Source organism: Hoplias malabaricus, chromosome 17 (assembly GCF_029633855.1).
Source record: "Hoplias malabaricus isolate fHopMal1 chromosome 17, fHopMal1.hap1, whole genome shotgun sequence".
NCBI classification, from domain to species: domain Eukaryota; kingdom Metazoa; phylum Chordata; class Actinopteri; order Characiformes; family Erythrinidae; genus Hoplias; species Hoplias malabaricus.
In genome coordinates this window covers 1,398,297-1,470,385 of record NC_089816.1, presented here as the reverse complement: position 1 = coordinate 1,470,385, position 72,089 = coordinate 1,398,297, and the positions used below count along the sequence as shown (strand labels likewise).

Sequence of the window (72,089 nt, the reverse complement as noted above, 5' to 3'; positions counted from 1 at the left end):
CCTAGAGAGGCCACCTTTTCATCACTGCAAATCCTTACCACCCTCTCTTCAAGAAAGTGTGCTGCAATAAATTAGGGCCTGTTCTTTTTTTTTTTTTTTGCTCCTTGTCAGTCTGTTCTTTAAGGATTTTTGGAGTCTGCCAGCTCAGAAAATATTCCAGTTTATTTTTACTATATTCTCTTCAGCGTTGCACCTTATCAGCGCATGTACGTGTGCGTGCACACACACACAAACACATTACCAGCAATTCATACAAAAAAGAAAAAAAATCAGCCTCACTGGCAACAAGTTTGCTTGACAACAGATAGGATGTTGTTGCTTAGCAACAGCCATGTGGTACCTGCTCCTTAAGGCAGCTTCCATCTTGAGCTCCTCTCTAGTCTAATTGGTCAGGAGGGTAAAGCCTCTGAATCACAGCCTCATCAATCAGAAATTAACATGACACTGTACTGTTGGTGTCCATTTGTAAGGCTACGTGGCACCTACATGCTTTTTTATGACAAGGAACATAATAATATACATACATGTTATTGGAACTAGAATTCTGAAGTCATACATGCAAGTAAGTGTAATTACTTGAGAGCAATTATTCCAGATGTTATAATGTATTGTGTGTTCCATATAATGCTTTATGAATGCATGTATAAAGTGTATATAGTAGTACATTTTAATTATTCATAAGACGTGCTCAAACTTTCTTCCATTAAACTTGTTTATTTTGACATAAAGTGAAGACAATGTGATCGGAGGTTGCTCCTACGTTTACACACTTGAATGCACAGGTATCCAGTGTTCCAGATCAAATTTAAAATGAACTAGTTAAAAGTTCACGTAATACTAATTTAATTGAACTAGCTCACATTCATAGTTCAACATTTTTAAAAAGGACCTAAGTTCAAAGTTCCAAAAACGACTTGTCCATGTTCATTGTTTTTTCCCCTCAAAAAATAAGCTATTGTTTTTCAATAGAACCCCTTTCCACCCATCCATCACCAACCCACAAACATTGCTGCTCCCAAATTAAATATATTATCACACACCACGCACATACTAATGTTGAGATTGAGAATATGTTTTTACACTTGTAACAATGTATCATATTATGTATATGAAAATTTTATTTAGACAACATTAACTTATGCAGCAGTTCAATACTACAACATGGTTTTATTATACTTCCGTTACTATGACTACACCAAAACTGTAATATAAACATGAACAGCACTGCACTTATCATTAGTTGTCCACTTCCATATAAACTGATCAACCATAACTTTATGGCCAAATCCTTGTTTTCTCAATCACTGTCCATTCTCTCAGCTGACCACTAATGTGTTTGATCTAATCATACTAGCACAACATGCACTAACACACCACCACGTCATTGCAGTGCTGAGAATGATCCACCACCCAAATCATACCTGTTCTGTGGGGGTCCTGACCATTGAAGAACAGGGAGAAAGTTATCAAAGAAAGTATGCAGAACAAGAGATGGACTACAGTGCTACAAAGTGCTTCTGTCTGGTCAGTGGAACTGAGAGAATGGACTGTGAGTGCAAAAACAAGGATATTGTTATAATATTATGATTGATCTGAGTAATATTCCACATAAAAAAATAAATGACCAAAGATTTGTGGATAGCTTCATAACTAAACAATTTTTTCCAAATCATTTACTGTTTGATTACACTTTTGTTGCTTTAACAGCTAATTCTGTTCTGTTTACACTTGATACTGAATCATTTTTTTAGGTGGATTAGTTCAATCAAAAGATGCTAAAAATATGTCATACTCAATCTATGAATTAATTGCTTCTGGCCATGAGTCCTGATCAGACAGAAATAGAGATTTTACTGTGGGTGTTATTTCATAGCACCTATTTTAGCCAGTCATAGCTGAAGAAACTGCTACAAATAAACTGTAAATGCTTACTTTGAAGCCCAGGGGTCAGCACACTTTCTAAGGCAGACTTGGCACACTTTCTACAACTGAAGCACTATATATGACAACCAATGTTTCATAGACGTTTACATATGTTTATGTCACTTGTTATGAATGCATCCTCATGTAGGTGACATGTAGCCTTTTGAATGGACACATACAGTAGCCAAATAAATTATGTAATATGGCCTGAAAGAGTCTGCAGACCTTGTCCAATAAAAATAATAATAACAATAATAATAATAATAATAATAATAATAATAAAAAGAAAGTAAATTATTGAGTGGGATGAAGGTGTGAGGCTCACAGTGGGAGAGAGCGAGAGAGAGAGAGAGAGAGAGAGAGAGAGAGAGAGAGAGAGAGAGAGAGCGGGAGAGCTTGACTAAGTTGGAGTCGTGTCCTACTTTCGGAAGATTTACTGCAGGAGTGTGGTAATTTGACAGGGACACGGAGATGCCAGGTTTTATAGAGATGGATTAGAGACATTTGTTACAATGTTTGCTTTTAATAATTCAATTTTGCAAAACATAGCTAAGCCTCACACATTTTTATTAGAAAGCACACAATGTAGTGTTTTATATAGTCCTTCGCTTTCTCCTTGAATAGCCCTGTATTACAAAGCAAGGTTCATTTTAATATCATTTCAGGTTTTTGGGGGGCAACAACACCCCTTTAATTTATCCTCTGTAATAATGCCCTAAGGCTTTCATCTTGTTGTTGCAGATGAACCACAAACACAACACATATTTCACAATTTACAAATAATATACGGAAAAAAAACTGTTATAATTTTATTCATATTTTTCTCCTCTGGGCATTTCATGTCACTTTTCTTTTGGCTTGTAAACTTGTTTTATACAGACATTTTATGTGTTTATTTCTCTAAACATTTTGTTAATACACTGTAAGTAAAAGTATATAAACACCCAATATCAACACTTCCTTCTTTAAACTAGATGTCAGGACATTGGCATGAATACAGAGGTCAGGTACTGAGGCTTGGTGATGCATTCCGAATGACAAACCCCACTCATCTCAGAGATACTGGATCTAAAACAGTCACTTCAGAGAATACACTGGCCAGTTCTGGGGAGCTTTTTAACCCCCTGGTGTACTCTTGGTATTGAGCATAATGAGTTTTAAGTTCTATTACTTGGAATAATGTATTTATTGAATTGTTCATTTTTAGCATTTGACTTCCACCAAAAGAAGGGTTTCCTTGTCCTGTAAAATGTGTTTAATTTAAAAAGTGTTCTCTGTCAGTATTCTAGTGTTGAGTTGAGTGTCTAGTGCTGTAGCAGTCCTGTGTTCTCTTCCTGGTTCGTCTCTGTTTTGGTTCTAGTCTAGTTCCTGGTTATTTTTTCCTGTCCTTGCTTTAGTTTTTCCCAGTCTTACTCTGTTGTCCAAGTCTTGTTTTGTTGTTGTTTTTCCCCTGTAAGCTATGAGTTTTACTTCAGTCAATGCTTAGGTCTGTTCTAGGTCAGTTTGTATTTTTATTCAATGGTAATACTTATATAAATATTAGAAGTTTGTTGATTGTTATATTATTTATTTTGGTGAGTTGCTTCTAGTTCTTTTGTCCTATTAAGTGAGCACCATTACATGTGTTTCCTTGTTTGACACTCAGCAAATGCAACAACTTTGGTTAAATTCCATGTTTTGTTCAGTTTCTAAGTGTCACTGAACAATGTTTTCTTTCTGAAATTAAGTACATTGTTTATGAGCTTGTTCCTCTTTACTGCAGTAACTGTCTCTACTCTTCGGGGAAAGCTTTACACTAGATTATTGAACATTGCTGTAAGGATCAATCTGGTGGCATTTAACCACAAACATTATTGAGTTCAGATACTTATGTTGGATGATTCATTCTGGATCACAAACACCATTCCAACTCATGACAAATGTATAGGATGGTACGCTATCACTCCAAGTACAGCCCACCCGATTCTGGCGGAAGAGGCTTTATACATCTTTGGCAGACATTTGGCATTAAGCATTATTTATATAAGTGAGGTAAGAAGTACATTATAAAATGATGAAAAATAAAAAAAGGAAAAATGTGAAGTAGGGCAAATGGCCTACCAATCGAATAAGATATTTTCAGTAGATACAATTGCTAAAAAGAATTGTTCTAAACAAAGAATAGAATTGCTCTAAACAAAGTAGAATAATCTTACAATAAAATTTACTATGACAAAAGAAAATACAGTCATGGCCGAAAGTGTTGGTACCCCTGAAATATTTCCAGAAAATGAAGAGTTTCTCCCAGAAATTTGTTTGCAATTACACATTTTGTTATATTTCCTTTTGTGTGTATTGGAACAACACAAAAAACTGAGAAAAGTCATGGGTCTTCCAGCAGGAAAATGACCCCAAAAATACTTTGAATCTAAATCCTAAACACCTGTGGAGGGATTTTAAAATGGCTGTTGAGAGAAGGCACCCTTCACATATGAGAGACCTGAAGCAGTTTGCAAAGTAAGAGTGGTCCAAAGTTTTAGCTGAGAGGTGTAAGAAGCTTGTTGATTGTTGTAGAAAGAAATTGATTTCAGTTATTTTTTTCCAAAGGCAACCAAATATTAAGTCAATAATTTTGTCTGGCCCATTTTTGAGTGGAACACACACAAAGGAAATAATCATGTGTATAACAAAACAATAACATTTAATTGCAATAATTTTCTGGGAGAAATACTTAATTTTGCAGAAAACTTTTAGGGGTTCGAACACTTTTGGCCATGACTGCATTTGGTATACACAATATTGCCAGAAGTGTTAATTCAACCACTCATTGAATTCAGCAAATCACAGTGGTAGGCCACATAAAATAATACAATAATATATTACAATTATTTGTATAGTACTTTTTACAACTGATGTTTTAAAGATAAAGTTTTAACATGAAATGTAAAAATGTAAAGAATGTATAAAATGTGTTGGGTAGGCTAATGCTGAAGTGCATAGCATGCAGAGGTCAGAAACATTTTGCAGAGTCAGTCGCTACAGACCCCCAAACTTTATGCATCCTTCATATCCGCTCAAGAACAGGGAAGAAATAGTCATGGTGGAGGAGGGATTATGATGTGTTTTTTTTTTCAGGAGTTCGGCTTGGCCCCTTAGATCCAGTGAAAGGAGACCATCATGCCAAGAGATTTTGGACAATTTCCTGCTCCCAACTTTGTGGGAACCGTTTGGGAATGGCTCCTTCTGGTTTCTGCATGACTTTGCACCAGTGCACAAAGCAAGGTTCATAAGGACAAGGATGAGCGAGTTTGGTGTGTAAGAACCTGACTGGCCTGCACAGAGTCCTGACCTCAAACTGATAGAACACCTTTGGGATGAAATATAATATACCAAAGACTACGAGAAAGGCCTCGTCCAACAGCAGTGTGAGACCACACTAATGGTCAAAAATGTCCCATAAACACACTCCTAAACCTTGTGGAACGCCTTCACATAAGAGTCAGTTGTTATAGCTGCACAGGGTGGGCCTACATCACATTAAACCCTATGGATTAACAATGGGATGTCACTCAATTTCATATGCGTGCAAATGCAGACGACTAATACTTTTGGCAATACAGTGTCAAATAGATGATTTTACTGAACAACAGATCTTTTTTTCTGGCAAGAATCAAGCAGAATCAGAAACAACAACAACAATAGCAGAAAAAGTGCAGAATAATAAGTGCAGAAAAGCATTTGCACATAAAGGCTTACATCCTGCTTTCTCTCTCTCTATATATTTTTTTATTATTATTTTTTTTTTAATTTCCTCCCCAGTCATTACTTGCCACCATTTCCACTTTTATAGCAAGTGCTTACCCACACTGCCACCAACCTGAAAATGATTAAGGCAAGCACATTCTTCCTTTAAGGTATGGAGCCAACCAGTGCCAGTGTTTTAACTGCCACTAATTCAATATCTCTTGATAGCCCAACAGACTGGAGGAGAAATTCAGCTGCCCAGATCTGCTAAATTCATATAGCCAATACCAAGCTGCACTCTCATCCCAGGTCTTCTTTCTCTCTATCCTACCTATACCCTTTTACAGTCTCCCCTTTCGTGCTTTTTCTCCCTTTCAATCTCCATCATACTCATTTTTTTATTGTATAGTCCCACATTCTCTCTTTCCCCTCTTTCTTTCTGTTCAGGTCTCTGTCCAACCTACGCATTCTTCATTTATTGTACTCTCTCTCTTTCTCTCTCTCCTAAATATAGTGGTGTTTCGTGAAGAACACAAAGAGCTAATCTCTAAAAAAATTGCTCTGAGAGTGAGGACGATCCCAGGGGCCAGAGAAAGTAGAGCTTTGGGGATTTTTTCCCTACCCCACACTAATAGTTATTTATTTATTATTTTATTTCCCCCCTGACACATCATACAAAGAGATTACGATCCTATTCAATTAACTTTTATCTGGCTGGAAAGTGTGAAAGTGCAATGGAAAATTTAACGTTTAACAAAAAAAAAAAAAAAAAAAAAACAATAATCCCCATCCAGGAAATAATTGGAGAGTAAAGAACAGTACTTTTACATTTGTAGACACTTGACACTTGTTTTTATCTAAAGCATCATCATAAATAAAAAACTTGGGAACTACATAAAATCTAAATAAATATATTTGTTGAAACTAAAAAAAAGTTTTGTTTTTACACTGAACGATCACTGGATTAGGGACACCTACCTAGTATTATCCTCACAAATCCACCTTAGAGCAGGTATGATTTGGGTGGTGGACCATACTCAGTGCTACAGTGACATTGATATGGTAGTGGTGTGTTAGTGTTTGGTACAAGTGGATAAAACACAGTGGTGCTTCTCTAGTTTTTAAAGCCCTTAGTGTCACTGCAGGACTGAGAATAGTCCACCAACCAAAACTATCCAGCCAACAGTGCCCTGTGTCCACTGATGAAGGACTAGAGGATGATCAACAGACACTGTGCAGCAAGAGATGGGCTACCCTCTCTCACTTTACAAGGACTATATAGTTGGACCAATGAGGTAGGTGGGTCTAACACTGCAATCTGTAGTAATCTGAGATGTCAGCACTCTTGTATTCACTCAAAATTCTTGACAAAGGGGTGCTGATATCTCTTGGAGTTCTTGTGAATGTCCTGCTTTTCTGGCTTTCTTTTTTCAGGTATGTGGTTGTAATGAGGTCTGCTGGTGCTATAACTCTCTAATTATTCTTTCAGTGTTCAGTCACCTGGGATCAAATATCAGACCTAAGTGTCTGTATGACTCTCTGCTGAGCTTAACAACTGCCCATTCGGTCTGATCTGATGCTGGGGAAAGATTGTCAGAATGGGGTGTCCCTAGCCTACCTGTCCGCTGGCAAAGTTTGACCATGAGACAGCAATAACATGTCCCCCAGAACATTTTTCAAGAATTGTTGATCCTTGCTCATTCCTCATGGAATCAGGATGGGTTTTACAAGTAAAATAAATAAACTTACAGTTCAGACTGGGCTTTAACTAAAAATGTTCATTCTTCACCTGCTTCAATACTCTCAGAACATGGCATAATAAATGGCATATATAATTAAAATAGTAATACTAGTATCAGTATTTAAACTTTCTTGATAAATTGCTCTTTCATTGTTTTTCTCTGGTGTTGAGCAGAAGAGGATGAACTCCCCTTTTGTTGTCTTGTTTGACACATCTGTAAACTATTGTCCATTAACACAGTCTGCAGTTTGTTGCATAATCGACAAATACAAAAGAATAAATAAGTTAAAACTCTACCATGTAAAGAAGAAACAAGATCAAGAAACAATGTCACCTTTTTGGCCTAAGCTTAGTTTCATGGGGTCTGAAAAATCAAAATTTAAATTGATGAATTATTCAATATTTTACCTCCGATGGGCTAAACAGGAAAGCGACAATGTGGTTATTGTCAATGTTTAGTTTAAAAGCCAGTATGCTAGACAGAATAAGGGTATTTTAGTGAAAATGGCATAAGTGACCTCTGAAGGCACCATTTCCAGGTGATGTGTTTTTCAGGGAAAGCTTTGCTTATTTCAGCAAGAAAATGCCAATCCACATTCTGCATTAGTACAACTGCATGACTCCACAGTAAAATATTTTGGGTATTAAACTGTTCTGTTTGCAGGCCAGATCTGTCACTCATTTAAAGTATTTGGCACATTGTAAAATGAAAAATATTTTGAGCTTCTGAAATTCCATATCAAGCAATAGGGAAAAAAAAAAACTTTCAAAACTACAACAGTTGGTCTTTAATCTGAAGCAACTATTTGAATCATTATGTCTTGAAATGAGTCAAATCATCTGACTTTATAGTGACATCATTTCATCTATTTTATTTTCTTAAAAAAAGTAAATTAGTAATATTTAAATATTCATACAGTAACGTTATTAGCTAAAGGTTTAAGATGCCAACTTTTTTTACAGTTTCCTGTAAAAAAAAAAAAAAAAATCCTGAATATAATCAACATCTAATATTCGTAATTATGATTATTCATTCCATTTCTCGACTATTTGTGATTTTATTCAGGGAAAGAAATGTATAATTCTGTAACTTATAATGTATAATGTAACTTAACATATTTTCTCTGCTAATAAAACAAAGACTTAAAACAAGCAAGCAAAAGAAAAAGAAGCAAAAAAAAAGCTAGAAGTAGGTTGAATAATTTTACAACATTCTTTGGGTGATTAATATTAGATATATTGACTAGATTTAAAATGACTTTATTTCCAGAGCAGTTTTCTCAGCTCAGAGTTGTGCTGCTGTGTTGGAACAAAGTGAATTTACAATGCAAATCAAACCCAAATGGAGTCGATTTTCCATTTTAATGCGATCCCTAAGGAGAACTGAGTCTCGGTGATGAGTCGAGGATGATCAGTTTTGCTGCTGCTATGCTTAAACCTAAAAACTACAACCTGCAACTTGTCATCATGTCTCTTTAAATGAAATCAGACAAAATAACATTATGCTGTGTTTGTTTATGTTTTGTTTTTAGGGTTTGCCTTCCCTCTACACTCTCCACAATTTAACAGCACCTGTGTCTTCCACATGTTCCTCAGACACTGTCTGAGTTTTGAATTTAGAATTTATTTTATTATTATTATTATTATTATTATTATTATTATTATTATTGTTATTTAATATGAATTTATTCATAGTGTTTCAATACTACATTTGTAAAGTATATGACATTATATGACATACACATCCTGCAAAATATTATAAGGCTAATAATACATTTCTGGTCTACACTGTTCTTGTGAACACACATTGTAATGCATTATGAAACCTGACCTTGTAAAGTCCTACACTCTTGATTAGTGTTATGCATGTAAAAATGCCAAATATAAAGTGTCAATCATTTCATATAACACATTATAAATGCATTTATAATGCCTTATTCATAGGATCCATAGGAATATTTACCAACATTTGCAGACTAGTGTTGCCATGTTTTAAAATAGTGAGCTCATAAATTAATAAACAAAACAGATAAAATCATCAGTAAACAACCTGTGTCTTTCTAATGAAAAATTGACTCACTGTCCATCTGCGAGTTGTGAGGCTAATTATTTCATCCAGACACATTTTGTTTCCATTTCCATTTATTTCAGAAGATGAAAACTGCTGTTGTGAGTTGAGAGTGCCAATATATTTGGCCAAGACTAAAGGTATTACTGGAAAACAGGGACATTTTGCATCAGAAATACCCGACCCAACAGTATGAAAACTGCATAAAAACTGGATAGCATTATTTTTCATTTGTATTCAATTCATTTCCTGAGACATACAATTCAGGGAACACAGTGAAGAATTCTCTCCAATTTCGAAATTAGTTGTTTATTTTTTCCACTTAAAACACATCTGGGCGGCACGGTGTTGCAGCAGGTAGGTGTCGCAGTCACACAGCTCCGGGGCCTGGAGGTTGTGGGTTTGATTCCCGCTCCGGGTGACTGTCTGTGGGGAGTGTGGTGTGTTCTCCCTGTGTCTGCGTGGGTTTCCTCCGGGTGACTGTCTGTGAGGAGTTGGTGTGTTCTCCCTGTGTCTGCATGGGTTTCCTCCGGGTGACTGTCTGTGAGGAGTTGGTGTGTTCTCCCTGTGTCTGCATGGGTTTCCTCCGGGTGACTGTCTGTGAGGAGTTGGTGTGTTCTCCCTGTGTCTGCATGGGTTTCCTCCGGGTGACTGTCTGTGAGGAGTGTGGTGTGTTCTCCCTGTGTCTGCGTGGGTTTCCTCCGGGTGACTGTCTGTGAGGAGTTGGTGTGTTCTCCCTGTGTCTGCGTGGGTTTCCTCCGGGTGACTGTCTGTGAGGAGTTGGTGTGTTCTCCCTGTGTCTGCGTGGGTTTCCTCCGGGTGACTGTCTGTGAGGAGTTGGTGTGTTCTCCCTGTGTCCGCGTGGGTTTCCTCCGGGTGCTCCAATTTCCTCCCACAGTCCAAAAACACACGTTGGTAGGTGGATTGGCGACTCAAAAGTGTCCGTAGGTGTGAGTGTGTGAGTGAATGTGTGTGTGTTGCCCTGTGAAGGACTGGCGCCCTCTCCAGGGTGTATTCCTGCCTTGCGCCCAATGATTCCAGGTAGGCTCTGGACCCACCGTGACCCTGAATTGGATAAGGGTTACAGATAATGAATGAATGAATGAATGATGAATAAAACACATCTTGTTTAAAGAGGCTCATTTGTCTGAAGTCCTGTTTTATTAACAGAATATAACCCTCAGTAGTCCATGGGGATTAGTCATTGTATTAGTACTTGGTTAATTCTGTTTAATTTGTAACATGTACTGGTTTGCACTTTTGAAGTGTTTTCAATTCTACTGAGTAATAAAACATTTATGAAGAAGTTTAAGGGACAAAGATCAGAAATGAGCACTGGAACAGTTTAGAAAAGTGCATGGTTATTCATAAGATTGGCCCAAAAAATTCAAATACTAGAGTGTTCATTTATTAAATTGGTACTCATTTAATTATAAAAATATTCAGAGTGAGAGACCTATTTATCATTGTTTTAAAAAAATGTGATCTATTGTTAAATCATTAAATTCGCACCCAGAAATCATGGTGCAAGTTTGCATAATGAGGTCTTTATGACCTTTAAGGCAATTAGCATGCATTAGCACAACTGATAATACAATTATTTGTGATGTACTGATGCAGGTCTTACTAATTAAAAGTTAATATTAATGAAAAAAATATCTTGAGTGGCTGATTATATTCCTTAATGAACATACACAATCCAGTCATAATATTATGACCTTCTTTATGACCACCTCCATTATGACCACACTAACTAACTGATAAACATGTGTCTTTACTTTTTTCTAAATAGAACTACGCATTGTTCACCTGCCACATACTATACTTTCTTTAAACAGTTTATAAACTCATAACATGATGTTATACATTACTAATCTTCATCACTGATTTCAGTGGCTGGCTGCCTGCCATTTTTTGCCATTTCTTGCAGATGTTATACTGTTGACAGAGGTATCCTATTTCTTAATCGATGGTTAGCGGCCTGCTATCTGTGCTGTTAGTTGTTGCTGATGTTGACAGAAGAAGCAGTTGCTCACTGCGACTGCTCGGCAGGTAGCTGGCGGTCTGCTAACACTACTGCTACCTTCTGCTGGTGTCAAGCAAGAGAACATGTCCTTGTGGCCGCTGAGCGGTGGTTAGCAGTCTGCTAATGTCATCCGAAGGAGCTCATCTGTAGTTAGTGGCCTGCTAAAACTGCTAGTATTTGCAATGACTGTTAGTTTAGTGTGCTTGTTTTAACACTGTTTTTCAGTGCTGCTCACTGTGTAATTATAATCTCTCAGCACTGCCATCTGTGCTGTTTTCTACTTTATGTATTGTTGTGTTTTTATTTGTCTTTTGGTGTTTTTTGTTTTTGTGATATATTTATTAGCACACATATAGCATACACACTGCTTTACACTTACTGTTTTGTTCAGTTGTCAGCCAGAAGGAGTCTGGGTTCCTCATAGTTCTTTCCTCATGTTCTGAGGGAGTTATTCTTTGTCATTGTTGTATTGCAATGTCTATCTAATACTAGTTTGGCTAGCCAAACACTTGGACAGGTTATCTTAATAAATGTCCATGTTAGTGAGGGTGAATCCCATGTAAATCTTGCCCCTACCACTTAGCCCTACCCCTCCATTTTACCTAGGGGTAGAGTGTCTATGTTCTTGTGGGGAAAGACACACAATTCAAACAAATGTTATGGATGCCTTGTGAATCAAGAGAAAGATGGCTGCACAAGTGACCAAAAAAAAAACACAAAAATGTAAGTAATTATCACTAGACTGGCAGAGCTGCCTACAGAGCCCAGTGCGATGGGAATGAAGCACTGTGTTTTTATTATTAATTGTGCTCTGATGATGTATAGGTGTCACGCAGGTGTGGGAAAAGAGACAACCGGTTGCAGGACTGGAGGAAAAACTTTAATCACACAATAATCCGAAATCACAGTGAGCAGTCCAAAAGGTCATACCCAGAAAAAAGAAGTCCAAGCAAAGGTACACAAGGGGTAATATCAAAGAGTAATCAGAAAGGCAAAAGTTAGGTCAAAAACGAATGACACTATAAATGCTTGGTATAGAATGAGACAAGGCACAAAACAATACTTCACAAAGGAGTCACCAAGAGCATGCCAAATAAGTAGACCCTGACAGGTACAAGCAATTCAGTATTCAGGTGATGGAGAACGATTGCTCAGTCTCTGATTGGAGACTGAACTGCTCCTACCCACATGAGCTGCCAGGCGCTCCTGGGATGTGTAGTTTTGAGGCTTGGATGTGGCTTGTTATATATATATATATATATTTTTTTTTTTTTTAATAAAAAGTGGGATTCATTCTAAATATGTAATTTACCACTGTGCCACAATTGCAACATGTGAGAGATCTTCAGCATGTTTAAAAAGAAGAGTGGTAGACCTCAATACAAACACCTCCCTTGGAGATTTAAACAATTACTTTCTTTATTATATTTGAAGCAGTTTTGTACACTTCTCTTTTTAGCTCACTTAACTTTATTTGTATCCATCTTACTTGTTTTACTCTTTTTGTTTCTCCTTTTTTTTTTTTATTTGGAGTATCCAAGTATCCAAGATGGCAACAGTGTGTAAAATCAGTAGTATCATACAGTATTTATGTGTCATTAAATCAGTTGATCACACGGGAACATCAAGTAATGTGCTGTTATCCAATGGTACTGCTATTAGTGCTAACTTGGAACAAGCTAACTGGGCCATAGGCTTTTCTGAGTTCTTACTAGCTTTAGTTGTCCTAGAGCACTGCTCACACTCCCTGCAGTTTGCTGGCACTGTGGGCTGATTCCTCAAAATGTCCTCCTGACTGGCTTTTGTGTTGTATTTTTTTTTTCAGTTGGTATTTTATTGCAGTATGCCTATCGTCTATTTTTCTGGCTGGTCCCTGATGAAGGACCCTGTAGCAAAGGCATTGTTTTCACCATTTAAAGGACAACTCTGACATTTTGACAAATCACCTTATACTTCAACTGTTTGACAGGCAATAAATATGTTAAGACACTTCCCTGGGTTTCAAACAGAAAGAAAAATTAGTTTTTCCAATTTTGTGAGTACCATTTCTTTTATATTTTAGCTCCACTGGTTCACTTTTAAAGGATGTAGAAGTGGGTTAGCAGAAAAGATATGTGGTCAGCACCAGATACTAACTTGTGAGCAGCAGTTAACTGAGTAACAGATACATATTCTTGAGATCTTGAGTGCCAGATACTATGTGGTAAGCAGCAGATAGTTTCAAATGAGCACAAGATATTATGAGTGGGCACTACATATAGACTGGTGAGTATCAAATACAGTTAAAGGAGTGCCAGAAACAACATTGTGAACCACGGATATATTACACTAAGTGCCAGACAATATGCTGTGGGCACTAGATGCTCTCTGGATAATACCAAATACTGTGAAATGAACACCACATAATGAGCTATCTGGGGAGCACCAGAAATTGTTGAGTTTCAGATACTATTAAATGAGCAACAGATATTATGGGGTGATTATCAGCTACTATCATCAGAGCAATAGATACTGTTTAGTGAAAGGAAGCTAGCAACAGAGTAATAGATAAATGGGGAGGGCCCCAGATACTATTAGATGACCTCCAGTTACTTGGTGGAGAGTATTGAGTACTATAAATGGACAATATTAGTCTGTGTTGCACACAATATTTTTTGCTAGTTAGAAGAATACTACATCGCATCAGTGGCTCTCTACTGTAGAATGTCTCATAAATTTTACACAATTTTTTAACTGCATTTATATAAAGATTTCTTTGTGTGGGGACTTTATGAGTTTATCAAAATGTAAAGACATCTTTTATTACCAAAACAAATATCACATTTAATCCTTTGACTTTTATATATGCGTCTTTTTTTCTTCATAATTCCCCATCAAATGTTCATCTCATTGTCAATGGAAGTATAAAATATTGAGTCCCAGCCAGAAAAATATGAAAACCTGCATGTCTATATGGAAATCTCAAGCTGCCACTGCAGAAAAGAATGTGACACAGTGTGACACAATTTTAATGTATTTTTCTGATGCGGTGGTTTATGTCATATATATAAAAAACCTCTAAACTACAGTTATGGACTTTATCGTACACAGCAATTTTCTCATTACATTAGAATTAAGCTATTTTCCCTTTTTTTCCAAAGATGAGTGAACACAAATGCAGTAATACTTTACTGGACATTGTGTGCATAACATCTATAAAGACTAATTCCAGGCAGTATCAATTTCCATAAATGTGTGAATTTCATATTACCCTGTGTTATGACAACTGACATTTGTTGAAATAAACATTTCTAGATGTTCACAACTTTATGAATGGAAACCAACAGTAAAGTGTTCCTTTAATTTAGTGATTGTTGAGAGTTAATTCAGTTTTTTAACAAAATAAACAAAGCATACATTCATTCTTTAAATATAACTGCTTCATTCCTACCTGGAGTCACTGGGAGCAAGGCAGAACACATCCTGGAATAGCCTGAATAGTCAGTCTACTTACCAACTTGTGCTTCTGGAATGTGGGAGGAAACCGGAACACCTAGAGGAAACCTATACAGACACAGAGAGAACACACTTAGGTCCTCACAAAGGTGGGTGACAGATACACTACCTGCTAAGCCACTGTGCCACCCCATAAACTAAACAGTTAAGAACAATGCTGCACTGCATTGTTCTATTGTGATGATTATACACCATTTAGCCTTATGAATATACACCAAAATGTCAACATGTCATAATAGCTGACTACGTAATTGTTATCACAAGTGACACTTGCTGGAATTATCATTCATATATGTTTATGTAAGGTTATGTCATTTGTCAGGGAAAGCTTATGTAGTCCTTTGAACGATGGCCAGATGTTTGCATTACTCACTGAGATGGAAAAAAATAAACATGAATTCATTGAATGTAGAGAAATGGGTAGACTGCTCCAACATCGCCAACAGAAATATATCACTTTATTTCCTCTCAAAAAAAAAAACATGTGAATTACTCCAGTCTAAAGGGTTCTATGGCAAATGGTGAGGAAACATACACAAAATTTTATATGAAGTTTTTTTTTTATTACAGTCAAAAATATTGCCATAAGGAACACCTTGTAAATCACCAGCAAGATGGCTGCACCACTGTATTATGATGCCTTACTTCATAATAAACACACCATCATTTGAAGTAGACTATAATGTCACTTGTGTATTCACTTTTGTACCTTTGCATGCATATGAATTTGAGTGATATCCCATTCTTATTCAGTAGGGATTAATATGATGCCAGCTGTGAACTTCAGCTCTACTGGGAAGGCTTTCAAAAAGGTCTTAGGGTGTGTTTATGAGAATTTTTAACGTTCTTTCAGAAAGGAAACTTTCCAAAGGTGTTCTATGTGGTTGAGGTCAGGACTCTGTGCAGGAAAGTCCAGGTCTTCCACACCAAATTCTCCATGTCTTTATGGACCTGGCTTTGTGCACTGGTCAGGTTGGAACAGGAAGGGGCCATCCCCAAACAGTTCCCACAAAGTGGGAAACATGAAATATTTCAAAATCTCTTGGTATGCTGGAGCATTAAGAGTTCCTAAAGAGCCGATTCCAACTCCTGAAAAACAACCCTACACCATTATCCCTGCTTCACCTAACTTCAGGCAAGTCCCATTCTCCTGGCCACCACCAAACTCAGACTCGTTCAACGGATTGTCAGACATATAAGCGGAATTTGTCACTCCAGAGAACACATCTCCACTGCTGAGTCTGCTGGTGGCGTGTTTTACATCACAGAATCCCACGCTTGTTGATGTAAGTCTTGGGTGCAGCTGCTCTATACACTTCTCTATACACTGTTCTTGATCTAATCTAAAGGCCACATCAAATTTGGAGGTCTGTGGCGATTGACTCGGTTTGTAGCGATTGAAGTTGGCAACCCCTGTGCACTATGCACCTCAGCATCCACTGACCCCACTCTGTCATTTTACAATCTCATGTCTGAGTTGACTGTGGAATATAAAGTAACAAGGAAATTTGGACTTTTCTCACTGTTGCACAGGTGACATCCTATCATGGTACTACACTGGAATTCATTGAGCTTCTGAGAGCGACCCATTCTTTCATAAATGTTTGTAGAAGCAGTCAGCATGCCTAGGTGCTTGGTTTCATACATCTGTGGCCATGGAAGTGATTGGAACAGCTGAATTCAATGATTTGGAAGTGTGAGTGATTACATTTCTCATCCAACACCAGTGTCTGAACTCACAAATGCGCTTCTGAAAGTATGGTCAATAATTCCCATAAAGACACTTCTAAACCTTGTGGGAAACCTTCCTGTTGAAGCTGTTATAGTTGCAAGAGGTGGGCTGACCTCATACTGACCTATGGATTAAGAATTGTATGTCACTAAAGATCATATGCTTGCACACGAGAGTGGCTGCCATGACATTGCATTAATGCATGTCATTAATATGTTTCCAAGAAGCTTTATAAAATAGGCAAAAGTAAAATTTCAATCATAGATTATCATTTCCGTTTGGTTTTTAAAAGCTTAGACACTGCATTTTTGGGGTAACTTCCCCTAAAGTGCCTTTATCAAAGCCTGTGCAATATTAAGATGCCAGTATTTCTGACAAAAGGTGAATCCACCAGGTACCTTTTGTTGAAGTGCTGGCATAAAATGGATTGAAGTATTTTTAATTAGCACAGATGCACAGTGAGAGGTGAATTTTTTAATTTACCATCTGTCCGCAGACATCCATTTAGACGTTGCTGGCTCTCGCTGAGGGGATATTTCTCTCCTCCTGCTCCACTTATGAATGTCTCATCACTATTTCAGAGCTGCATAAGAGAGAGAGAGAGAGAGAGAGAGAGAGAGATGTAAGCTTTTATTGCATACACTTGCTACTCTCCTTACATTTTTACAGGTCATAGGCATTTCAGCAGAAAACACAATTTCCATATGCACCAAGAGGACAGGCTTATTACCCAAAAGTTGCTTGTCGATAGCACAGGAAACTAAATTGTTATCATACTAAAATTCCGCTGGAGAAAATAAAAAATCCTCAGAAAAATAGCAATGTCAAACAATGTTAGTCGGGAGAAAAACAAACTTTCACAGTATAAAAACTGAGAACAGATTACTTCTGATCTCACCAAAACAAAAGGAATGTGAGATTTAACTGATTTCTATTAAAACTCCAAAGGAGACCCTTGAGGAATGAAGTCATTGCTGTCTAGAAAAAAACTAAAGAAAAATTAAAAAAGAAACATAGATATGAATGAGTTTAGCTTTTATCTTTTGTTTGTCTTTACAATGCAACCTTACACAGGTGTCTGTTCAAGTTCATGTGTGTGTGTGTGTGTTTGTGTGTGTACACCCAGGTGTTGGCAGATCATAAAACAGAGCATTGTATCTGTCTATCTAAAGTATTGAGAGAGCAACAAGACGTCAGTTAAGTTCAGCGTTAAATTACAACTGGCAGTGAACCTGCCACATTTCATTCCACATTCTGTCACAATGTAAGGGTTTTTCTCCGCTGTTTAAAATTGCAATTCTTTCTTGAGAGGAAACGTGTTAATAGAGTCTGTGTTTCTTCTTTTGAATTGCGAGATAGGACGTGTTTATTACAGAGAGCGAGCAAGAGAGAGAACACAAAATAGTGAGAAATCAAGGAAAAAAATGGAAGAGAAGAGCTGATATAATATATATACACACACACACACACACACACACAAAGAGAGAGGGGGAGAGAGACAGTAATATTTTCACTCATGGTCCAAAAGCCTCAGCTGGCCCTATTCTGGAGATTCTCTCTAACAGCATTAATGAATGACAGATGTGTCCATCTGATCAAAGATGTCCTACTTTATCTGATTCAAACCTCAGAGGAATCACAGCACACCGATGGAGATATAAAAAAAGGACAACTGTCAAAATATATATGACAATATTATCACTATCCTATTAAAAACAAACGAATTAAACAAATGAATTAAATAAATATATAAATAAATAACACATGACATTAAAGGGACCATGCTACACGTTTACCTCATTGATTTTCAACTGAAACAAGTGACTTTTTGTCAACAAGTGATTAGGATGTGGACTTAATACACAATTTGTCGACCATGCTCTTTTTATAGTGCTTTAATATATTTACAATGTTCTTATCAACAGATAATATAACTTTATAAAATAATATTATAATATAATAAATAATATTTTTTAATATAACTTCATGAAATAATTTGTGTCAATTGGATCAAGTCATACTTAAATATACAGGTTTATGTCAGGCATTATGGCACCTTATGACCCATATATAACACCTAATGTATGCATTTATTAATGCATAGGAAGACTTCATCATACTGAGCTGTATTTTTTTGTATGAACATTGGGGCAGCATGCTGTCGCACAGGTCCATGGTTGCTCCGAGTGCTCCAGTTTCCACACACAGTCCAAAAACACACATTGGTACATGGACTGGCAACTCGAGAGTGTCCCTCTGGGGAGTGTCCCTTGTGCCCATTGATTCCAGGAGGGCTCTGGACCCACCACGACCTTGAGCTGGATAAGCACTTGAATGAATGAATGAACGAACATTTAAAATATGTGACATATATAAAACTAGTTGAGATATGTTATATGATATACATGGTACATATTCATGCAAACAAAATTTACAAAAAGCAGAAAATGAGATTTCTGTAGCAATTGATGCTATGTTGCTGACAATATGGCAATTATAAATTTGTTTTCATTTATAAATGAAATGTCAATATATAAGTTGTTTGTTTTTGTTTTAAATTTGGAAATTCCATCTGTAATTTTCAGTTACTACCCTCCCACCAACTTGGTTCCTAACATTAATTCATTCATTAATTGTCTGAAAGAGTTTATCCAGTTCAGGATTGCAGTGGGTCCGGAGCCTACCCGGAATCACTGGGCGCAAGGCGGGAGCACACCCTGAAGTGGCGCCAGTCCTTCACAAGGTGACACACACTCACACACCCACACACTTTTGAGTAGTCAATCCATCTACCAGCGTGTGTTTTTTGGACTATGGGAGGAAACCTATGCAGACACAAGGAGAACACAGTTTCTAACATGTTATGTCTATAAACTGTCAGTAAACATACTGATTCACATCTTTCAATGTTTCTTAATGATTGCATCTTATAGCAGGTAATAATATCACTTTGCCAGAATCCTGTGAAATATGAGTGTAGCTGATTGTGTAAATTGTGTAAAGAAGCTACTAATGAGTATAGTTCAGGTCCCCACTCAGGTGAAGCACAGATTAAAAAGTACTTATGTTAGCAGCAGTGAGAGGCAGTACTGTACCTTTTAAAAACACATGTTAGAAACAAATGAGAAGAAAGTGATTACTATTCTTAATATTACAAAAAAGTTGCATCAGGTTTAGTTACAAATAAATATATCTTCTCATTATCATGTGAAAAGCAATATGATTTTTCTTTATAAAGGCTAGACAATAAGTGCTTAAAAGACATCTATATGCCTATTAATGGAGTTTCCTCACTGCATGACCAAGCTGTGGGTAATGGCCTAATGTGGCGCCAAACTGATCAATGTGCCAAGACGAGGGAATTGGGGACTGTGGTGACTGAAAATGTAAGCAGCTCTGACCCACTTACTGAGGAAAACATGCACATGTGCACGCACACACACACACACACACACACACAAACACAAAGGGTAAGACATCACCATCAATGACAGGTGCTCTTTCACTAGCCCCTGAAATCATGGCCTACAGTAATTTCTGATTGTCCCTTAATGAGCAAATGTCACAAGAATGAGCTTCAGTGTATCTTATGAACTGAAGAGAATTAACTGAGAGTTTATTTCTCATGTCCTGCACTAATATTCTCAACTTCTCAGGAAAGGCTTTACATTGGGTATTCAAACATTTCTGTGCACAAATCAAGTTAATGGTATGGTAGTAAATGGTTATTTTTTTTCACATTTGAGGATATCATGATAAATTAAGGGTATCATGAGTGGGTACCTCTTTGTGAGAGTATTTTCAAATAAAATAAAATTAAAAAATGAATAAAATAAATAAATAAACAATAATACTAAATAAACAAACAAACTAGTTGAATTCATCAATGCAAATTTTTAATATATTTTACCATCGAATAATATTGTTAAAAGAATGAGGACATACAGGGATATCTCTGTCTGTTTAGGTCCATACTGTTAAAGTGCATGACTTTCGAGCCCTCAAATGGCATGGCATGAGAAACTGTTATGCTACTGTGAAAACTATAGGAAAATAAAATTGGAAGCACTTTGAAATACCCTTGTCACATAACACAGTCCACCTCTAACATCAAGATGCAACCTGAAACTCATACTAATGAGTTTACTGGGCCCGAGTCCATATCAGATGGTCCAAAAAGATAGTACAAACATGTGCTATGGTCAGAGAAGTGCATGTTTCAGTGGATGGTGTGTCGTAAATGCTAATGATGAAATGGACCACCCAGAGGTTTATCAGAAATAGGTGCAAAAGCCAACATCTCTCATGGTAGAGACGGGTGCATCACTAAACACTTGCATATGTGAAAAGTTTCCACTGATATGGAGGTAAACATTGTTTTAGAGAAACATATGCTGCCATCAATACTATGTCTAATCCTGGGAAGTCTATTTATTTCATCAAGACAATGTCAGTACTAGTTCAGTATGTGCTACAATAAAAATAAAATAAAAGTCTTTGTAGACACAACGACGGAGCCTAGCATTGAACTAACGTGGTACAATGCATCGTTAAACTAACCAACATTTGAAGACTGACTGTTTCCCAAAATGGCCGTACTTTGTTAGTACCACAGTAGTTTGAAACCACCATAGTCCAAACTACGATGGTTCCAGACGTGTTTGGTCTGGGCTTTCACGGTGGGAAACTTTCAAAATTCATGCATTTGGTAGAATTATGTAAAAATATGAGAGCTGTGACCTCAATTACTCATATTATAATCATATAGAATCAGCAGCAAAAATAATTTCTTAAATTAAAAATAAATGCATATTTTAAAATAAAACAAAAAAAAAACAGCAGTGATAATAGACAAAGGTTGTTTTGTAAAAAATATATAATAAAAACAGTGCATTTATTATTATAAAAAATACATATAGTATATTAAAAATCTTTATGAATATAAAGGCAAGGAGTCTCAGCAATGATCATCTGTGGCGCAGTGAGCTACACATGAAAACCCTGCCTTTCTTTATCACACAGAGGGGTGTTTGAGACCCGAGTGTGTTCCCTGTGTTGTTTTTATAACAGCAACTGAAGCTCTCAGTGATGAAACATTGATTCACTAAAGTACTGTAAAGTATTCTATGTTGCCTCTTCTGATTTATATATATATATAACATGATAACATCTTTTTACACACACACACACACACACACACACACACACGGTACAGTTAAAGTGCCAGTTGTACTCTGTCTTTTTTCATCCTTTGTTTGAACCTTTTTTTTTTTTACCTCTGAGTGAGTCCTGAAGTAATTAAATAGTTTAGAGCAGGTGGGGAATCTGTGAGAAAACAACAGTGGTTTAAACCAACATTGTTCAAATTATTATGGTACTAACAAAGTGCGATGGTTTTGGGAAATGGTCAGACTTCAGATGTTGGTTAGTTTAAGGACGCATAATACCATGTTAGTTCAATGCTAGGCTCCATCGTTGTACAGGAAACACACCCCAGTTTAATTATTATACATCTAAAAATGTTTGTATTGCTTTGAGCTTCAGTTTATGAACCACAGTTTAATGCTGGGAGGGCTTTTTACCTCTCTAGCCAATTATTGGCATTGGGCATGATTATATTGAGTGTGCTATTTTATTGGTCAGTTCTATGTACATAAGAATTAGATGTAAAAACAGGACTAATGTTAATAGCAGGAGTTCTTTGAGATATGAGATATTCTCTCTCTCTCTCTCTCTCTCACACACACACACACACACACACACACACACACACAAACACACACACTTATGGTTAGAGATCACCATCAGTGACAGGTGCTCCTTCACTAGCCCCTGAAATCATGGCCTACAGTAATTTCTGATTGTCCCTTAATGAGCAAATGTCACCAGAATGAGCTTCATAACCTCCGGCTACAACACCATGACTCGAATCATGAATCTAAAACTAATGAAATTGCAAATGGCTTCTTGAAAACATCACAGCTATTGATCTCTCTCACCTCCTGTGCTTTATTTTATGTTGGCAATCAACCATAACAATATACAATATTCTATAATGTACTATAGTCCCCTTCTGCCTTGTGTCGTATTTGTAGGTTCAACATAAGGAGGCTGAGTCACTGCTCACAAACTCGTCTTCCCTATTCACTGTTTTCTTCTCAAAAAAACAAACAAACAAACAAACAAAAACAGCAATTTCTCCTGCTTTATAATTCATGCAGCATCAAATCCAAATAATACAGTAGAAAGTTTAATACATATAATGGCTTGACATTTTACCTGTTATTAATATTAAACATTTATTATTTATTAATATTAAACATTTATTCATTAAATTACATACATTTACTAAAATTTGTTCATTATTTTCAGTTTAACTCTTACAGATTAAAGGTGACGTTAACGATTGTAATAAAAAAAAAAACACCATGTTTAAAATTCAGAAGATGTTTTCTTCCAATTGGCTAGATCTCCAACCAGTTTGCAGGCTTTACCCTGGGGTGCGTTTCCCATACAACAGCAGAGCCTAGCACTGAACTAACATGGTACGATGCATCATTAAACTAACCAACATCTGAAATTTGTTTCCCAAAACCGTTGTACTTTGTTAGTCTGAACTACAATGGTTCCAGAGGTGTTTGGTCTGATTTTCATAGCGGGCAACTGTGCAAAAACTTTTTGTAAACTCACGTTTTGTAAAATTATACAAAAATTTGAGATTTATGACAGAAATTATTAATATTGTAATTATATATAAACAGCATCTAAAAGAATAACCTTATTCATTCATTCATTGGTGGGTCCAGAGCATACCAGGAATCAGAATAACTTTACTTGAATAAAAAATAAATGTATATTTAAAAATAAAATAAATAAGTAGCAATAATAGGGAAAAATTGCTTTGTAACAAAAAGAAATATTTCGATGTGTTAATTAAAATAATAATAATAATATATATATATATATATATATATATATATATATATATATATTAAGTATATTTGAAAAGTTGACATATATGACGTCTGATGGGTTTCAGCAGTGTTCCTTACTGTTTTACACGTGAAAACCCGCCAGAGAGGTGGGTTCGGGACCCGAGTGCGTTCACTGTATTTTTTTATAATAGCAACCTAAGCTCTCAGTGATGAAAAATTGATTCACTAAAGTACTGTAAAGTACAGTAAAGCCTTGACTTACAAGTGAATCAACTTATGAATTTTCCAAGATACGAGCTGTCGCCCAGTCAATCTTTTTGCTTTATGATGCAAGCTGAGATCTGAGTTATGAGTGCCACATGCCCAGTGAGCGTTCAGTTCACTTGGTTATCTTACCATGCAAGCATCTGTGTCGTATCACCGTTTTTTGTAGCATTGTAGCATTAAGAAATGAGACTTTCTGGAGCAGTTGTACACGAGCCAAATTTTACAATGCTTAATGCTAATAGTATTTCAGAAGGGTTAATTTTCTGCATTTCAGATGAAACACTGTATGGCCACTTGTCCTGAATCTTTTGGTCATATAATGTATGTTAAGAGACAGTTCTAATAATCTTCCTCCATCCACTGTGTTATTAATCCTTTATGAAAAGTTGGCTTCTCTTGAGACTTCAATGGATATGAGGAGCTATGGTGAGGGTATAATTGAATTATCCCCCTTGTGTCCTGTTGTAATAGAATGACATCAGGCCTCCTTGTATTACATGAATAATCCCCTAGAATTCTACACTGTATTCCCAAAAGTTTGTATATAACTCTTCAAATGAATGATATATATACATGACCTAAAACTCATGTACAGCTGCTCCAATATTGCCCCTTATACATTGCCAAGTTCCCTCCTCTTTTACTGAGTTTCTGCAAGAAAGAAGCTGAAAGAGATCCACCACCCATGTAATACCTGCTCTGCAATGATCCTTACCATTGAAGAACAGAGTGAAAGGGGGCTTACAAATTATACAAATACCAATTATGCAGAGTAACTGTTGGACTAATTGTAATAGTATAACTAAGTATACAATGTAAATGTCTGTATTTTACTGGTTAATATGTGGTTATTTTTACATAATATTTGCCATTTTTATTAAAAGGTTGTAAATATGTAAAATATGGAAATTGACATTGAAAATAATGTTTTTTTTTATTTTACAGGAAAATACTCTATAATGAACTGGTGGATTCTGCGTGTGTGTGTCAGAATTATATCACATTGTGAGGATTTTCATCCTCGTCTTCAATGTAAATCATTGCATTTTATGGTGAAGACATGTTTTAAGATTGGATTAAGTCTATGGTCAGGTGTAAGATTATGGCTAAGTTAGTAGTTTTATGAAAATTGAATGGTATGTATCCACAAAACGCACTTTTATGTCCCCATAGTTCACAGATACAAACTTGCGCATGTGTGTGTGTGTTTTCATGTTTGTGTGCATGTGTACAGCCAGATACTTTATAAATATAAATAAATATATAGGCTTCACAGACTTTGCTGGATGGTAAATATGAAAAGTTTAACTACAACAAACTTCATGACCAGGTAATTATTATTCTGTTGTTTTTGAGAAATGTAAAAATCTGAATGTTTTCACCAAGTTTAATATTAGCAAATTAATAATTATTATACAAATGTAATTTATATTAAACAATGAGATATAATTAAGTGTATTTAAAATATTCAATATTTAGATTTAAATATTTGTGTGTGAAAATGATTTAGCTCCATATTATGGCATGTTCACTGTGCAACAAAATATCTATATAAACAGAAAGCATGACAGTTTACAAGGAAACAAAAACTTACTATGTAAAATGTTTTTTTTTTTGTTTGTTTGTTTCTCAATTTCTGATACAGAAAACTTGATAATTAAGGTCTTAGGAATTGCTTAATATATATATCATTCATTTCAGTTCAATCACAGAAAGGTGTTAAACAAGTAGTAAAGTTGAAAGTAGTAAAGATGAAACTGATGTCATTTAACACTAGAAGCTGTGTGAGTGGGTCAGTGTAAATTTTGGAGACAGTTTTGGTATCAGTTTCTTATTGTCTCTGATCAAGGGTCAGACCCTGATGTTGCATGAGCAGTCTCTGCTCTAATTGAAGCTCTTCCACACCAAAATCATCCATGTCTTTATGGGCTTTGCTTTGTGCACTGGTGTGCAGTCACGTTGGCACAGGAAGGGGCCATTCCCAAATTGTTCAAACAAAGTTGGAAGCATGAAATTCTACAAAATCTCTTGGTATGTTGGAGCATTAAGGGTTCCTTTCACTGGTACTAAGGGGCAGAGCCCAGCTCCTGAAAATCCTGAATTATTGACCATTCTTCCAGAAAAGCATTTGTGAAGTCAGACACTGATGGACGAGGCCTGGCTCACAGTCTTCACTGTAGTTCATCCCAAAGGTGTTCTATTTGTTGAGGTCAGATTTGGAGTTTACCAGATTTGGAAGGGGCCAAACCCAACACCTGTAAAAACAACCCCACACCCTAATCCCCCTCTGCCAAACTTTATACTTCGCCCAATGCCGTCAGACAAGTAACTTTCTCCTGGTAACCGCTAAAACCAGACCCATCTAATTGTCCGGCGGAGAAACGTGATTCATCAATCCAAAGAACACTTCTCCACTGCTTGAGAGTCCAGTGGTGGTATGTTATACACCACTGCATTCAACGCTTTGCATTGTGCTAGTTGATGTAAGGCTTGGATGCAGCTGCTCAGCCATGGAAAGCAATTCCATGAAGCTCTCTACGCACCGTTCTTGAGAAAATCTGAAGGCTGCATGGAATAGTGATTGACTCTGCAGAAAGTTGACGACCTCTGCGCACTATGTGCCTCAACATCTGCTGACCACGCTCTGTCATTTCAAGTGGCCTACCACTTTGTTGCTGAGTTGCTGTCATTACCAATCACTTCCATTTTGTTAAAATACCACTGGCAGTTGACTGTGGAATATATAGTAACAAGGAAATTGCTTGACTGGACTTGTTGCACAGGTGTCATCTTATCATGGTACCATGCTGGAATCGACTGAGCTCCAGAGAGCAACCCATTCTTTCACAAATGTTTGTAAAAGAAGTCTGCATGCCTATGTGCTTATATACACATATTGCCATGGAAGTGATTGGAATAAATTCAATGGTTTGAATGGGTGAGTAAATACTTTTGGTGGTATAGTGTATGTTCATAAAACTTTCCTGAACTGAATCATGTAACATTCATTCATTCATTGTCTGTAACCACTTATCACACTGGGTTCATAGCCTACTCGGAATCACTGGGCACAAGGAGGAGAAACACCCTGGAGGGGATGCCAGTTCTCCACAGGGCCACACACACCTCACATGTTAATTCACACACTGACACCTACGGAGAGTTTTGAGTTGCAAATCCACCTACCAACATGTGTTTGTACACCATGAGAAGAAACTGGAGCACCCGGAGGAAACCCACAAGAACGGGGAGAACACATCAAACTCCCCACAGACAGTCTCTTGGAGCAGGTCTCGACCCCAGGACTGATTTCAATTAAAACTACCATAAAGTAATTGAGAACATTTTAACATTATTTTTTCCCCAACTTTCATTTTAACACAGTGAAATTTGATCAGTACGGGGGAGTGCACTCAAAGCTCTATCTCAAACTTTTTTTTTAATTAATAAAAATTAATAAAAAATGTAATTAATAAAAAATACTTTAGTATTAATTTGTTTTTTAAATGCACATCTCTGGCAGAGCACTTAATCTACTTAGTGTTGAACAGGCCTTTTTCTGTGTCCCTCAATGCTGTGTGCCCAGTACAACAAAAGTAGTCTAGAAATGTCCCTGGAGCTGATGTATCTGACAAATAGTGTAGAAACTAGGGGGAAATATTAAATGTTCAGGCTCATTGGTGTATAGTCAGCTTGAATCATACTTACATAAGTCACCATTTTATAATTATTAAAACGTTCTAATGAAGAGAACAATCTATGGAAAGAAAGTACAAATGCTTAATAAAACACTAAATGTTTAAAACACGTAAAACAATATATTTACTGAAACCCATATAGCTGTTGTATTCCATTCAATTCTAATGTGAAATATACGGGAATAGTTTTATGTATAGGAAACCAGGAACACTGAATTTAATGGGGTTTAATGCCCTTCAACCTTGACATATTAGAGAGTACTAAGTTTAGATGATTAGTTCTGGATCACAAAAATATTGGATGCAGCTCCATCATTACTGAGAACACAGTCCAACCTGGAAGGATTTTATTTTCCTCTGTACCCATCTATACTCTTGACATCAGGCATAGTGACATTATGCTCATGTGCAGCTGCTTCAGAGACTCTAATTTTATTGGTCAGTTATTTATATATAAGGTCTTCGTTTGTTCTTCTTTGTTCTTGCTGTAACGGTGTATTAAAGTTGGAAAAACAGCATCCAAATAATCCTGAGGGTCTTTAATGCAGGTCTTTAAGAACTGCAGCCTTGAGCTCTAACATTTTTATTCATAGCACTCATATCAGCATAAACATGTTTTAAATGAAGTTTTATACTCATTGTAAAATAACTAAACCTTAAATAGATTAAATAGATGAATTAAGACATGAATAAATGTCCTTAAGATTTTCATCACGACCACTTCTGTAACCACGGCATTGAGAATGACGAGACACCATCAAGTTTTGCAGAACATTAAACAATAACAAAAACACATAGAAACTGACAGAAGCTTCTTTACACTCCTCGCAATTCCATGAAGCTCTCTACGCACCGTTCTTGAGAAAATCTGAAGGCTGCATGGAGTAGTGATTGACTCTGCAGAAAGTTCAGAATCAGAATTCTGAACTCAACAAATAGAACACCTTAAATCAAAAGTTTAAAAAGAGGGAAGAATCCAGTGCCAGGTCAAAGCAGCTACAAGAGTTAATGCTATATGTACTCTTTTTATGTGAAACCAAGATTTTGCGTCTTTAAAGTTATTTTAAAATCTACAGATTTACAATTGTCCAATTGTGCCTGTTTTATGAAATAATGTTTGATACAAATAAAAAATTCTGCTAAAATACCTACAAGGTGTTCAGCAGGTAGATTAAATTATGTTTATGCTAAAATATTTGTTAAATATACTATCTCACACTCTTGCCATCTCTCACTCTCTCTCTCTGTTTCTCATGCACGTGTACAAACACCTGATGCTATATATTTTTTTTTCTTCTTGTGCCTGAGTTAATCCATATTTTTATGTTTTATAAAGTTGTTGAAGCTGGAATATGGATATATTTTATTGTCTAAGCTGTGAGCTGTGGAATGCAATTTTCTCATATAAATTGTGTCTGAAATTTGTAGTGTTTAAAGTTAAATATATATCTTATATATGTTTTAATTGACTCCACTGAAGTATATTTTAGTACTAATATCATTTATAGATACATATATAAAATGGCTCTGGTTAAGAACATGTCAAGCTCTGATAACATCATTTTATCATTGTCATCTCCACAACCTGAATTTGAATTTGAAAAAACCTGCAGCCACCCTGGTACCTTTGCGGATAAACTGGTTGTAATCAAGAGTCCTTCAGTTTTTCTCTCATTAACAGACTCTTGGTTACAGCCAGTTTACCTTTGCTGTAGGACTGTGTTGTTGAAGTCTTTGGGTGAAATGTGAACAAATCCTGCCCCCAGCCATAGATTTCAAGGGACTTATAGTTTGGGAATAACAGGCTGGATATGGTTAGTAATATCCAGGTACAAGGTCGGAGGCAGCAATGCAAGTTCAGCACTCCAAATTTATGATCTAGTCATATGGAGCAATATTGTTAAAGTAACAGTATCCTTGCTGAGTCTTGGTGTCGAATACTCTCACTTTGCTCATATGTCTCCAATTTAAGTGCTGTCACTGCTGCCTGAGAATAAATATATGTTCTTTAGTGTTTTCACTGTGACATTACCCCAGTAATGGATTGAAAAAGAGGAGGATAGTGCCTCCCTCGTGAGCCTTGGTTCCTCCCAATATTTCTTCCTCAGCTCTGATGGAGTTTTTTCTTGCCACTATCGCCCTTGGCTTGCTCACCAGGGGGATTTTTACATTCTTTAAAGTTTTACAAATCATGGTTAAAACTTTGTCTTTACTGGAATTCTGGGAAGCTGCTTTGTGACAACATCAGTTGTAAAAAGCACTATACAAATAAATTTGACTTGATTTGAATTTGATTAATGGTGCACTGGTGGCATACAAATTGGAAAATCACACATCACTGACAACAACCAATAGGTGCAAAAGCAAACAGCATGGTATTTCATGGTATGGGGGTGTATGTTTACCACAAACAAATCAGATTCTTGTTTTTTTTTTTTTTGGAAATGGGGTTTGTACAAAACAAATTATGCACTGAAAATATTGGATTTTTCTTTTATTGTTTAAATCAGTTAACACATCTTCAACAACATGATCAATTCAGAGATGTTTTTTTTACATTTTAAAAATGTCAGAACCTTTCAGGACATTGGGTTCTATTTTATCTAATTAAGTCTCCCGCTGAGAGATGAATAATATATCTACAACTTTCTAACATCTCCTTCTTCTCTCTGAGCTGAGATATGGTTCTAATCGTCTGCACTCACACACACTCGAGTGATAAGGATCCGAGATATCAAATTCCTAGTGATTTCACAGTTTTTTAATTGGATTCAGTTGATAAAGCATTTCTTTATCTCAGTGTGTGGGGGGTGCTTGTGTCTCTGGGCAAACGCAGAAAGATCCAATCTGTGGAATTCCAGAACTGTGAAACATCATTTCTCTTTATCCCATGCCATCAGCAAAGGAGTTTTCCACTTTTTCCTTGACATCTGAATCATTATATAAACTGTGATATGCTGAAAAAGTGCTTTGGCTTCATGTGGGGCATGTTTGTGAATGAGAGAATAAATGAGAGAGTAAATTGAGAGAATATTGGTTAATCAGAAGGAAAGTGATACAAAAAATATTATTATACGATTGTGATAACATAGAAATATAAGGCTCTACTACAGATTAATCACACTTTAATGCATTTGATCATATTTACTCAAGAAAAATAGCTCAGGACACAGAGCAGGTATGATATGTGTGGTGAATCATTCTCAGCACTGCAACGAAACTGACATTGTTGTGATGTGTTAATGTGTGTTGTGTTGGTATGAGGGGATCAGATACAGCAGTGCTGCTCAACTTTTTAAAGCTTTCATTCTCACTGAGAATAGTCAACCAGCCAACAGTGTCCTGTGTCCGCTGATGAAAGACTAATGGACGACCAACACAAACTGTGCAGTAACAGATGAGCTACTGTCTCTGTGCATCTACAAAGTGGACCAATGAGGTAGGTTTGCTGCCACTAACAGAGTGGACAGTGAGTGGACACAGTGCTTAAAAACCTTGGACAAGGAGCACTGTGTCTGATCCACTCATACCATTGCAACACACACCAACACACCACCGCCACATCCGTGTCACTGCAGCGCCGAGAATGATCCATATAGAACTCAACATTAAGTAACTCAACAAAACCAATATAACAATGGTTTCTCCAAAGTCAACATGCTTGCATTTTCAATAATTACTGCAGTCTCAGAATTATTCAACCTGCTGACCAAAATCCTTCACAAGAGCATGCTTTTGCAAATCAAGTGTTGTCTCAAGCACACCTGATGCAACTAATGAAGGGCCTCATTAGATGAATCAGCGTGCTTGAGATAAAACATCACATGCTGGGATTGACTAAGGGTTTGTTCACAGTGACATTTGATTGCATGTTAGACATATGGAGTTATCCAAAAGGTAGTAATTGTAAAAATGCCCCTTTGCCTTGCACAAACAAGGGAAATTAATACCAAATATAACATAGAGCATTGGAAAAACAGTCCACACATTCAGAGTTTAAAGAGCACTTGCAATATTACCTGGACTTGGCAGTAGGAGGAAGTTTTCACTGGCTGCCTCTAGATTACTGCAGTGGCAGTTGGTCAAAAACACTCAAGTTACTGCAAAAGACCTGCAGCAAGATTAGGTGGAAAAAAGTGTGACTTTTCAGGCCTATGGATCTGTGTTATGCCTGGAGAAGGAAAAATGGAACTTGCTGAAATTAACACCCTGCCTACAGTGAAGAATGGCATTGTCTATGTAATGTTCCGATGCTGCTTTGATTCCTCTGGCACTGAACAACTGTACTTTGTGGAGTGCAAAATGGTTTCAATCATGTATCAGGGAATCCTAGGAGAAAACCTCACACCTTCTGTGAGGAAACTGAACCTTGGGTGTCACTGGAACTTTCAACAGGTCATTAATACCAAACATGCCTTACAATCCACCAAGGCTTGTTTGCAGAAGTAGTTCTGGAGGATTCTTGTCACCTGCTTTGAAACATAGAAAATCTCTGAATATTCTATTTAGGATATGAAGGCAGATCTTGCAACATGCAAACCCAAGGTGCATGCAAGGAATAGGTTAGATTCCTCAGGAACCCTGCCAGGAGCTGGTTTCTGGCTAAGCATCACATTTACAGAAGGCCATAACAGCAAAAATTTGCTCTATTGAGTATTAAATATGCTTGTGATTCAAAGTATGATTTTGTGTTGAATTTGGTGAAACCGCTTGTTACATTAGTTGTGTAAGGCTTTTAAAATTATTCTTGCTGATTAGTTTATTGCCCACATCTAAATGTTTGTCATTTTTGCTAATAAACCACACTCATTGTCCCTTTAATCAATTCCATTTATAATATATATGCATTTTGTTGTTCTACAATTACAGAAAAAAAACAGATTGTAGTCCTTCTGTTGCTCTGTATACTTTGTTAGCCTTCATTCATGGTGCTACTCCATAGTCAGGAACCCCACAAGACCCGAAAAAGCAGATATCATTTGGCTGCTGGATCATTCTCAGGACTGCAGTAACACGGTGTTTGACGTTCGTGAGTGACCCTGGTTCAGATGGCTCAGACACAGCAGTGCTGCTGGTGATTTTTTAAACAGTGTCTACTCACTGTCCAATGTATTAGACACTTAGTCATTCCACAAAGATGCAAAGTCACAGACAGCTCATTTGTTGCTGCATAGTTTGTGATTGTCATCCTCTAGTCCTTCATTAGAGCTCACTGGACACTGACCAGAGGACGATACTGACTGGATATCTTTGGTCTAGGGACTGTTCTCAATGATATATGTGCAGAAATGTGGAGGTCATTTTAATCTTATGTATGATTGATATATCATATATATTTGGCCATTTTATGCTGTGGTTTTACAGTGAATCTTTCGGTAAAGGTCCCCTGTCACAAAGTTAAAAATGTCATCAAGTGAGGTCACATACATATTAAGGACTGATTGGTTGATTAGTTCTGGATCCTAAACACCACTCCTACTCATCCAAATGTTTCTGGATGGAGCTTCATCACTCCAGAAAACACAATTTTTGTATTATTATTTTTTTGTCTACATTGTTTGGAGCCAAATGAGGCTGAGTTTACAAATTACAAAGAGTGTCTGGATACATCGGAATATGTATTTTTAACTTTCTAACACATTGTCAGTATGGGATTAGTAGAAAACACAGTAAATTATAATGTAATTTCTGATCAGTTTCTGTCTTTTCCTAATAGTTCCTAAATTTTGGCAGTAACCTAATGATTAAAAGCAAGGTCTATTAATGTTTGAAACTTTTTGGAAGTTTTCTCTGATTGTTTATGTTAAAAAGGTCTGTGTCTTTCAGGGTTGAATGGTAATTTCACTCTGTGTTTAAAATGTTTAAAATTGTTGGGAAATGAAGTTCTCTCTGGTTGTTTACATTTAGAAACTCAAATGAGTTTGGTGTAAAAATATATATTTTTTGTATGTGGCTGAAATTTAAATTGTATGTTTTTATTTACTGTTTGAATAACACTTGTTGAATAAAACTTGTTTGTAAGTTACCACTGAAACTCCTTTGTAACTCAAGATGTTTGGTTTTGTAGCACTTTCAGTAATGCAGATACTGTAGATGTCAATATTACCCACCTATAGAGCAATATACACATTTGAATTCATACTTTTCCACATGTGAGTTTTCTCTGTTGGCTAAAGCTCTAGATGCCTCTGCCATGAGGAGAGAGAGAGAGAGAGAGAAATAGCCTAGCATACCAGACAGAACCAGTTTGCTCTTTTACTCATATCCAGACAAAGAGGTTTTGTAAACACGCAAGACCAGTTTTGAGCACAAAAACAGACTGGTGATGATTTTTAAGGTTTTCATCGTTTAGAGTTCTTAGCCATTTCTCTGTTGTGAGCAGAGAAAAATAAAGCCTATGTCTGAACTAGTCAATGAAATTTTTTCTTTTTAGTTTACTGACATTAGGGTTTCATAAACACGTTAAATCCAGCATGTTTCCAGCATGCAGACAGTTTGGAGACCTAGCTAGCAAACAGTGAGGAAACATCTTCTGATTTTTTTTTTTTTTTTTAAATGAGAACATCGCCTTTAAGTCCTTATGTGGCTCCTTGGATATTACAATGCATCACAATGCAGAATTTTGCTAGTATGGGCCACGCCCTATAATTTGGAACAGGGGGGCAACCTCAGAGGAATTTGGGATGGAGTTCGGAGCGGTTTTGAGCGTGTGCAGAACCAGGCCCCCAAAAGTTACAGGGAAGCGATACATTGGTGAGCTTCGAAAAGATCATGGATATGGGTGCGGATGTTTAAATGATGTGCTTGCGAGGTCCATCGGCCGAGTGTCTGAATGGTATGATCTGAAAGGCCTTGATGGTAAACTGTAGAGGCAGCACCGATCCTGAAAGAGTGAGCGGAAAAATGTGATGGGTTAAGATTAGTCAGACTGCTGAGTGTGTGGGAAGATGGAAGATGAGGTCTGAAAATGGTGGAACTGGAGTAGGATGCAGGTCGGACTGTGGAGCCAATAGCTTGAACTTCTGAAATTGGAAACGAGACAGAGAGTCAGCAATAGGGTTAATGTGACCAGGAATGTAAACAGCTTTTAATAGAAATTGATGGACGACTGAGTGGCAAGTGAGGCGGCGGACGAATGGCATGAGACTGAGTGAACTGGAGCGTCCTTTATTAATAATATGAACGACTGATTCATTATCTGAATGGAGAAGGATGACTCGGCCAGTCCATTCATGTCCCCAAAGAACTGCAGCAATGACAGCTGGAAAGAGTTCGCGGAGCGCAATGGAGTCACCGCAGTCTAGCGCTAGACGGGTGAATTGATCAGGTCAGGAAGATGCGAACCAGTGTCCCTTGTAAAAACCTCCACACTCCATGGACGGGACTGCGTCGACGAACAAATCAACGTCCTCTGGGTTAGCTAGTGCATCATTGTAAAAGAAAGATGCCATTCCATCTGCGGAGGAGGAGCAACCAGAATTGTAGCTCTGAAGCGCAGGCTTGGTCCAGGGAGATTAACTGAGAGAGAGAAGAGGCCAAAGAGGCTAGGTGCAGCAAATGAGAGATGAAGGAACGACCTTGTGGTACAACACTCATGGCGAAATTAAGATGCCCCAAAAGGGAGAGGAGTTGTCGTTTGGTGACACGTTGAAGAGTAAGAAATTCAGAGAGGAATTCAGTAATGCGGGCCAGCTTGTCATGTGGGAGTGAAGCACGAAAAGAAACCCAAGAACTCAAGTGAGGTGGCAGGGCCAATGGTTTTCTCGGAAGACAAGGGAATGCCCAGGCGATGGAAAGCAGCAGTGAGAGAAGTGATGCAGCAGGCTGGAGGGGAGGATGGCGAGTCAAGGACCAAGAAATCATCCAGGAGGTGTACCTCATACGGGACATCATAGACGTTAAGGAGGATCCATGAAAGAGCCTCGGCGAGTGTGTCAAAAATCTTGGGGCTGCTCTTACAGCCGAAGGTCAGTAGAACTGCGAAGTAGAACTGTCCACGCCATTTCACCCCAAACAGGTGCCAGAAGTCAGGATGGAGGGGAATGATTTTGAAGGCGGAGATCACGTCCGCTTTAGCTAGCCAAGTGCCGCGGCCAAGGAGCTTAATTAGTGATATGGCATCGTCGATCCGAGCCTAGCAGAGGGAAAATTCTGAGCTGGGCACAAGACTGTTTATTGAGGGCACAGAAGAACCGCGCGGGGCTGACAAGTCGATGATGAGCCGCTTCCTACCAGAATATTTTCGAGTGGCATTGCCGATGGGGTTAAGTCGGAAAGTAGAAAATGGGGGGGAAGAATAGGGTCCCATCATGAAACTCTCCGAGACTTCTTTGGCCAGAAGAGAAGTAACCACATCAGGCTCCGATTCAGCAGAGAGAAAGTTGGAGGCATGGAACGAGGAGACGGGCAGAACCACCAAACCTGGGGAGAAACCAAACAATAGACCATCAAGGAGATAACATACGAATGCTGGGTCAGGGTGGCGCGAGAGGCAGCTTGCGAGCTCAGGAACGTTGACAGGGGTGGAGAGAAAACGGATCAGTCAGCTGTTACTGAACTTAGGCGGCCACTTGGGGCAGCTTGGCAGAGTGTGCGCTTGAGCGCAGTAGGTGCATACATGAAAGAACCTGCAGGAAGATACAAAGCAGCCAGCGGAATTGAAATTATTGCAGATCATGGAGCCATTTAGAAAGAACAAGCGTCTACTGCGGGCATCATGGTAGCTAGAACAGGTGATACGCTGATTGGGGGTCTGGTCAGGGATGAAAAAAAATTTAGGGCCCGGAGTGGGCGCCAGGGTGACCTGGGAGCATGCAGAAGTGGGATGAGAAGTGTTGCCGCACAACCCGCAGGAAAGTGCAGTTCAGCCAGCGAAAATGCGGCAGTAGAGCTCCAAGTCGAGTGCACCCCAGTAATATGGAATATTCCACTGTTGCAAGCGGGCGGCGGCCCGTGCAGAGAAGTAGATGGTAGTCATAAAAACCAGAGCCTCCAAAACAGACTGCGAGGTCGAGGTTGATGGCGAGGTAATCGTCAAATTCCTGCCTGCATGCAGGGAAGGAGGAGCACACCACGTTGCGATAGAGGGAAAATGCGAGTGCGAATTCGGAAGACGTGAGGAGCTTGGAAGCTCTGTGCTCTGAAGTCTTCAATGAAAGGGTCACATCCCCCACGTCAATGGAGCGGGGTGCTGTACAGGAAGCTGAGGGAGGCAATAGAGAGGACAGGTCAACATCCGCACCTTGGAGAATCCGCTGACGAAGGGTGGGCTGAAGACACAAGCATTGGGAGGCGGAGGAGCTGGAGCAGTGGTGAAGACAGAGAATGTGGCGTCAGGAGCTCGGGGCGCCGGAGCGAGAGGTTGGACTTGCAAAACCTGCGGAGAGAGAATCATTATGATAAAGAACGGGATACTGCGTGCCCATGAGAGGAAGGGGTTGGGATGATAAGGAAAAAACAGGGTAGGTGGAAGAAGTAGTAGCAGGGATAGAGAGAGAGCAGGAAGATCAGAAGCACGTAAAAGGGGGGACAAACGAGAAAAAACGGAAGTCGGGGCAGGGTCGGGCTCAGTGCAGACAGGAGCCAGATCTGTGGCACCAGCAGGGGGCACTGAGCTGGGAAGGGAGGCCCTCGCGGGGCGTCCTCGGCGCCGCGTCGCAGGTGCAGTGACGTCATGGCGCGATGGCGTAGGTTGAGCGGGAAAGACCTCATCCTCCTGGGTGGTAGCCGAAAACAGGGAAAAAAAGGGTCCTCTTGTTGGCTGAATGAGCGAAGGGGATACCGCGGTCTCGCAGCACTCTCTGGAGGCCCGCCACGGTCCAGTCGGAGATGGACGGAGAAGCCGGATCGGGCCATACTCGTCCGACGGTGAAGGAGGGCTGCCGAGCGCACTGGGGTTGCTGGGGAGGATGAGAAATCGGAGAAGAGCGGCGTCCGCGCGCAGAACCCGCGAGGGTGGAGCGGGAATGACGAGAGCGTGCGGAGGAGCTTGGAGCAGCTGAAGTGGCAGGTGAGGCACGACGACTGCCGAACGCAGTCTCTTAGTGCTGATGACAGGGGTGGCGTTGGGCGATCGAGTAGGGGAAAGAGAGAAGAGCTCGTGGTCAGAAGCGAGCAGGTCGAGAGCCATGGCAGCAGCTGGCAACTCAGTGACGCAAGCAGGAAGTGCAAGACTAGCGACTTGATTGGCACGTAGATTACCTGAGGTTGAAGGGTACAAATAGGCCCGGGGGGAGGAGCGTAGGCGTGGCCCAACACCCAAAATTCTCTTATATTATAACTTCAATTAAACCTAAGAATAATTTCTAAAATATTTGAAAAATCTGTGTAAATGTCACACTTTAAATGTCAGTCTCTAAATGCATGGTCCTGATGTTTTTTGCATTTAATTGCAATTCACTGGTCTAAACTGGTTGGAATACTAGAGCTGGGATCCACTGTAATTGTACTGCAATGTCTTATCAAGCTTGACCAATGTTACTTCACATTTAATTTTAAATCCTTATTTTATCATACAAGGAGCAGCTAAAGCTGTGATTTTGTACCAGTCTCTGAGTAATAATATTGTGTTTGATGACTAGCCATGACACGGGCCTTTCAGATCGGATTAAAAATGTTACAGCCACAACATTCTCTCAGTCGCAAGCCCTTTATTCAGCTAATTTCAGCAATAAATCTACAGATGGACTCTATCCGAGCTCAAAATGATTTCCTTTGAGGATGTCTATTGATCCCCTCTTTTTCTCCTCTTTAATGATGCTCCGTTTCGCTGCGTCTCGCTGCATCTCGCTCCGTCTCGCTGCCCTCAGCCAGGCCTTGCTAAGCGCTGAGACGATGGAGAAAAACAGGATTTAAACTGATGCTTTAGCGAAGCCTTTAGAAAGCTCAGCAACCCCCCCCCCCACCACCACCACCACCACAACCACAATATACACTAAACAAACATTCACACATACACACTAGCCTTGACTATATACACACACACTTACCCAAACACACTGCCCTGGACTACACATGCACACAGACCCAGACATTATCCAAATCCAAATCAAAATCTGATTTTTCATTTCAGTCTCTCAGTAAAATCTCAAGCTTCATAAGTTTCATGTGAACTCTAAATTCAAATCATGATTTCTGAGCTGAGGTGTGGAAAGGGAAGAATGGGCAGTGTGTGTGTGTTTTTGGCTCAAGGCCAACAATCACCCAGCGCTTGAAGGAATGAACAGTCGCGGCGAGAGCGCTCTGTTAAGCGACTAATGGAAGAACAGCAGGACTTCAAAGACCACCAAAGGCCAACAGAGACGGGGACAGCTAGGAAGGGAGGGGGAGTGCCTGGAGCAGCCATAGGGCTTGCAGTGAATCCTGGGAAGTGAAGATAATACCACAGCCCACAAAGGGGCTCTTTTATAGAAGGTAGACATAAAGATCTCTATTGAGCGGAGATTGGCAGTCCTTGGCTGTCCAATAATGCAGTGCATTAGATCATATACTCCACTGGCTATAAGTGCTGCTGAAATTCTATTCATTCCGCAATAGAGAACTGAATTATAGCAAATATAATTGAAGCTTCTGGGGGCACATATTCCTCGCTACTGACATTAATGTAATATGTTTTTTTTTTTTTAACTCGAGCAGGATTCAGTAAATAGGCTCAATCTAAGTATCTCTGTTTGATTTGCATGTGAATTCATGCTCTTTGATTGTGGGCGATAATAAAAAAGCAAATAGGTAGCGCATAGTTGTTTGTGATATGAGAATGGAGAAAGGAAAAAAGGTGGAAGATCCAGTTTTCAGACTGTTCCATATTTAAATGTTGCAGCATCTAATTTTACAATTTATTACAGGATTATAGAAATAAAATGTAACTATTTTACACTTATGTTTAATTATTAGTTTCCTTTCATTCTGTGACTTGTAAATATTTCCAAGTTTTAAAAACTATACAAAAAGAGTGGTCCTCTAAAGCATTTATTTTCTTGCTTTTACCAAAGATGCAGAATGAAAAGATGCAAAATAAATAAATAAATCAAAGCCCTCGATGCTTTGATTACACTGACCTTGAAATCCAGTAATTGTAAGTACTTTTTTCTTGAAAGCATCCACAGACGTAGAATATGTGTAGATATGTTCCTTCCATTATCTGTAACTCTAATGCAGTTCAGGGTCGCGGTGGGTCCAGAGCCTACCTCTCATCATTTTCATTGGGAGCAAGGTGGGAATACACCCTGGAGGGGGCGCCAGTCCTTCACAGGGCAACACACACACACTCACACATTCACTCACTGTAGGTATATTTGTTTATTTATTTATTTTTCTTTTCAGTGATTTGTTATGAACTGTAACTACTGTATTATGATTTACAACCAAAGTGGTGCCACCAAAGCAAATCTGCTTAATATGTCAGTTCTCCTACACAAGAGGGAAAGACAAAAGAGACCTATTTATGCTGATATTACTCCTGAGAAGAGAAAACTTCCTAAAGTAGTCACTACATTATTTTATTCAACTGAATGTATACATCCTTATTTAGTAAAAAAAAAAAAATATATATATATATATATATACTATTCAGTGTATATATTGTGAAGTATGTAATCTAAGTCTGGTATACCGACATTTTCACAGAAATATTGAGAAGGATCCAACTTCTTTCTCATGATCTATAATCATAAGGAGATTTACAGGCTCATGTATGCACAACTGCATTTGCATTTAAATTATATATTTCATGGTCACTATATTCAATGCCAGTGCATCTGCCAGAGGGGTATTAAGCCTCCAGCATCTGAAATTTGGCTATGTGTTCTCTGGAGTAATGGAGATTCATCCAGCCATTTGGAGTGCCAGACCCAAATATAAAACATCAGCACCTGTATTAAGGCCATCAATAACTCACAGCAGTGTTCCCAGAATGAGCTTTCCTAGAAGAGAAACTGTTACTGCAGCCGATGAAGAACAAACTCCGGTTGAATACACTTTGCTTAATTAAACATATATTATACTCTGTATTATACTCTACCCCTTTAGTAGACTATATTATTATGTCTGCAGTATACACTCTGATAAAGAAGAGGATGTACTATCATCACAATAAATACATCTAGAAGACATCTTGAGTTCTGATTTACAAAGATCAGCTATAATATTTCAACCACTCCTTGTTTCTGCACTCTTTCTCTTTGCACGTTGTATTTGTTCAATTAGAAACTGTGATCCACCTGTTGCTCAGCATCTGTTGTTAGCCCCCTTTTACCCAGGACCACCACAGAGAGGGCATTAATAATTGGCTGGTGGATCTTTCTCAGCACTGCAGAGACACTGATTTTGGGTTGATATTAGTGTTTGAGGCACTGTTTTGCATGGGACACAGTGCTCTTGGACTTTGACCACTGTGTCCACAAACTGTAGCTCATCTGTTGCTCCACAGTTTGTGTTGGTCGTCCTATAGTCCTTCAGAAATGGTGAATGGAATCTACCCACAGGAGGTTGTTAGGTGGATATTTTTGGTTAGTGGATGATTCTCGGTCCAACAGTGACACTGAGGTGTTTAAAAACTCCAGCAGGATTCCTGTGTTATCCACTCCTACCAGCACAACACTCACTTTACACACCACCATGTCAACACCACCGCAGCGCTGAGAATGATCCACCACTCAAATCATATCTGCCCTTTGATGTTGAATATTAAAGAACAGAGTTAAAGGGCTTTAACATTTTGCAGAGCAACAAGATGGACATCAGTGTGTACTTGTAGAACTACAAAGCACAAATATATGGTTAATGGAGATATATATATATAGAAATAAGAGGATGAATTTTGATGTTATTGTTGATCTGTGTATATTCTTTAGATTGATTTTGATGTATGCACAATATTTTAGCATTTAAAGGAAGTTTTCATGAATATATCAAAACATGAATTGTGTTATTTCCTGACTCCTTCACACTGACAGGCCACAAAACAGTGAGTTAAAAAACATCTGGGTGTTTATATTAAAATAAATGTATTTGTTTATATATAAGTACTTTACTTTTGAAAAAGACAATGTGCTTCAGTGGATGATAAAATAAGAAAACAATGTTTCTAACAGAATATAACCAAATTCATCTGTCTGTCATTTTCTCAAATGACTCTTCTACACATTTTCCAACATGTATTAAACTTACATCTAGTGGCCTTAGGGTTGGGCGTTATAACAGTCATACCATATATCACAGTATTTAAAAATGTGGACGGCATCTAAGAAGATGTGTATGGTGTCAAATTTTGGTTCTCTGTGTTTATGTACAAGTAAATGTGCATTTAAGAGAGCCACTGTGGGCGCTCACTGGCATGTGTTGTCACACTCTGAAAATGACCTGGAAGACCTGGGAAAACAGGAAAATGCTCCATCTGTGTGTTTTCTCTGACTGTGATCAGGTGCACATTTGTTACCTTACACTGCTGTTCACAAGCTCAGCAGGACCTTACTCCAAAATACGCTAAAATTTTAACAGACAGAACTCTGCATCGGTTTCACGTGTATCACATCTCGCTCTGATCTGAACCCAACCACTGTAAACCACGACTCAATCACATTCTCTTAAGCCAATCCACAGAAGGAGCTGTTTATCATTTTCCACTGCAGCCACTCATCTTAACAGTTTTTCCAAATGATCACGGTCTTGATCACGGTGCTGTTAGCCAGAGTCTAGTGGGTGAAAAATTAATTGCTAAAGATCATTAAGGGAACTTTCTCACTGAAGTTTATATAACTATATGTCATCAAATATTCACAGCAATGTTCTGATATCTGGTGTAAAACCTTCCCACAAGACTATGTATTGTACATACCGTTGAAAACAAGGGAAAAACTCTTCCTTTAATCAGTACAGCTACTTTTTCAAACCTCCAACCATATGCCTCTATACTCTCTAATAGAATGTGTTGCCTTCTGTTGTCAGTGAGCCTTCAGTGGGCCATTCCAGAGCATGTTGTACTGTTTTAATTTGTTATTAACACAATTCACTTGGTGATGTAGGCAGACCTGGGGAGGGAACAGAAGCCCAACAGACCACACATGCCCCATGCTCAATAAAGAGTAGAAAAAAAGGTAAACAGATTTTTTTTTTTTTTTTTGAGGAACCACTGAGGGAGAACGGGACAGATTGGAAAGGTACATGTTGTGCACCCTGGAGCCTGAGGAACTACAGTCCTGTGTAGGTTACCCATCGACAATTACAGTCCCCAGAATGAGTTGAGATAAGGCTGAGGGGAGCCTGGGCATTTCACCACACAATAGGCTGGGTTTGGAAAAAACAGCTACCTTCAGCTCCCTTCTCTTTCTTTCAAAAGAAAGAAATGTCTGTGGATACCTCATCTAATTAGTGATTTCTGTCACTTTAATGTTCATACCTTATAAAAAGTTGCTGATCACCTCTTCTAATAAGTTATTTTCAGTTGTTCAGTCGATGTTCAGTTACCATCAAAGTCCACTGTGATGAAACACAAGTTTGTCACTAGAGAACAGATATTCTCAGGGCTACATTGAGTACTCCACCAGTGTTAAAAATACTAAAGATATTTATTGTGTTCGATCTAGGTAAGAACTAATTGGTGTTTACAGAACAAAGAAGGAAAGTTTTTAATATCACTGTATCCTACAATTTCATTACATTAACTGTGTATGCTAAAAAAAAAAACTATATATAAAGAAATTTAAATGTATTTTTGTTTCATGGTTTTGCATGCTCTATACCAGTGGTTGCCAACCAGTCAATCACGACTGACAGGTCGATCTCTAAGTCACTCGCGATGAATCATGTGTCTCCTTCAGCTATCTTCAGAATGCATCATTCTGTTTCCACAGTGGTTCAATAGGTCATTAAGCAAGAAAACATAAAGCCGTTGTTACACTGGGTTTGTATCCCCAAATTTGAATGTCTGAATTTGTAGAGACAAACCCAGTGTGACCAGTGCTGCTGCTCTGTACTGTCTCTGCCATCTGAGACAACATGGCCGAAGCGCTGCTGTTGCACTTTCAAAATGGGGAAATATTATACAACTATTTCATGTGGCTTACAAAATACAACACAAGCGAGAGTGAACCCCGGTGTTCTGTTGAGTTATGCTACCCTGACAAAAATGTGCTACTATAATGTACTTTTATAAGTACAACCAAGTAAATAAAACAGTAGGTAAGATATTCCGATAGGCTAAAAGAAGCATATCAGACAATGCTGCCAACCAAGGTTTAAACAGAAGATATGCACAGCCAAAGCCCCAGTATGAGGGCAAAGATTTGGTATTTATGGTGATAAACTGTTTATTTATAAATGTAGGGTGATCGTAAACGATTATCTTTCCAGATTTAAAATCCAATCTCCTGCGGGACCACCCCGATTGTGAATCGTAAATATGAAACATTCAACTTTTACGTTTTAGAAACCTGCAGTGTGGGTTGGATGCTGATGTCACGTTAACCTCATGCGTAAAATATGACAAACCAATGAGAGTTGAGCTGGGATTATTTCACCATTATTTGTTTACATCCCGGCTGTGTAGGAAACGAGTGGAGTGCAGTTACTCAGGCAGTATTATGAGGGAGGAAGGTGTAGATTCATGTCAGTATTCAAAGCTTGTTTAAAATGCTGCCTGTTTTTTGCTCCAAAGTTGTAATTATTGTGGAGAGAGAGCTCTAGTGAACAGGTGCCCGGGCAATGTGCTGAAAGATTGAATAATTTGTTATACTCGGTTACAAATCTTCATTTCAAAATGCTGCAATTTGAGGCAAAAAGCCTGTTTCGGACACGAGTGTGTGAGAAACTCCCGCCTGTTTTCGGGATGTAGCATTGAAACGCCCATGATGTTTCGAGGAGCGAAGCTGTCTGTCGATGTGTGTGTGATCAGAAAGTGTGTGGTGTTTCATTCAGGGCGGATTGTGTTGTGTGTGGACTTTGAGGACTACAACGATCAAGCACTGAAAAATCTATGAAAAATCTCTTTATGTGTGGGGTGTCTCACCTTTCCAACATTGGTTAGGATTTTTTAAAATCCTATAGTGTGCCAGGCTTAAGTAGGATATGTATCGATAGAAACTGGTCAGAACTTTTGACAAAGCTCTTGCAGACAGTGTTCAGCCGGTATATCACCAGGAGGGAGAAGCTCAAAGCCAGCTCAACCAACCAAACAACATCTTTTTTCCTTTACTTGTTTTTGATTGGCCCTTTGAGTCATATAAACTCGTTAGATTGTCTCGTGCAGCTCAGCAGCAGAGTAGACAGGTTCTGTCACTGTGAACAGGAGGGGTAGTGGTTATGATTAGACTTTAGTCATTTGGAATGATTAGACTTTAAGCTCAAACCCTTATTGTAGAGTTGGCTTATTTTTTGGTGACTTTTTTGCTTGATATTCCATTTAATATCTTTTTTGCTTCTAGTGTCAGCTACTCTGTTCGCATTTGAATTTAAGTATTTTTCACATTTTTTAATTCATGCATATTTCTTAAACGTATAACAATAAGAACACTTTTAATTTACCCTGAATCATAGAACTGATATCGTGTGGTTATTTTGTAAAGAAAAACTCTGGCTTTGTGGAAATTTTAGACTGAAAGACATTCAAAATGCTTACGAGCATGTGAAAGAGAAAACCCCCAGAGCATTAGCGGTATGTGAAGTATATGCAGTATATATGGGCAAAATATTCAGTTCAGTTGTTAGCATGTTACTAGCAGGCCTATGTGTGTGCCCAGATTAGCATTGTGACTAAGAGCGCTAATTTACGAATTTATGGCTTAAATGTGATCATGTATTGATTCATTGTTTATTTCAAGTTGAATGTGCTTGAAGCTTTACTAAACATAATGCTGCATCATGCTTGTTTTTTTGTTTTATGGAAAATTAACTCCCCAGAGCCCAGAAGCAGGGCCGAGAACTACAAGTCCCAGTGAGTTGTGCAGGTGACTTCAGCTGCGCACACATTCAATCAGTGCAGCAGAGAGAGACAGACAGATAAGAGAAACATATACGCACAATGTCTGTGTGGAGAAGACTTGAACAAAATTTCTGATACACATACACGAAAAAGACAATAAAAAAAAGAAAGAAAAACTTGGTCAAAGTAAAAAAAACAAAAACTGGGAAATGTTTTTATTGCAGTTGCTTATGCATGTCGTTTTACGTGTTATGATTCAACCAAGAATTCAACTTATTCTGGATGCATTTGTCGGCCACAAAAAAAAAGGATTCTTGGAAATGGGACAGTATAATCACTGCTGGGATGTAATCAACCTATAAATATGTCCTTTGAAGTATGCAGTCCCTAAATTGAACTGGCGTCCCTGCTCAAATCAAACCCAGAATACAGTTCTAGCTTTCTAAATGAGAGTAAAGTCTTGCCCACCAATGATGTTTTACTGCCCTCACAACCAAAGCAGTCTTGAACCAGGCCTGCATCTCGCCGATACCACCATAGCCATAGCTGGACATTAATGCAGTAAACAGTATCATTTTATGTTATTGGTAGCTTTGGGGACATGTACATATTCGTTAAGTACCCTACGCTTGGCATTTATGATGGTAGATCTTTCATTTATTGCATGTAAAAAGGTAAGTGACCACTGTTCTACACTCTTCTGTACTTTTTGTAATGTACCTGTGTAATGTGCTGTGTGGGGCCTAAGAAAATAACATTCTGTGCTATGTAAGAAGTTATACTGAGCAACGAATAAAAGGCTGCTTAACATGGTTTGATATTTTGTATTTGGTGGATTTTAGGACTCTAAATGTGGGTCCTGGACATTGTCAGGGAAATGATTTGAAATGAAATAAATAACATTTGGATATATATATATATATATATATATATGTACTACCTTATCCCAGTAGCAAATGTTACTTTTTAAAGTCTGTTTGAACTACTTTAATGCCATACTATAAGCTATAAGCAAAGTACTTTGTTATTTTTCTTTAAGCTTTGTATGGTGAACTCTGTACTCCCTCAGTGTCTCCCTCATTCTGCTCATTCTCAAAATCTCTGTTGATTTTTAGCTTCTCCTGTGAACCTTATGTATTATATCCTGACTTGGACATCGATCAGATTAGGCGTAAACCATCTCCCCCAGCCCATATGGGGCCTTGGTATCTAGAAAACATGAAATGAGGAAAGTGAGATTGAATTTCGAACTCAGTGTGATCACGGATTTGAGCTCAGTCCAAAATCTTTTTGGGTTTAAATGTCTTTCAGGGGGTTTGTCTTGTGGCCTACATTCTGCATTCTGTTAAACAGAAAAAATGTAAAGTGCCTTACTGTCAATGTCACTCCAAGACACAAAATGACAGCTTACACACTTTCCGTCCAAGATGTTTGTTTTATGCTGATGATGTTGCCATGGTCAGACACTGAGAGCTGCCTCATTGACTGAAGGATCTTTTTGGATGGTAAACAGGTTCCATTTTAATGGGCTGGCTCTCTCTCTCCCAGTCATGTCAAGAGTCCTTATGTTTCTCGGTCAAGCTCTAGGCTCGTCATCATTTAGAAAAGGAGCCATCGCCTCAAAGAATCCAAGAGAGAGAGAGAAAAGCCTCACCAATACGAGAAATAACAGTAATTTGCATGAATAATAGACTTTTCTGAAATCCCCCCACACACTCTTTTCTTTTTATTCAATAAATAACCAAGTGACTGGGTTGCTAGGCAACCATGACACAAGTGCTCACTGCGTTGTTTTTGCACAATGTCAGTGCCGTGTTCTGGGCCTGCTCGGCCTTCTTGGTATTGGAGGTTAATGTAGATTCAGTATGCGGCAGGTATTTTGTCATAAGGCCTATTCAGATAAGATTACATTTACTTGGGGAGGAGGGGTGTAAATGTACTACAGAATTTTCAAAATATTTTTGACTCAAACTTTGGTAACACTTCCTTTGAATCCTGTATTAAAAATAAGTGATGCAGTGGTAAGGAAATGTGAGTAAACACTAATTATAAAATGTGAAGAAACGTTCATTCAGTCATATCTAAAAAGCTATATTAACTGTGTCTATATATTGTTGCATCTTAAAAAATAGCAACTTTGCCAGAGAAATCCTTCTTAACTTTCAATGTAAAATCATTATATTCCAAGTAATTTTGGAGCAGTTTTATTGGTCCATTCATTATTATCCCATTCATTATAAAACTTTCACACAATGTGAACAACAGGTTGTGTTGTAATGATGTAAACTAAAAACTGACAAAAGAAATATATGCAAGCTGAAAAAAAGAAAAATTTTGTTCCCAGATTATAACTGTTATATTTCAACTGCTCACGTATAAACTCAAAAAAAGACAAAATTCCTCATGAACTTTGATTTTGTGACAGTGACCTACACTAATTGTGTATTTATTGATATAAAACATAAAATTTTGACTTGTGCTTGGGTTTTATTATAGAAACTATCAACAATTTTCTACAAATATTCAATTATTATGAAACTCGATCAATGCTGCATATAATTGCTCAAAATAAAGTATATTTTCAACAGTACTTTAAATTACTTTCTCGGGGAAGGGCAGTTCTTTCTGCAATAGTGTGCACTGTAACCCAGCTGTCCCAGAGGCGAAGAAAACATGAGCAATTTGTGTAAAGGCATTGGAGGCTCACCATGAGTGACAGTATTTTAAAATATCCCAATCACTTCCCATCAATAAAGAACAGTATGTATTGCAAATTTAACCAAAAGAGGTGTGTGGTTTTCCAAGATTTACGACTTTACTGAAAATCACTTTCACAAATCAGTACCCAAAATATATCATACCATCATGTTCTCGTTATACTGTCCTTGGTAACGGTGTTCAAAGTTCATTATGTCCTGGTGAAAGCGCTCACCTTTCTCCCATGAATAAGCTCATATGTTCTCTTTTAACTGATCAAGATGGGCATCAAGGATATGGGGTCTGAGTGACATCCTTTATCCCACTGCAGCATGGTCCTTTATCAGAGTCTGAACCAACTGGTAGTGTCGCAGTCACACAGCTCCAGGATCCTGGGATTGTCGGTCCCTGTCCCACTCTGGGCGAGTGTCTGTGAGGAGATTGGTGTGATCTCCATGTGGGTTTCCTCTGTTGCTCCGGTTTCCTCCCACGGTCCAAAACACATGTAGGTTGTGGATTGGTGACTCAAAATTTTCCATATGTGAGTGAATGTGAAGGATTGGCTCCCCTTCCAGGGGGTGTTCCTGCCTTGTGACCAGTGATTCTGGGTAGTCTCCAGACCCACCACGGCCCTGAACTAGATAAGCAGTTACAAAAAACGAATGAATGAATAAACCAGCTGTGCATAGTTTTCATCCTTGTGATTGCCTAGGAAGCCGTGAACCCCAACAGGCGCTACAAGGTATGCTTTGTAGGCCTCACACAGCTTAGCAGATGCTTTCACAGAGTACTTTTAAGCTTGTCTTTATAAGTTGGCCACAGACGTATCTTAATGTGTCCACCGAATATATGCAAACTCTTGATGCCCTCTAAATTAACTGTTACAGTGTACACAAGTTCACTTATTCAGCAGAACATCAAATGAAATGGTTAGTTTAAGATAACTGTAATTGTACTGCCATGTACACTCCTTGACAGTCCCAGAAAGTTCTAGACAATTCTGGACAGTTCTAGAAACTTCTTGATAGTTCTCACAGGTCCAGAAGCTTCGTGAAACCTACACTGAACACTGAATATTTCAAAGATATTTTTAAAAATAGATCAATATTAAAATATCTTTGTGCTAAACTCAATAACAAAGTTTATGGGGAATAATAGCTTGTTTTTTTCTATTCATTTTAGGCACAAAGAATTAGAAAAACACAAATAACACATGGGAACAAAAGATATATTTAAAATTGTTACATATTTTCCTTTAGTTTAGTTTAACATTAATTTGTTTGTAAATAAGTAAATGAATGAATGATTTATTTTTTTAAAAATTATGTGCCTTTAGTGTCACTACATCCCTGTTCTTATTATACTCAACATATATATATATATATATATATTCATTTGCTTGAAATATGCCTGTATAGTTGCTTGTAAGTTGTGTATACATGTGTAATACTCTATAAAACAATTCACTAGTTCAATAACATTATAACATTTGATTATATCAGTGTTACTGCAGCCCTGGAGAGAGCACCAGTCCTTTGAAAGGCAACACACACTAAAACATTCACACACTCTCACCTATGAAGACATTTGAGTCGCTAATCCACCTACCAATATGTGTTTTTGGATGAGAATGTTTCACCACCCAAATAATACCTTACAAGTTAGGAGTTCTTAATCCAGCTATCGTTTAGTGTAAGAAGATGTAATTCTATAATATGTTATGGAACTTTTCATTCATTGACACTTTTGAGTCACCAATCCACCTACCAACATGTGTTTTTGGAGTGTGGGAGGAAACCGGAGCACCCAGAGGAAACCCACGCAGACACAGAGAGAACACACCACACTCCTCACAGACAGTCACCCGGAGGAAACCCACGCAGACACAGGGAGAACACACCACACTCCTCACAGACAGACACCTGGAGGAAACCCACGCAGACACAGGGGGAACACACCACACTCCTCACAGACAGACACCTGGAGTAAACCCACGCAGACACAGGGGGAACACACCACACTCCTCTCAGACAGTCACATGGAGGAAACCCACGCAGACACAGGGGGAACACACCACACTCCTCTCAGACAGTCACATGGAGGAAACCCACGTAGACACAGAGAGAACACACCACACTCCTCACAGACAGTCACCCGGAGGAAACCCACGCAGACATAGGGAGAACACACCACACTCCTCACAGACAGTCACCCGGAGGAAACCCACGCAGACATAGGGAGAACACACCACACTTCTCACAGACAGTCACCCGGAGGAAACCCACACGGACACAGAGAGAACACACCACACTCCTCACAGACAGTCACCCGGAGGAAACCCATGCAGACACAGAGAGAACACACCACACTCCTCACAGACAGTCACCCGGAGCGGGAATCAAACCCACAACCTCCAGGTTCCTGGAGCTGTGTGACTGCGACACTACCTGCTGCACCACCGTGCCGCCCTGTTACAGAAATTGACTTTAAAAAAAGTCATATATTCTTTTTTTTATGAAGTCATCAGGACAAGGCTGTAGACAAATGTCAGTCACAGTGAAGTATAAAATTTTAGATTAAATTAAAGAACACCATAAGACACTAATTGTGCTGCAGTATATCTAAAACTGCATTACTTGAAAATGTATTTGGATAAGTCTGAAGTACAAGCTGTTGTGGGATGTGCTGTGCTATTTTTAACCTTCATTTCAGCCTCATATTGATTACAGCCTCATGTTTAATGTTCCGGGAGGGAACCATTGGCACTTTCTCAAAACCCTCGAACCTGCACCCCATGCCCTTGAAGTTCAAGAATGCTCAATTCACACAGCATCTTCCCTCCCAAAGTGAATCTGACGTCTAATCAACACCTGCAACCTCCACTCACTGGCCATGTGTCCAAGTGAGACTTCTAAAGTCGTGCCAAGCTCACACTCCCAGCGAGAGTCACAGAAAAAGGGGGAGTTTAATCAAAGCCCTGAAAAAAAAAAAGAAAAAAAGGGAAAGAGAAGTTATTTTTCCACCCAGTGCCTTTGCTGCCCGCCTCTTTGAATTGTACGACAGGCTTTAGACTTTAGAGCAATCGTGTCCCCACACTGCTGCTGCTGCTACAATGTGTATCTGGAGAGCCTTCTCCTCATATTAGATTTACTCTCTCATTGTACAAAAGAGCTACCTCGGCCACCTTGGCTTTATCCAATATTTAGACAATAAATGCCCCATGAAATACATACAGCTCCTCAGTAATGACTGCCATCCATCTGGGTCCTACACTTCAATGCCTTGTGCCTTTGTGTCTCTGTATAGTTGCACTGGCCCAATGTTTTTTCACACTTTTTTTCTGACTTGCATTTTTCTTTAAAAGAGAACACACAGGGATGTTCGATCCAATTTTAAATGAGTGTGTCTCTTATATCTATACCTACACAATGCAGGGTAATAACTCACTGGTAATTGCACAGGATGGAAATGTATATTGGCAGGACAATGGATCCGATTGTGCTCAAAGCTTGGCTTTTTTGTTTTTTTAAGCTCTAGTATTTTTCTTGCCTTTTGATAAAATGGAGTAGCTACTTCACCTTCAACAATATATATAAATAATGTTTGGATTTATTCAAGATATAAGACTGAGTCCATCCAAGTCTCTCAGTTGAGCAATTGGCTTTCATTCTCCACCAATGTTTGCACTAATCTACTCATTAAATATTTCCACTTTGTGACCTAATTATCATTCAAGATATCACATCCTCATTGCTATGTTCTAACATTAATGCAAAACCTTTCCTGAAGAGTAGAGACTGTAGAGACTTGCGCTTATTAATGCCCTTAGTTTCAGTAGAACTGTTGGATGATCTGGTTTCTACAAACATTTGGACATATAGTGTAGCTCTGCCGTTGTGGAAATTCTTTGAAAAAGCGCTGCTCTACACTAAAGTATTCTTCCTATGACTCATCTGAAGAGCCGGAGACCAAATTTACATTTGCGCTTCCAACAAACATCCACAGTCCCACACAAAACATACTTCTCCAGTTTTAAAAGTGCTGTTAGGGTGAGTACCTCACTCTTTTCCATTCCACTGGAACAGCGCCACTGAAATAAGTGCTTGCACCTGGTCAGAGTCAAAGGTTAGAAAAACTCACTGACCTCTGCTAAAGCAGAGCACAAACTTCACATTGTGAATAAAATCTATTTTAAATATCAGTGTTCCTTTTGAGAGTGGAGGGGGGGAAACCTAATATATATCATTGTTTGATGTAAATCTCACATGTTAAAGCAACTATAGGTAGATCATTTTAACTAATTTTAACAAAATTATGTGACAGTATGCTAAAGATAAACATACAGATCAAAACAAACAAACAAACATAATGTTCATACAAATATCTTAGAATGAGCAATAATATGTATATCATCTACATGTATTACCTGTGGAACATTAGCATTTCTGTGAGAAAAAAAGAATGTCCAATTATATGGCATATATAATACCTTACAATATCTGCTATATGTGTATAATACTTATATATATGTATATATATATATATATATATATATAGTTGCATTCATAACACTTTATAAGGTATGAGTGTGCAAATGTAAGCTTTATAAAGGTAAGTGTTGTAATGTACTAGAATATCCATTCATACAAACATTGTACATACGGTAGCAGCAGGTGTGTGTTTGAAGGCATTTGTGTGTGTGTGTGTGTGTGTGCCTTGTGTGTGATGACTGACGTGGACAGAGTGTTATCAATCTGGGAGACTTGAAAGATGGTAGATAAGGCTCATCATACACAAAGCGATATTGAGACCAGGCTGTTCTGCCAGTAAGTGTCCTTAATTGCCCTAATAAGGGAACAGGGAACAAGGCAGTATTTGGGCTTGGTGTAGGATGATGAGTGACAGAGCCTCATCCACCTCCGTACAAGTCTCCAGAGAGTAGATACTGCTCTGCTCCTTCAATCATAGGCAAACACCAGGCACACACACACACACACAAAATCCCCCACCCACATAACAACCACCAACAACACATATCCCCAAAACAAGGAACAGAGGGAGGCTGTGGTGTGCCAGGAGCTCCCCTGTGAGACCATCCCTGCCCAGATTCTAGCAGAGCTACAGTATATAAAATGTTCTTATGAATGGATATTAAATTACTTAATAAAATCTGCTTTTACAAAAACACACAAACATACATTATAAAGCGTTATGAACATCATTCATTCATTCATTCATTGTCTGTAACCGCATATCCAGTTCAGTGTATGGACATTTCTTTTTGAGTCAACATTCCACCTACCAACGTGTGCTTTTAGACCGTGGGAGGAAACCGGAACACTCGGATTAAACCCACATGGAAACAGGAAGAACACATCAAACTCCTCACAGACAGTCACCTGGAGCGGGACTTGAACCCACAGCCTCCAGGTCCTTGGAACTGTGTGACTGTGACACTATCTGCAGCGCCACCATGCCGCCCCTTATGAACATATATATATATATATATATATAACTCTTCCGATTTATACCAGTTATTATAAGGTATGATTTATGATATATAAAATACATTTTAAATGCATTTACAGTGCATTATGAATACAGGATTTAAAGGAAGTGTTACTGAATCAATTTGTGGACATCTGCTCACTCAGCATTATTCACACTGACTAAACCACCATTCTTCCTGTTTATCCACAAAGGCTTGGACTGCTGGAAAACTGAGGAACATCTGTACAGCTGTCTTATATAAACATATAAACCCAATACCGACAGACATACACAGTGTAGTCTGTATGATAAACATTTGCTTTCCGTGTTGAATTTTGTAGTAAATCCTGCTCCTTGTGAAAGTTTTTTTCCTCTATAAAAGTTTAGAGTTAGAGTAACACTGTCTATGAAACCAGTATACACAATGTTCTATAAATGCAATTATAAGGTGTTTATATTATATATATATAGTTGCTTTATAACATATTTTTTACTAATACCACTAATCTAGAATATTTCACTTAATGTAATGCAGCATTATATAAATACATGGAGTCAAATTTCTTAAAGGATTTGTTGATAACACCATTGTAAACAACAAAAAACAGGTTCTAGTCTACAAAGTTTTATAAGCACATATTTATTATGCATTATAAAAACCGATTTTTTTTAAGTCAAAGCCTCCTAAGGTGTTGTAAAATAGCATTTTGCTACAAACACAGTATACAGTGCATCTGGCTTTTGTGTATAACTTTTGTGTATAACTTTTGTGTATAACTGTTCCAAAGTTGCAGTATCGTCCATGTCAAATAATGAATAAAGGAAAAAGTTTAAATATAAACATGTTTTATAAAATGAGTAAATGGAAGTGTGCAGGAAGTGTTTTTAGACCTAGACTTGCCTAAACACCACACAAATTGAGAGGAACCTCATTTCACCTAATGCTTAAGGATCTTCCAAAAAGCTTGAGCAGCAAGCACTATCTGTCAGAGCCAGTTTATTGTTTTTTTCAAGGAGTAATGGACATTTGTAACTATTTAAAGGAAAGTCAATTATTGCTCATAACAGTATATTTTGGTTATAGCAACTTATAACCACATAACCTACCTGTTTATGAATTGTTCAGTTCTGGACAATTAAAATTAGGAACTGCAGAATCTGATCAACGTTTCTTTATTTCTTAATTCAGATTTTATTTAATGTAATTATGTTAATAATTTCTTGTACATGGCAAAGTAATGACCATTTTTAGTATTAAACCAGCATTTTACTAGACACTGCCCCTATGGCTGACTGACAAGCAGACAGTAAATTGCCCTGGTAGGTGTAGTCTAGAAACACCCCTAGTGTTTCTTTACTGAAGGATAGGATTTCGCATTTATGAAGCTACAGGAAGCCTGCATGAGCCTTTTATAACAACAGATATTAACCTACCTGGACATGTATAAACACTGACAAAAGGTTCTCATGAATGTTTTTGTCCAATTCACCCTAATAAGCTGTTATATGTGTTTATATAGTTTTATGTCAGTTGCCCTGAAAGGCTTATGCAGGGTGTCATTTAACCTTGTGAATGAGGATGTACAAATTAGTCCGTAAACAATAGTAGATTATTCAGTTTTGATTATTATCCTTTTTTTTTTTTTTTAAAGAAAATCCAATATTCTAGTTTCATATCACCACCTCCAACACTACCACCACACACACACACACACAAACATTATAATTAATTTCCTGCCTCCTCTTCATCACAAAAGGCTTAAGTCCTCATTCGTATGAATTGACCATGTGGAGGTTTATTTTTCTAGGGCTGCCAATCAGATCAGCTGAAGAAACCCCTCACAGGTTTAAGCTGGATTTCAACACAATCCTGAGCTGACATTCACCTGTATTGAGCAGTAATGCTGTGTTTATTACCTCCTGACCATGCGGGCAACTTAAACAAATAATGGGCTTCTATACAGGGCCCCAGAAGGACATCAGGACAATGGGAAACGAAATATGAAGAGTCGTGACTGGAAGGTGTGAGGGAAATGTGGAGACCTCAGACCTTTCTAATACTATTTCTCGACATTGCCTGCCAAGGAAAACTGCATTTTCTTAACGAGGGAATAATATCCCAGACATTGAATTTTGCACACATTGTTTGTACATGAGTCTAAGGTCACTATGCTCAATGTAAAGCCAGAGGAATATCAAATTTTTATTTTTTTTAAAGCAGCTCTGTACTGTGTAGCAATGGAGCTGTGCTATGGAGCTGTGCTAGGTGCTATATATCACTCTATGGAGTGATAGAGCTCTACTACCTGAATGAGATGGACAGGTTTTTGCAATCCAGAACTCATCATGCTATATGTTATGCAACACCACTTATGTATATATGGCTGAATGCTATCAAATCATGATAGCAATATTCCAGCATTTACTAATGCATTTGCGGAAGAGATATGGATATTACTACTGCAAACTCAGCTTATGTGTGTTTTCTGATCATTTAATATCACAGGAAAAAAAAGTGTTTGGTTTATTACATGACATTCTTGACTAGTAACATTGATGATGTTGCTTAGGAAGTGTTAGTGTTGTCATTTATTTGACAACCACTTTCATCTTGTTTAATTCGACATACTATTTGCTGGAACAGCTCCACGGAAACAGCATTGTGCAGTCTGAGGATGTGTTGTTCTGAGGTTAGCTAATATCATTATAGCTTTTAAAATTAGGCTGTAATTAATTATTATTTCCATCAGAAACTCAACATCTTATAAATATATTGTTTTAAATAAATAAATAAATCGTAATTTACATCAGAAATTTTATAGCACAAATGTTTTTTAATCCAGTTCTGATATAAATTAATTTGTAATTGCCCAGATCACTGCAAAAAGTGACCAATATATTGTGTTATTTCTTATATTCTGAGACTGGTGTAAAAATGTTATATGATTATTCATAGTGCTGATTTCTAGATGATTTTAAATGACACAACTAGTAATAGTCACAAAAAACTGTAAAGTTTCACAGGAATATTAGCCGTAAAATTGTTTAGGAATAGGCCTAATAGTATTGTATCATTTTTAATACAATCTCATAAAAAGAAATGTACATATTTTAATGAGATATTTTTTCTTAATCAGACCATTTTTCTCACGGCTGAATCACATGCAGAACATATTACAAACCTCATAATGCAGTTTGGAGAGTTTACCCGAGGCACAGTCCAGTCACACTGAACAGAGCAGAGTTATTAAGCTGCGAACCAAGCCCTTTACAGAAGTCATTATTTGCACCTCATAACCTCCAAATGACCAGAAGCCCGCAGGAAAAAGAGACCTATGGGAACTTTAGCCAATATGTCACTAATATGTGTGACCTTTTGGAAGACATTTATTAAATTCATTATTTCCAAAGTGAATTACCATTGGGAAAAGAGATTCATGTGGGTTTTTATATTTATTTTTTCCCTAGCAATAAACATTACAGAGCTTCTATTATCAGCCTGTAAAATCTACTAATGTTACACTATGTTACAAAAGTTTGTGAACACCTGCTCATACAACATTTCTTCTGAAATAAAGGGTATTTTTGCTGCAGTAACAAATTCTACTCTTTTTGGAAGGCTTTTGAAATACACGGAATGGTCACAGCATTAGGAACACCTACTCTCACTGTCCATTTTATCAGCTTCATTGTCCATACATAGACCACTATGACTGTGATTGGTCAGTAGTTGGATGGACATTATTTAAGTTGAACCAAAGGAGCACAGAAACATTAACTTCTCTTTTCCACACACAGAGACTCAGCGGCACAGCAGCTAATTCATGGCGAGAGATTTCCTCAGATATGAAGTGGCATTAAGGATGAATAAAAACTTTGAATGAAATACAGATGTCTCCAGGGGAAATAACTCACAGAGAAGCACAGTCCTGTTCAACATTATTGGCAACCATGAAGATGAAGTACATAATGACGAATATTTCACAATGGGAGGTAAAAAAAAACAAAAACTGGTACTTGTGGTACTGGTATAGCTAACCTGTACAGTAAATCAGTAAGGAAACACATTTTGAATCACCTGTGATACATTGTCAGTGCCCATGTGACATGAATTACCCAATGAATGGTGACTTCAGTGTTTAAAAAACCCATTATTCCCTGTTCCTTTGTCACAATGCTGAAGACAAAGGAGCTGTCTGAGGACATCAGAAGTGCTATTATGAGAAACACAAGCACTCCAAAGGGTATAAGGCCATCTCCAAAGACCTTGGTATCCCTGTTTCAACAGTGTGCAATGTTATTAAGAAGTTTGCCAAGCATGGAACTGTCAATAACCTCCTTGGATGTGGAGGGAAGAGGAAAATTGATCTTCGAAGGTTGATGCGAAAACTGATCTTCGAAGGTTGATGCGAATGATGGAAAAAACATCATGTCAAACACCCACAGAACTGAGGGCCCACTTCCTGGATCATGGTTTCAATGAGTACCATACGCCACACACTAAACCAAGCAGAGCTTTAGGGGCAAAGGCCAAGGAAGAAACCAATGCTGAAGAAAAGACATACAAAGGAATGACTCATCTTCGCCAAAGAATACCTGGACAAACCACAATCCTGGGAAAATGTTCAGTGGATTGATGAAACAAAAATTGAGCTTTTTGGCACTGCACAAAAATAGTTTGTTTACAGAAGGTGAATGAATCTTATGAGGGAAAGAACACCCTACCCACAGTTAAGTATGGTGGAGGATCCAAAATGCTGTGGCACTGCTTTGCTGCATCTTGTACTGAAGGCCTTGACCATAAGACAGGAATCATGAAATCATAGAATTACCAAGAGATTTTAGAGCGAAATGTTTTACCCAGGGTAAGAAAACTTGGTTTGAGATCATAGGTCCTCCATCAAGACAAAGACTCAAAGCACACATCTAAAAGCACACAGAAATGGCTGAAAAGGGAAAAAAAATGTTTTAAAATGGCCAGGAATGAGTCCTGATCTCAATCCCATTTAAAATCTTTGAGGTGAGCTGAAATCTGCCATTGAGAAAAAGAACCCGGCAAACATTCAAGAACTTGAAAAACTGCAAAGCAAGAGTGGGAGAAAATACCAGCTGAGAAGTGCGAGAAGATTAAAGAAACGTTTGGAGGCTGTCATCACTGCCAAAATGTGTGCAACCATGTATTAAGGAAGAGTGCCTTTATTAATGCTCATGCAGTTTTTTCTTTGAAATATGTAAGCTGAAATAAATGTTCTTTGTATATTATATGGACCTCCAGTTAACAAAATCCTGATTATATAAATTTCATATATTTCCCTTTCCAATCCGTGGCAGTAATTTTAGAGCGACACAATCACCAAGTCAGAAGTATAAACCCTTACAGGGTAAGGCTCTTGCATAGGGTTTGCGTAGGGTCTGGGTCAAGTCAATGCAGAAGTATAAATTGGCCTTAAGAGTGGACAGTGTGTGAACAGAGGGTTTAAAAAGTTGAGCAGCACTGCTGTTTGTTGCACTCATGCTGTGCAACACACAATAACACACCAACAACACCACATCTGTGTCACTGCAGTGCTGAAAATGATCAACCACCCAAATCCTGTGGTGATCCTGTGGGAGACCATTGAAGATCAGGATGAAATGGGGATAAAATCTATGCAGAGTATCAGGTGGAATACTATTGTTACACTATCTGCTATTGTAGAACAATAAAGTTCTCATGTGCTCATGTATAGTCAGTGGAGCTGATAAAACACTCAGCGTATATACTATGTAGGTGTTCCTAAACCGATAATCATTCAGTGCAATTCTGTAAGTATATGATGGCAGCCAGAAAAGCAAAGACGAGGTCAGCCAGCAATGATTAGCAGCCATATCAAATGAAAAGCCACAATGATGAGCAGCAGGACATGAGTGCAAGTCACCATGCCCATTGTCAAATGTGGGCTAGAGGTTTATAAAACCTCAGCATTGGGATGTGGCTTCTCTGGAGTGATGAAGCTTCATACAATAATTTTAGGATGACTGTAATTCAGATTTATTCATCCAAACTGACCTCACTAATGTTTGAGTTTGAATGCTATTAAACCTTTTCAGAAAAGCTCTGACCTCTATTATAAATAATTTCCAAAACTGTGTAGACAGCAGCAAACAGGAACAACCTACTGATTAACACTCTTGTTTTCAGATGAAATGTTAGATGAGCAGTTTTGACCATGTACTGTACATTTTGATTGTATTGTTTGACTAAATTATGAAACTAATAGTTGGAACTATGGCCTTGTTCTTCAAACCACCTTATTCTGTCTTTGTGGTGTTTATGATTGATGTCGATTTCTAACATCATCTGTTGCTAGCTGCCTCGTTCATTTATAGCAGCTGAAAACCACACATGTAGCATCTGTGTTCAAAATGTGCCACATATGGCCACATCAGCAACAACTGCTGGACTCCACCACATTCTCGTTATTAGAGACTGATGTAGTCCATTAAATATTGTAGTTCTGAAGGACAGGAACTGTTCATTCATCAGTAATAAGTGACATGCTTAACACTGCTCACTTCAATTGGTGGTTATCTTTCAATTTAGATTTACATTATGCCAGAGGGCTGCCCTTAGGGCCTAATGATTTTATGAACTCAAAAATAAATGGCAGAGTATTTTAGTTCGTTTTATTAAAATCACAGTATCACAGGCAGAATGTCATCTCTGTTCATAATATAGTGATATTCTTATTTCATTGGTAAGTTTTTGTTAGTAATGCCAGGTATGGGCTAAAGGTATAAAGCCCATCAACTTTGGGCTGCGTGTTCTCTGGAATCATTTCTCTTTCTGTTTATTTTCTGTCTGTTTTATTATTCTATTTTCCCAGTCATCACTCTCTCTGTATCACCTATTTTGCAAATGGATAAGACCTTTTTACTTGATGTGTTAAATATTCAAGTAAATACAGTTTGGCCTCAGTTACATGGATCTATGAGCACAATGTCCCCCACCCCAACACGAACCGAGTGAATTTTTTGTGCCTGTGTCCAGACATCACTTTTTTTGCCCTGGGCATTCGGGCAATTGTTATTGTTGAATCCTGACTATGCCCATAGAAAAGCTAAAAAGTTTGTGCAAGTCCCTATAAAAGGTTTTCATATAAGAAATCCCATGAAGCTATATACTGTGATGGATGAGACATGCAACATTTTGTGCCCTGTGAACATTTCTCTTTGGACACACCTAGAGCTCGGACACAGGCCACAGAGAGCAGGATGGCTGCACCAATATCAACAGAATTGAATCAGGCTCTTTAATGCCCTGCTTCTGAGAGAATTGTATCGTAGTCTCAGTCTCTTTGACACTGTGCACTTCATGCCCCTCTGAAGCTAAGGCTTACGTATCCATGTCCCGCTCTGCTGGACAAACACAGACCACTGTTGCCTTCCTAATCCCTTTGATGCTTCCATATATCATTTTGGGATGGGCTCCAGCAGCCCAGATCATTGACTGATAATGTATTTCACTAGAAGATGCCCTCCACCCTTTTTAGACCCTGTCCCCGGAGATGTGCCATTGATTTTTAACAATTAGAATCCCACAAGGACATTGGGAACCTGACTGCACAGGAGATCTAATAAAAAAAAGGACCAGCTAAATGTAGCTAAATGCTAAAAGCTTTCTTTATTCAATATTTTATCTTCTATAATATGTTTTAAAATTTTCATGGGATTTAGGCTTTTTTCCCACTTTCATTTTACAACCTGAAAGAACAAAACATATATAAATTAAAAAAGCAAACAAACAAACAAAAAAAACTCCTGTTGCTTCCACCCAAAAAACAATGGGAATTACTTTCCTCTTATTATTCTCCTTCTTTTTAAACTCTTGCTGATGCATGCACATTGCTACACAGGGGAATGTATTTTTTCTGATCTTCAGATTGCTTGTTTTTCCTTTCAAATCTTCAAAATGTAGTGTTTCAAGAGAATTCACATTTTCCTGTGTTCTTATTTAATGAAACATTTCATTATGTCATAAATAATGCAATCTTCATCCTCAAGAGTTCTATATAAACCCTATATCTAGTAAAAATAAAACCAACCTCAACCCATATCAAATCTGTTCAAATTGAAATTAAGTAAAAACATAAGTAAAAAAAAATATATAATATCCACATGTGCATAATTTTATGGCATTACACAACATGCATACAGTGCATATTAAAAGTAGATATTAAAAAATTACATTGTTGAATGTGCTTTTATAAATGGAATCATGGTCAAAAATAATTTGGCTGTTTAATCTCAGTCTGGATCTTTAATGTCAAAATTAATAAATGTCTTCAATGATATGTCAATTATTTAAAAGTACAGTATATCATTTAAATAAGTTACTGCATGAATATTCACCCCCTTCTAGTTGGTATCCTATTGCCATAATCATGGTTCTGAGTCTTCGTAGTCTCATTCAGTCTTGCACATTTGGATGGTACTAATTCATTAGTTTGCAAAATTGCTCCACCTCTGTTAGGCTGCAAATGGATTGGGCATGAACAGCCCCCTTCAAGTCTAACCACAAAACCTCTATTGATCTGGGGTGTGGGCTTTGACTCTGCCACACCTGGACACAAACCTTTTTCATATTTAAACCATTTCGGTGTAGCTTTCTCATAATGCTTCAGGCTATTGTCTTCCTGGAAAATAAATATTCTCCCAAGTTGTAGTTCTCTTGCAGACTGTATCAGATTTCACTCTATTTCTCTGAATTCATTTTACAGTCTACCTTTGCAAGCCTTCTAGGGCCTACTGCTGGATTGTTTGTTTGTGGTGATATTAAGGGTCTGGTATCTGCCAAATCCATTTTGGTCTCATCAAACCAAAGAACCTTCTTTCAGTTGACCTTGGAGTCTCCCACATACCTTTGGGCGAACTACAGTTGAGATTTAATGAGTCTTATTTAGCAGCAGCTTTCTCTTTGCCACTTTTCCTTTCTTGGTGGCCTTCCTCACTAGCCTCCTCCTTACATGATCACATGGTGAGGATGTTCAGATCCAGGTAGATTTACAGGTTCCATATTTCTGCTGTATGTTGATGAATTTAACTGAATTCAAAGGGATGTTCAGTGACATGAAAATGATTTATATCAATTCCGTGATCCCTACACTTTGTAAATGTTTTCTCAGAGTTGTTTTTTTGTCTTTTGGAGTTTTTTAACTGCATGGTACCTGTTCATCTCAGCTTGGCTTTTTTCCTCACTAGGCAAATTTGGTACCTAATCCATAAAAGTGGTTATTTTTTGGTTCAAGCTCATGGCTGCCCCCAGGCAAGCCAAGTAGGGACTAAACATGACGTGTAAAGCTTGCAAAATGCAGATTGGTCAGAGATAGTTGTCAATCTCCTATTTCTATACAGAAAAACCCTCTGTAAAATCTCCAGATTACAGCAGCGGTCACATTTGTTTTTGTCCAAACCTCAAAAGCAGCTCATAATTATACTGTGATGTTTTGAAGAGGTTCAACCGCTCCTTGGATTTGTGGCGGACAAAAGACTCTAGCGACGTGTGAGAGAGAAAAAAACAACAACACACAAATACACAATGAGTAAACAGTGCCTATTGATACTGCAGCAGATGTTGTGGTTTCAAAGCCCACAGTTCCTGTTTGAGACAAATTTGTATCACGTCACTGGCTACATTTTTAAGGGGAAGCTGTGGTAGCGAAAAAATGACCAGGAATAATTGTATCTAGCCAAGCCGAGACCATGCAGTGGAAATGTGCCTTTTGTACTACAATCACTGGGGACACATTCACCTTGCTCAGAAAATCTCTATTTCATTGATTGTGAAACTTCGAACACCAAATGCCTGATGTTCTTCTCAATTAGCAGAACATCAGACATTTTTTTTGGGAAGTTCTTGTCAAAATACACCAAATTATACTGACAATGATTCCATTTATAAATGCAATAAAGGGGGCAAAACATCCATTTGTAGACACTGTAACACTTCATAATACCTGACACTGGACACTTGAATGCTGCAGCCAGAAAAGATTCAACCAAATGCTGAATATGAAGGAAACAAATGTGCATATAAATGGCTTAAATACTACGTATAGACAGGACACATTAAAAAAATAAAAATAAAGGGATATAATTTGAAGCACATCAGTGGGATTTTATGCATGAAAACCCCCTAAACACACCTCAGCTGACCTTGTGAAAGGCCATAAAACACCTGGGGGAATTCTCCAGGTTTAATTGCACCTCTATTCATCCCTTCACCTCTTTCCATCTGTCTTTCAGCAGGAAAAAAACCAACAACCTTTTAACTGTTGCAGCAGGAAAACTGGTAAGTCTTAGAAGCTTTTTGTTTTCACCTCTATATATGCTAATATGTGCTAACAAATGCATGAATGATAAATCATAAAACAGGAGTGTATTACTTTATAATTAAAGCTTACATAACCCCATGTGCTAATAAGTACATTGTTAATAATTTCTTAGGTAGTGTTACCAAAACCTGACATCAATAGCACTTGAAAATACGTGATACAAGCATTTGCTATTTTATTATACACATTTTAATAGCACTGCTTACAATGTATACATTATCAGTAATGGTGTTTTCAATTATATATAACCATATAATGTTCTGCAATTACATACTGTATTCCATCTGTCGCTCTGCATACTATGTTTGCTCCCTTTCTCCCTGTTTTCCCAAAGGTCAGGACACTCATGGCATTTTTCCACTGCATAGAATCTACACGACTCTACTCAACTCAGCATGGCTCTTTTGCTTTTCCACTGGCCAAATCTGGCACCAAGTCCTTGGAACCGCGTAGGTTTTCTGTCCCACCTCCCCCAGGGTTCCAACCATGCCGAGTAGGTACTAAATTGTGATGTGTAAACCCCGTCAATCACCACGAAATGCAGAGCTCATTCAAATCCAGCACAAACCCTCTGCTTGTAAAATCTTATAAATTACAGCAGCTTTCACATTTATTTTTATCGGACTCACAATGGCAGCTCATAACTTTACCACGAGGTGTTTTGAAGTGGTTTATATGCTCCTTGGGTCGTTCGCCAACGAAAATTTCCAGTAAAAGCCAAACATGCAACAAGTAAAACTGATCTATAAGAACTGGGGCGCAGCTCTGTGTTTAGTCTAAAAACAAAAACAACACACAAATATATGATAAGTAAACAGTGCCTAAGTTTTCTGCTGCCGTTGTTGTGATTTTTGAAAAGCCAGCGTTTCCTGTTAGAGACAGGGTTTTGCAACATCACCGGGGCCATTTTGCAGGGCCATTTCCCTGCCAGTGGAAAAGCGACAAGCTTTAAACATGCTGAGCCGAGCCATGTAGAGTAGAGTCGATTAGAGCCAGACCCATACAGTGGAACAGCGACATTATAGGACCACCACTTAGCAAGTATGATTTAGGTGGTGAACCTTTCTCTGCACTGCAGTGCTGGTATGATAGTGTGTGTTACTTTGGTAAGAGTGGACACAACAGTGCGTCTGGAGCTTTTAAAAACTTTTAGACACATCTACCTTGTAGGTACACCTTAGATGTAGGGTGGCCACTGAAGAGCATATTGAAAAGCAGGCCACCAGAGCAATAGGTGGACTGTAGTTTGTAATTGTAGGACTACAGAGTGTTTCTGTGTAATCGATGGAGCTGAGCGAATGGACAGTAAGTGTACAAAAACATAGGAAGTTAAAAAATAATAATGTAATTGTAAAGGAGCTGTAAGCCTGTACTATTTTCTTTTAGTATATAAAAAGTGTTTAAAGGAAAAAAAAGAAAGAAAGAAGCCATGAAAATCTATTTATACGCCACTGGATCTCACCATTAAGTGTTAATTCATTCCATAAATAGAAGAAATTGGCTCAAGCAGATGCCTGAGTAAAAAGAAAAAAATGGATAATTTGCAAATGCAAAGCGGCAGTAGACTCTTTCGCAATGGTGCGTCTGCCGTTCCAGACGCATGAACGCAAGCAGGGACTTGACTCCCTCATTTTGTGTGTGTGTTTTTTTTTTTTCTTTTCTTTCCTGCGATATCACACAGCGCAGAACCATGACTGTTCTGAGCAATTACAAAACTGTCATTGTTGAAGTGGAGTGTCAAATCCAAATCACTCAAGAGAATGCAATTACAGCCCAAACCTGACATGAATAAGAATCCAGAGGCAGGATACATTTCATTATGTTCAGAAATGCAGCTCCAACACTGCTCCGAAACAAGCCCAGTGTTTTTTTTTTTTTTTGTCTTTCTTTTTTTGAATCAATTAACAAAAGCTCTACTAAATCCCATTACCAAGAGGTTACACAAACTACTGCAATCTGCTTTTTTAGAGTTATTTTTTACACAATCCATTGTACACTGTGAGGTGTGTCTGATTAACCAGTACACTCTCTTACTTCCTCTTCCCTAAACTGCAAATAATAATAACAAAATACATAATAGAAAGAATTTTAAATCTAGTGGAACATTAGGGGACAGATCTAAAATATTTTACCATGGGAACATGGCACTTCTTGTAATTAGTGAAGAGTTTATACATTGTGGGCAGGGTATAATTTCTCTAGCTCTGAGTGTGTGTGTGTGTGTGTGTGTGTGTGTGTGTGTGTGTGTGTGTACTCTGAAATGACAGAACTTTATCCAAAACTTTTGAGATAAGTTGGAGTAGTGATTGTGGTCCAGTACAAATCTTCCAATAATAATACCAGACTACACTAATGATTATGTGGCTGAATGCCACCAAATTCTCACAGCAATGTTTTAATATCTAGTGAAAACCTTCCTAGAATATGATAAGGATGAAGCTGCATGTAAGAGGGAACAAATTCTGGATTAATCCCCTGGAGTAAAAACAACCAAAAACAGTTCAAAGAGCAGGATGAGGCAAAAATTCAGTTAAATGTTTGCTGTTAGGAAAAAAAAAAAATAATTGAACCAGTTTCATTGGCAGCTGATGAAGTCTGTTTTGCCATTCTCATCCAGGTCTTGCGCAATATGCTTTGTACAGTCCTCAGAGGAGTAGAGCGTGAGGAAGGGAGCAATCCAACGACCAATTTGTTGCCATTGATGCATGGACGCAGAACAGCATTTCTTTCCTGAGGTCTGTCCTTCACTCAGAGACTTGGTTAGAAACAAGAGGCAGTAATGAGGATGGATGAGATCTGCAGCATATAGCAGCTGCTGAGCTCTCTGTCTGAGAAAGAGAGAAAGAGAGAGAGAGAGAGAGAGAGAGAGAGAGAGAGAGAGAGAGAGAGACTAGAATAGAATACCACAAAACCAAAAAGACACGCTTTTTAAACCAGACACTGGGGCTTTGTGAACACATTAGACGGGTTTTGCGGACGCAGACCTCCTGGAGAGCTTGCAAATGGTGAGGAAACATCCTCAGAATTTTACATAGTGTTTTTTTATTAAAATCATGAGTGTCACCTTTAAGGTGTATCTATCCCTAAAGACAAAGACATGAAATGGAATGCTCTGGCATTTACCTTTGAGATGATTTTTTGGGATTTGGGATTAATCGTTCATAATTAATACCTGTTCTCCGTAAAATATAGGTGGCTGAATGCCATCAAAGTCTTCATTTAAGAGTGAATATTGAGGAAAGTTTACACAATCTTCGTAGAAAAATGGCAGCAGCTGCATGGTGCTATACCCAGTTCCAAGCTTTAACTAGAAGGATGCAAAGCACTTCTGTGTATTTCACTGTAGTAATGGAGCTCCATCCAAAATATATTAATAACTTTAATGTCAGAAGAAAGCTTGAAAGAGCAAGTCTCCACAATTTATTTTTGCTTTTGGCAAGATTCCTGCTCTTCTGCTGCAATACAAAGACATTCAAATGCCAGCAGTGTCCCTGCCAAAAGTCACCTGAGTGATATAAACATGACTTTATAAGCAGGTCTGAGGGACACACACAGAGTGAGAGAGAGAGAGAGAGAGAGAGAGAGAGGGAGGGAGTGAGGGAGAGGTAAGCAAAGAGAGAAGCAGGGATTGTGATAGAAAGGGGGGAGAGAGGGAGCAAAACCATGTACTGATTGCATATTCATGCATTTCTTTTTGTTTGTTGTACCCCAGCAGCGTGAACTCTGTGAATGTTCGAAGCTGATAATTCTGCCCAATGCCTTAAAACTCAAATGGACCAGTGACTCGTCACAAAGGCGCCGTAGAGGCTTCATGACCCTTCGTACTGTTTCACTGACGCTAGTCCTCAGCCATCCAGGTTTTTATGGCTGCAGCTGCCACCTGTCCCCATAATGTTCAGCATGTTCGCTGCTCTACTCCCTGTGGCCTCGGCATATTGCAGGGTGTGTGTGTGTGTGTATGCGTGCTTTACTGATGACTTGTTTTCAGACAAGACATTAAAGATATTTTTTTTTCAGCTCAAGGCTGAGGATGATAAAGATCTATAGAGAATAGATCACAACAGAGCCATTTACCAAAAGGCTTTTGATGGTCCCATTATATGTTGTATTTATTTTACAAGTAGAAATATGTTCATCCACATACTCTGTAAGGTACCATTTTAAATATGTAAAGGAAATTAAATGTGTACATACAAAAATATTACTACAAAAATGTATACAAGCCATTATTTATTCTCTATTGTTTTTAATGCCAATCTTATTTTCCAATATATTAAGCTCAGTAAATAAGTATTTGTGCATTAAAATGCATTTATTAAGATGTGATTGTACATATTTTCATTTAGATCATCAGCAAAACAGATCATTTAAATATATCCTTCATGCAGATGCTCCTAATTAAAATTTACTTGTTGATTGGGTCAAATGTTGTCATTACACAATAAAAAAACTCACAAATTTTCACAAGTAATCGAACCGTACATCAATTTTCTACACTCAACAACAACAAACTTTGTTTGATGCTGTTTTTAAAAGTCACTCTGCAATCCCTCGCTTACCACGCCACAGTAAACGTGTCTTTTTTCCTACGTAATGGTAATCCTAGCACTAGGCAATATGAATTGTTATGTAAAGTCTTTGTGAATTCAAAGCTTAGAGTGTTCCTTCTTAGACGGTAGTACTCTCCATTGTATGCCAAGACTTGTTACCTCACAGCATATTACACATGGGTTGCAGTATGTAGTATGCCATTCCGACTACAGCTTTAGATCTATGGACCAATGAGCACCTGCCAGCCATGAGTGTTGTTGGACTTCACTCTCCTGAGGGATTTGTTTACAGCTCCTAGCAAGTGGGTCAAAAGTGATTGACACCGCTCTAAACCAACAGCATGGACTCAGATGAAGACAAAGTGAGGCGATGTGCCGAGATCACTCACTTGCTGTGGCAGGGGCAAGAAGTATTTATGGTAGAAGGGGTGCTATGGAGCACCATCTGGGCCAAAACATTTTAGAATAAACTTAAACACACACACACACACACACAAACACACACACACACATATAATAATCCAAATTATGGCCTCCTTCTGCCTGCATTCATTGTCTGTCAACTCCCCTTACCCTATAGGTAGATTTTGTATCTTGTCTGTTGCTTAGAATACTTAAACGGCCACCTTTTCACCCTGTTTGAATGGTAAGGACCCGTACATTATTTCCAAAGAGCAAATGTTATTTGGCGTGGTGGATTATTCTTAGCACAGCAGTAAGTTTGACATGGTGGTGGCATGTTAGTGTGTTTTGGGCTGGTACAAAGGCATCAGACATTGCAGTGCTGCTGGAGTTTTTAAACTCCCTATAATACCCTATAATACAATATAATACAGAAAAAGATGAGCTAGTTTTTCTCTAGCACAATAGCCAGAGAATGGACAAGGTATTTAAAATTTTCAGCAGCACTGTAGTGTCTGATTCCCTCTTGCCAGTGGAACACACAACAAGCCACCACCACGTTAGCATAACTCCAGTGCTGAGAAATGTTCACCACCTAAATAATGCCTGGTTTTTTTTTTTTGTTGTTTTTTTTTGTGGTCCCTTGATGTTCCTGATTAGTGAAGAAAAAGGTGAAAGGAGGCTAATAGAGTATGCAGAACAACAAATAGACTTCTGTCTTTAATTGTAGAACTAGAAAGTATATGTCAGTGGAGCTGAAAAATGAGTGTGAAATGAGGAGCCATTTTATATTACAACTAAATTATGTTTAACTTACAATTGCTTTTGTATAGTTCTAGAAGTGTACTGCACCTGAAAATTGTTGTACTGCTTTGCAATTACAGTGAAGCATACATAAAGTGTTATTCTATTTGGCAAATGTATTTTTAAATTTGATCAATAATGAATATATCACTATTAAAAAGAGAGACCTAAGCACTCTCAATTAGCGTTTACACCACAAACTTACAAAAAACATCTACAAAAAACTCAAAATACAAATATTCCAAAATATAAGTACAATTACTGAAATATTTTTAGACTTTGGGATCGTGGTTTGGATATTGTCTTTTTTTTTTTTTAGTCTCATACTAGTGCAGACACAGAGAAGTAGAAAAATATTCTCTTCACTTTAGCTCCCTCTTGTTTTCCTGATCAAAGAAACATTTCCCAAATCTAAAGTCTCACTTCTGTCAGGTACTGAACTCTGTGTAGTGGCATATTTCTTTAACATTTTTCAAGAGGATGAAAAGACATGTTGTTCAGGGTTGATGAGAATAAAAACCTACTGCACACATCACATATGCCTAATAATATTTAGACTTGGTAACTGAGGAGGCTAAGGCAGGTTTTTTGACACAAATAAAAATGCATTACTCTAGAATACACAGAGCCTGACACAAGAACATCAGAAGTATTAACGACCAAAGCATTTGGGCACAGGCCTGGACACTTGTAGAAACTTGTGGGACATGCCATTTCAGAACATAGCCATCAATATGGAATTTGTGTACATTCATTCATTCATTGTCTGTAGCGCTTATCCAGTTCTGGGTCACTGTGGGTCCGGAGACTACCTGGAATCACCGGGTGCAAGGTTGGAACACATACTGGAGGGGGCGCCACTCCTTTGCAGGATGGCACACACTCAAACACTCATATAAATGGACACTTTTGAGTCGCCAATCCATCTACCAATGTGGACACGAGTAGAACACACCAAATTCCTCACAGACACTAGAGCTGTGTGACAGCGGCACTACCCTTTGATTACCTGTGCCACCCTGTGTTAATTCCGTCCAATAAATATTCGTCATTGTTTGTTAGATTTGGTACTGATGTCAGACACTGAATTTAGATTAGGTCTGGTTCACAATCTGTGCTCATTTCCATCCCAGAGGTGTTCAGCTCATTCCCAACATAGGCCTAGTTTCCCAAAATCTATGTAGTACTGAGATTATCTTTACTGGGAGAGAGAGTGTTTAATGTACATGCTTGCCCCACCATTCAACGATGATCTCAATTCTACCAAGCCGTTGAGAAACGCAACCATGTTCAGTTTATCCCAGAAGTATTTAGGGCTGAGGCCAGGGCTCTGTGTAGAACACTAGATTTTGTGCAAACTCCTCAACCCATGTCTTTATGCACATAGGTGCAGTCCTCTTGAAACAAAACAAGGAGCAAATGCACACTGTCAGCACAAGGTTAAACATTTATCATTATCTATATATTGTATGTGTGTGTGTGTGTGTGTGTGTATGTCCATGCTGTAGCATTAACATTAAACCTTCACAGGAACTAAAACCTAAAGGAGCCACAGACCATTCTCCAAAACCCAACTGTTAGGACTTTGTATTTCTGTAGGTGGCATTTGTCCTCCATACCAAGATTCATCTGCATAATTAGCTCTGAAATGTGATATATCTTTCTAGGGCAAACACTTCCACTGCGCAGTATTCTTGCTGCAGCACGCTTTACATCCTCCCAGCCAACTCTTGGCATTGTACATAGTGATCTTACATTTGTGTGCAGCTGTGTTACCATAGGAACCCATTTCCTGAAGGTTTCAATGCACAGTTCTTGCTCCAATAATATTTCAAAGTAAGTTCAAGTACTTACTGAAGTAAGTTAATTAGGTTTTTATGCTCTATACCCCTCAGCACTAGGTTGTGTTCTATGGGGTATTTTCCCAAACAGGGATAAAGTCTAGTCCTGGACTATATCCCCCTTTCAATGGAAAATCACAATTCAAAATGCTGCAGAGTCCAGGACTAGGCTTAACTCTTAACCTAACCTGATCATTTTGTAATTCTTTGGGTACAAATGGACTTTCAGTGGACAGGTGCTCCCTGTAGATTTTTGTTCCCATTCCAATTTGTAAACATCCTACATTTTAGAGTCATGTGACATATTAGGTTATTTGTAGAAATAGCTTTTAGATACAATTATTTAAAGTTCATTATTGTTATAATGTCTGACTGAAAAGAAACTAGTTAACATGACAACAGTATAAGAA

General features: G+C 38.2%; 1 pseudogene; it reads right to left on the bottom strand.

The window, feature by feature from the left end:
• Positions 1–34,531: 34,531 nt before the first annotated feature.
• LOC136674060 (uncharacterized) lies at positions 34,532–35,861 on the bottom strand (annotated as a pseudogene).
• Positions 35,862–72,089: the final 36,228 nt, after the last annotated feature.